Source organism: Hypomesus transpacificus, chromosome 15 (genome assembly GCF_021917145.1).
Source record: "Hypomesus transpacificus isolate Combined female chromosome 15, fHypTra1, whole genome shotgun sequence".
NCBI lineage: Eukaryota > Metazoa > Chordata > Actinopteri > Osmeriformes > Osmeridae > Hypomesus > Hypomesus transpacificus.
Window position 1 is genome coordinate 14,066,218 of NC_061074.1, and position 63,899 is coordinate 14,130,116.

At 40.6% G+C, this 63,899-nt stretch overlaps 4 protein-coding genes across 11 annotated transcripts; 1 reads left to right on the forward strand and 3 right to left on the reverse strand.

The window, feature by feature from the left end:
* Nucleotides 1–1,581: 1,581 nt before the first annotated feature.
* On the reverse strand, nucleotides 1,582–7,766 carry spartb (spartin b). Of its 3 annotated transcripts, none has more exons than XM_047036327.1 (8): nucleotides 7,662–7,766; nucleotides 6,454–7,283; nucleotides 5,246–5,443; nucleotides 4,068–4,203; nucleotides 3,699–3,893; nucleotides 3,276–3,434; nucleotides 2,867–2,957; nucleotides 1,582–2,226 (listed from the first exon to the last, which is right to left on the reverse strand). In XM_047036327.1, the coding sequence occupies exons 2-8, from the start codon at nucleotides 7,276–7,278 to the stop codon at nucleotides 2,022–2,024; spliced, it is 1,809 nt and encodes a 602-aa protein (XP_046892283.1). In that variant the 5' UTR covers nucleotides 7,279–7,283; nucleotides 7,662–7,766; the 3' UTR covers nucleotides 1,582–2,021. The 3 variants fall into 3 exon arrangements, with proteins under 3 accessions (XP_046892283.1, XP_046892284.1, XP_046892285.1); XM_047036328.1 differs by having other exon boundaries at nucleotides 6,454–7,279; nucleotides 7,662–7,760; XM_047036329.1 differs by having other exon boundaries at nucleotides 2,031–2,687.
* A 9,231-nt stretch (nucleotides 7,767–16,997) lies between these two features.
* Nucleotides 16,998–27,810, reverse strand: postnb (periostin, osteoblast specific factor b). 3 transcript variants are annotated; one of them, XM_047035568.1, is made up of 21 exons: nucleotides 26,686–27,807; nucleotides 26,202–26,300; nucleotides 24,463–24,527; nucleotides 24,089–24,246; nucleotides 23,849–24,013; nucleotides 23,607–23,753; nucleotides 23,350–23,491; nucleotides 22,204–22,416; nucleotides 21,948–22,082; nucleotides 21,624–21,772; nucleotides 21,019–21,155; nucleotides 20,802–20,932; nucleotides 20,525–20,655; nucleotides 20,299–20,401; nucleotides 20,076–20,143; nucleotides 19,385–19,430; nucleotides 19,243–19,278; nucleotides 18,970–19,125; nucleotides 18,745–18,831; nucleotides 18,378–18,416; nucleotides 16,998–18,260 (listed from the first exon to the last, which is right to left on the reverse strand). In XM_047035568.1, exons 1-21 carry the CDS (start codon nucleotides 26,802–26,804, stop codon nucleotides 18,211–18,213), a joined length of 2,376 nt encoding a protein of 791 aa, XP_046891524.1. In that variant the 5' UTR covers nucleotides 26,805–27,807; the 3' UTR covers nucleotides 16,998–18,210. The 3 variants fall into 3 exon arrangements, 2 of the variants coding, with proteins under 2 accessions (XP_046891524.1, XP_046891523.1); XM_047035567.1 differs by having other exon boundaries at nucleotides 18,970–19,278; XR_006957172.1 differs by lacking the exon at nucleotides 16,998–18,260 and having other exon boundaries at nucleotides 18,389–18,416; nucleotides 18,745–18,799; nucleotides 18,970–19,278; nucleotides 26,686–27,810.
* Nucleotides 27,811–29,372: 1,562 nt separating this feature from the next.
* Nucleotides 29,373–35,553, reverse strand: trpc4b (transient receptor potential cation channel, subfamily C, member 4b). 4 transcript variants are annotated; one of them, XM_047035566.1, is made up of 12 exons: nucleotides 35,499–35,553; nucleotides 35,341–35,391; nucleotides 34,431–34,865; nucleotides 33,748–34,266; nucleotides 32,536–32,872; nucleotides 32,064–32,203; nucleotides 31,600–31,913; nucleotides 31,150–31,345; nucleotides 30,787–30,981; nucleotides 30,422–30,463; nucleotides 30,233–30,322; nucleotides 29,373–30,119 (listed from the first exon to the last, which is right to left on the reverse strand). In XM_047035566.1, the coding sequence occupies exons 3-12, from the start codon at nucleotides 34,824–34,826 to the stop codon at nucleotides 29,595–29,597; spliced, it is 2,754 nt and encodes a 917-aa protein (XP_046891522.1). In that variant the 5' UTR covers nucleotides 34,827–34,865; nucleotides 35,341–35,391; nucleotides 35,499–35,553; the 3' UTR covers nucleotides 29,373–29,594. The 4 variants fall into 4 exon arrangements, with proteins under 4 accessions (XP_046891522.1, XP_046891520.1, XP_046891521.1 ...); XM_047035564.1 differs by having other exon boundaries at nucleotides 34,431–35,062; nucleotides 35,499–35,537; XM_047035565.1 differs by having other exon boundaries at nucleotides 34,431–34,894; nucleotides 35,341–35,533.
* A 3,751-nt stretch (nucleotides 35,554–39,304) lies between these two features.
* Nucleotides 39,305–55,173, forward strand: foxo1a (forkhead box O1 a). The gene is made up of 3 exons (XM_047036325.1): nucleotides 39,305–40,119; nucleotides 49,947–50,138; nucleotides 50,285–55,173. Exons 1-3 carry the CDS (start codon nucleotides 39,532–39,534, stop codon nucleotides 51,485–51,487), a joined length of 1,983 nt encoding a protein of 660 aa, XP_046892281.1. The 5' UTR covers nucleotides 39,305–39,531; the 3' UTR covers nucleotides 51,488–55,173.
* The last annotated feature ends 8,726 nt before the right edge of the window (nucleotides 55,174–63,899 follow it).

Consider the following 63,899-nt stretch of genomic DNA (forward strand, 5'->3'; position numbering starts at 1 on the left):
ACACCACAGCAGATCGTCCCAAGCTACTGTTTTTATAGAAACAAACACACAGTACCTTCGACAACATGTCCTTGGAGAGTGTCTGCTTGAGGTAGCTCATGTATTTGGCTGTCAGCTCAAGAGTAGATGCTGTGTCCAACCGACCATTGACAAAAGGCAAAAGGTCATGCAAGCGCTGACAACAAATTCGGATTTGTAACCTGAGGTATCAACGACAAAAATGTCTTCATTGTAATACGATAACTGACTAGACAGTCAAGAATACAAGAATGGATGGTGGATGGATGGAATACAAGAATACTTTACATTTTATTGTATATTTTATTTAAATTCTAAATCCACTTAGTATTGCTAGTTTATGTACCCTTGGTATAGTTAGACCTCATATTTACATTTTTAAGATTCCTATGTGTTTAATGTGTGCACCTTCCTGCCAAAGCAAATTCCTTGTCTGTCCCTGCAATTAATAATGAGATTTCATAGACACCTTCTTTTCTGTTCCATGCGAGAGCGAAGGCCAGCCTGAATCTTATTCTCACTCTGTACTGGTGGTTCAGGTTCAGACACATTAGCCCCACCAACATGCTTCAGAGTACCCCTGTAAAAATACAGACTTTGTCTTTAAAATAGATGTGGAGAGCCCACTTATAAGTTGATTTAATAACTCATGAGCATACTGTGCAGATGATCCTGGTTTGGCTTGAAGGTCGGACAGTTTAAATGTGTTTGGTTCCATCTTTATATTATGAAATCATCCTGTAGAAAACAGATTCGTTTGTAAGGTGTTTCATCATGGCACCTCTGCCATTCAAGACAAATGTGAAATTTCTGACGCCATTTTAGGCTTAAGGATTTACATGTTTATTCCATAAATGCCACAAAATAAACAAATACTTCGGCTCTATATGTCAACCATTGACATGTGGAGCTTTTTCTGTCGACTATAGGACTAACAAAGTCAATACATTGATATACACTGGAATTCCAAAATATTAACTTTATTTTACAGCACACCCATTTTGGAGTGTGTCTATGATGTAATTTGAAGTCGTAAGCTACCCGGGCGTAGTTAATTGAATTGCATTCAATCATTAAGGCATCCCAATTAGAAAAAACACGTGAAAGTGTCAGTACTTACCTCAGTCCAATATCCTTTTAAGTGGAGTTTGTTCCGCGTGGTAAACGCTTTTCTACCTAACCCAAACATGACAAAATGCCGTCAGCATCTCATCAATCGACAATTTTGAACACCTGTGTCGTAAGATAACGTCCAATGAAATCTAGCAAGCGCATTGTAGGCTATGTATAAACTTCAGATGATGAGATGTACACTTACGGTAACCACACGATTCTGTTCTGCTGATTTCCGTTTATTATCTTCTCAGTTTCATTTTTGTTAAAACACAAGTCTTCTAGAAGGCTATACCAACATGTCTTAATTATATTTTACATAACCAAGACGCAGTCATTTTGTCATTGTTCATGAACTAGACCAAAGATGCTTATAAAAATAAATGCAAACACTGAATATCAATTAAATATCAGTTTGAACAAATACTTCATACATCAATAATGTAATGTCAATAAATATGTTTATTTATTTATTAAATACACCATTCAAATAATTATTTAGTAAATCTTTGCATAGAATGTTAGAAAAGGTGGTACAGTTGGTTAACAAGACATTCATCTAAAATGTCCTACCCTGTTCTAGGGTTAGGCCAGAATCCTACCTATTTTTAAGCCTAATCCTAGCCCTAATTCACAGTGTCCTCTCAGAAACATTGCACAAAATACATTATCCAGTCTACCGGTATCTACATACTGTACATGTCCATCTAGAATTATACCATTCAATATAAAGATTAAAGTGCTCAACAGTTAATACCAAACTCTTAACAAGATGTATATATATTTAGTAGTCAACATTAAATAAAAAAAACTTATAAATAAAATATTTGAATATACTTATTTGTATAAGAATACAGTCTTAAGGCAGTAATTAAAGTATAATTCTGAAACTATTTGTCTCGTTTCTCCACTTGCTTCTCATTATTTGATCTGTCCCGAAGTTGGTAGTCTTCCAGGATGGCTTTGGCTGTCTGCTTGCCAGTCTTTTTCACCATCGCTTTGATCCCCAGGTTGTCGATGTTGAATGCAGTGACGCCCACATTGATAGCTGAGTTGACGGCGTGGTCAGTGGCCTGTCCGGCTGCTGCCCCATACCTAGTTAAAATTCAGCAAGATTCTGTGAGAAAAGGAGACTAAAGGGAAGGCTGAGAGAACCAGCGTGGCTTTGGGTGAGTGAACAGCAAGGATACACAGGAGGAAAGCATGCAAAGGCCACTCACAAGCTGTCTGATTAAGACAATCAACATATTGAGTATTGTGTCATGGAATGATTTAAAGAACGCCCACATGTCATATAATGCACATGGATTTATAAAGTCTTTAAGTCAAGAGGAATTTTCATTTATTACAAGCAAAGGTAAGTCTACACCGTGAATTATGGGTGCAAAGCCAGAAATTGCATGTATTAACATAGCAACGTGTATGCTAAACTTTGGCCATGCTAGTGATTATGCGTCACTGAAGAGATTAACATTTTAGTTTGGCTTTAAGAAAAAATACATGTCTTCTTCTCATTCTCATTAGGCAGGTCTAAGATGTTTTGGAGACCCCTAAATCTGTAAGTGAGAGAGGGAAGAGGCATGTAAGTGCTTGTATGTTTTTGCTTGTGAAATGCTAAGTGCTTTAGCAAGACAGACAGTTAAAAACTGGTCAAGCTAGCATCTTCTCGATGGACGAAAAAGACAAGTGGCATGTTTAGTGTGACCTGAAGGCAGGGTATAAGAGAGAGACCTACTTATGCTTCACAGTGGTGACCGTCTCTGAAGCTACACTTGTGGTGATGTTCTTTGCTGCTACTTCCAAGCCAGTCCACATGGTGGCAAATCCTGTGTGTAAAAACAAACAGAATAAATCCAAATTACAAAATGTCTTCGGTGGTAGAAAAGGGACCATGTCTTGATGATATGGGTTTCTCCCAATGTTCTGATGAAGGGGTTGTCTGGTACTGTTACATCTGGCTCACGGATGTAAGCAGGAAGGGAGACATAGGCACAACTGGACCAGTTTAGCAAAGGTTTAATATTCAACCAGGAAGACAAAGGAACACGTTGTACAGCCGGTCGTCAGCAAAAGCCAGTCTCCCTCTCTTTCATCCCTGGAGCAGGCACTTCAAGCCTCCAGCCATGCCAGGCCCAGGTGCGTACCTTGAACTCCACTGGCAGCCACCACCATGGCTCCATCAATGTTGGAGCGCCCCTCTTTGTCCTTCTTCAGGGATTCAGGGATCAGTTTGTTTCCATGTCTCTTAACATGTGGGGCCAGCTCTCGACCAACATGGCCAGCCACCGTACATACGCCATCCACTGCAACAACATATACAAGGACAACTCAGAGCGAGTCAGAGAGCAACACACCCAAGTTAGTAATCAGAAGGTTGCCGGTTTGATTCCCAGCCATGCAAATTACGTTGTTTCCTTGGGCAAGGCACTTTACCCTACTTGCCTTGGGGAAATGTCCCTGTACTTCCTGTAAGTCACTCTGGATAATGGCATCTGCTAAATGACTAAATGTAAATGTAAGACATCAAGATCTCAGTGCAACCATGGGTGAAGTAATAGCTTTCTTACCCAGAAACTGGCTGACTTTGACGGCACCACCAGTGGCTTGCTTAGCAACATGAAGGCCTTTGGTGACATTGGGGCTGACATGCGCAGGCCTGTCCTCTGGAGTGATATGTTCCCGGAGTTTGGATGCCCCTTTGTGAATGGCTTTGCCTGTGAACTCTGCCCCCTTCACCAGGCCCCAGCTCAGCCAGGAAGCCCCTACAGTAGAGACAAAACAGTCAGCCAGACTGATTGACATTCCTCTGAATCACATATCTGTGACTGTTAACATTTTCAGTCAAGACGGTTTTATTCAAACTGTTGAAACAAAACACTGAACAGAGAACAGCACAGAGAGGGGGAAATCATTAGTCAGCAACACCTATGTGGTACCTGTGAGGATGCCATGAGCCACCTTCTCGCTCCACTCTGGCAGGGGCTTCTCATCCTCTGTGGCAGGGGCTTCCTCAGGTGGGACAATGGGCACCTTCTGACTCAAGTTAACGCTGTCTGCTGCCTCATCTGGGTCCTACAGGTCAGAGATAGACTGGGTTACTTACACCATATTGAGGCTAGAATACATTCTGTAAAATGTGTGTATGCATGCTTGGCATCAGCTACCCCACGACACACTTGACTAAAGATTTGCGTTCATGACCTGTCCTTTCAGGTACTGTACATCTAGTCAGGTATCGCCAAATACCACAACAAAGATCATTTTCATTCAATTTTAAAATTGAATTAAAAATATTTTGTATTAATCATTTACATTCTGCTCATTCACAAATTACTTACGCTAAGGTTTTAGCCAATATATGATATTTATATAGAGCTGTTCCTACATGTACTTGCTTATTAGGATCCAAAAAGCAGTCCATAGGAAATGTAGGTTACCGGCAGTCTATCAACAAGACCAATACATCCATCAATAAAGACCTGTCTGATTACAGTTCTGAGGTAGATTCTCACACTCAATTACAGGAGCGACTGACACTTGTCTTTCATTCAGTCCTCTGAGAGTGTTCTGGCTGCACGGTAAGAGCATTAGGTATCATTAATTATCCTCACCTGCCTTTCCCAAATCCCTAGAGTGCTGAGGTGGGGATTTATTCAAAGAGGTGTCAGTTTACATGCAGGTCATTCAGCAGATGGGTACCGGTAGATATGCATTTAGAGCCAACACTGAAAAGGCCTGTGCTGAAGAAATCTAGGTTAGGCTGGATTCTTCTCAATTGCTTAACCTGCTACAACTGCATCAGCATTATGAACCAATCAGAGTTGGTCCTTACGCAAAGCTAGAAGTAAAGGCCTTTCTGTAACCCTTGCCCTTATTTGTACAAATCTACCATTATTAACAATGATCTGAAGTGTAACCCCAAAACCAAATCCTTTTATATAAGAATATTCTTTTAAATGTATTCTTGGCAGGGATAGACTGAATAAACAAAGAACCAAGTTCTTGAAATTAGTTCAACTGACTGCATGCTTTACTTACTGCATGTTTTACTAACTGTAAAGTGCCTGGCTTTCATGAAGTGGCAGTTGAGCGTGAACCAGTTCACCCTGCTTACCTGAACCCTGAGGTCAGTCATCTGGGAGAGGAGGTCCTGGAACAGCTCTCTGTCAGACACAGGCAGCTCAGAGGACAGCACCACTCCCACGTAGGAACCATGGGCAGGAGCCATCATGTCAGGGAACATGAACACTCCTGTGTTACACAGCAGGACTGGGGAGTCTGTGGCCATCAGTGGGTACAACCAGTCACACACCTGGAAGATAGAGCAGAAGCCATACATCACACTGTATGCACTATACAATATGTCTGTTAGCCCTAGACAAAGCTAGCAAGGGTCCATGTGACCTGTAATTACAACAGCAATGCAGGTTAGGTTACACAAGGTCAGAGTTAGCTAGGAACTTTGCTGCTTTTCCTGTTGTGGGTTAGGATTACTGCAAAGGCAAGAGTAGCACATCAGAGCTTTAAAAATAAAACCTTCTGGTGCAACTTTCTGGTACAACTTTCTGGTAAAGTTTGGGAAATTAATTGCTTGGCACTTTTGCCCCCAGAACCAATGTCACAGAACACAGGAAATGTCTTGTATTACATAGATCTGATTGTAAAATTGGTTACACATAAAAGTCAAACTACATTGATTAAATCACAAGGGCCACATAAACATTTATTGTACTTATCTCATCACCTGACTTGGTGGGACTGACTGAGTGGACTGTGTTATCTACAACTGTTCAAAGAGTAGCGCTCGTTTAATATTCTGTTCATGTGGCAAGAGGCAAAAGTAATCACGGGTTATCATGACAACACAGGAGGTGAAAAGTAAACTGTGCCGCAATCAGCTTCAGCATACAGGTCTAGAAACAGCCAAATATCTGGTTTAATCTCCTGCAATAGGCTGTCCCAACGTCACAGCACATGACACTGGGCCTTTCCGAGATGACTCATGCCTCATTCCTAGGAATTAGTGACACTTATGTCAATGCTCAGATGCCTCAGGGAGGGCACATGGGACATGCATGGATCATTAACTGGCCTCTCTCATTCCTCTGAAGGCTCAAAGAGAAACACATGAGCAAAGAAAACAACTTTTGAAATCAGGTTAAAGGGCGCAATGTCCAGTCTACAGTGGGATACAATGACATGAAAATCACTGGTCACCCAAATGCGATTTGAGCTACTCTCAATTCATCTACATGTCCAATGGGAATATTTGCTTAAAGATAAATGTTAAAGAACAAAGAATAAGTGCTCCTCATCTCTCACCTGTAGGAAGGCTGGAGGTCGGTTGGGCATCGTCTCTGGCCGTTCAGAGGTGAACCTGACCAATCGTAGGAAGCCTGGGTATGAGGGAGCGCTGACCTGACCCTCAGGTGTGACAAAGAATATTTGAACTCCATGGGGAAGAAAAAGCAGCTCCTCTCCCTCCTCTCCAAGGCTCTGCGGAGAAGTTGGGGAGTTGGACGTATGACTGTAGAACTCATCCCCCACCAGTGACAGTTCTCCTGAATCTGTCCCGTAGGAAATGGTGAGGTGGCCATCAGCCGCCTGGGCAGAGTATGCTGGGGGACGCTCCCCCGGTGCTGCAGCTTGGCAGGTGGGAGACAGAGGCTGTAACCCACTGCTGACAGCTCCAACGCCCCCAGGTGGTTGATTGTTTGTGAGCAACTTTGGTGGTGCTGGCCTATTTGGTTTTTCTTTGGTGGACAGGTTGGGGTAAAGGTTGCCAGAGGTTGACTCTGCAGCACATGCCTCAGTAATCGCATGAGGGGCTGTTGCAGCTGCAAAGTCTGAGCTGGTTTCTATTACAGCAAGGCGCGTAGTGATGTTATTCAGGGTCTCCTCCATTTTCTGTTGCATCTGACGTGCTGATTCCCAGGAGCTTCCAACACACTCCTCCCCAAGGCACGGCACACTTATAGCCCTGAGAAGGTGTTGCCGCCCCTGCCTGTACAGTTCCAGGGCTTCTGCTTTCCGTCCAGCCTCATCCTGTGTCAGTCCTCTGTTGATGCATTCAAAGGCCCTATCGTAGCCATCTTTAATCACTTGAAGCCTGGCTTTGTCGTAGGCATCTTGTTTGGCTTTCTCCATTCTGGCTGCACACAACATTCAAGTTAACAGATTGTAAATAGCTAGCTAGCCTGGCTACTGGGGGTTTTGACTAGCACTAACTGCAAGCTAGCTTTCTTATTATCGATGAACATACTATACTATGTTCACACATTGCTAGCTTTGACGATTTGCTGTTTTATTTACAAACAGACTAAGCTAGCCTACTACCAGTATAGCTTAGTTTACAAATAGTACCTAGTTAGCATTAGCTAAGGTCGGAAGCAGCTCGCTGATAACTATTCCATAATATTAAGACTAATATAGCGAAAAAGAAAAAGTATTATAGCCGTAGACTAATAAAACTGTCTTCAATAATATTGACCTAAATGTCTCTTCAATTCAAGAGTTTCTTGTTAACTTACCTTCTGTGATCCACAGCTCTTAACAAATAGTTGCCGTCTGATCTGGCTATGTTAGAGTTACGCTGTGACGTCTGTCTCAATGCCTGGTGTTAGGGCTGGCTGTCACCAGCTGTCATGTGCTTCCAACACGCCAGCCCAACAAAAGCCTAGTCAATGGGGAAATACCCGAGTTAGTTTAGATAAAGCTTGTAGATAAACTGATTGACACATTTATACATCTTGTTTTTCCTGTGGCCATGTGTGGATCTAGAAATGTTCACCTGTGGTGGGAATGGTGTGGCAAGAGGTAGTTGTAGGGTATTAGGTGACCAGATTTACTGAAATGAAAACCGGTATCATTTCCAGTTTGGCTGTCAATATTTCATTAAAATATCCAATGTTAATATGTATGTAATTTAAAAAGGGACAATTCCGGTGTTGTGCCCCCAGATGCACCCCCACCTGAAAAAGAACCACTTCGCGGGAGTGCGCGCACAAACCACTAATAAAGTGAAAGATTTCGTTTTGATATCGAAACCAAACGAAGGGGAGACAGCTGTCTTATACTGTTATTTTTATGAGGAGAAGAGGAGAAGAACGTCGGTTATTTGTGTAAATAACGGATGTTCTTCTCAACACAAAATCCTTAAAACATTCAAAAAGCGTAGCCTAACGAACGCGGACCAATACCATTCTTGCTCCACGACAATCGCATTCTGAGGAAATATACCCCAGCTATGATTAGCCTACTAATGGAAATGTATTTTGTTAGCAGGTTCAAACGATTTCACATGCCTCTTCTTCATGCCAATTTATAGGTTCATTGGCATTCGCTTTTAATGCAGTTATCCTGCAAGTGTAGGCTACTCATACCGGTCGAAAACAACACTTCTGATCCAGAATATCAGCTGTTAGGCTACAAAAGACAAGTAGGGCTTACTAAAACCTATACGTCCTAACATGTAAGAAAATGTTCTCAACAGCAAATTCCAACTAATTTGATGCTGGGATAAACAAAACTGAAACGTTGTAGTTATATATGTATAACCAATACCATCTTGTTGACAATAAATACATGTGACAACTTTTTGTTTCAAAAAATAAAAGTACTTTTTGTTCATTATCGTTTATTGGGTTACATTTTCATAAAAAGAAGATGACTGTAGGCTACTTCAGCACATTTCGACGGTTTTATGGAAAATTAGGCAGGGGGTGCATTTCGTGGCAAGGCCCAATACAGCCCTGCCCTGAAATGCCCCCCTCATGTAATGTCTGTTCTGTATATCCCAGAATCAAATGATTCTTACTGTATATTGAGGGGACTAGTATGAGTAACCAGAGTGTCTCATGCGTGTGGCACTTTCCTAGTAAACATTAGCAGGGGCTGCATTTCTCAGCAAGACAAATACAACCCTGCCCTGAACAGTAAGCCTGCAGACATGCCATATCTGTCTGATCAGCCATATAGTGGTCCTAGTAGTCTGGGTAGAATAAGAGCAGAGCAGTCAGGCCGTCCATCTATATCATATAGAGTCTATATATATACAGTCAATGGTTTCACCAGTCTACATGCTGTTCTCAAAAGGGACCACTGGGGAGTGCTGCTGTAGCCTACTTTAACCAAGATTTTTTTAAGATCCCATGACATGCTGTTTTTGGATGTTTTTATATAGGCATTAGTGGTCCACTAATAATGTATCTGAAGTTTCTTTCCGAAATTCAGCCTTGGTGCAGAATTACAGACACTACGAGCAGTCCCACAATGAGCTTTCCTCAAGACGTGCCGTTTCGGTGTCTGTAGCTTTAAATACTATGGAGGAAGAAAGAGGCGGGGTTAACTGCCGAGCTTCGGTCGTTTTCAAGCCATGATGTCTTGAAGAAAAACCAATGTTGCGCTCGCATGGTCGTAGTTCATTTTTTCATTGGTGGGCCAAATTCTCTGCGCGGACAAAGCAGAGAAAGGGGAGGTAACCTTCCCTATTGTGACATCACAATAGGGGGATTTTCAAAACCGATCATTTGACCTCTCATTTTCTCAAAGGCGGAGAAGAATACCCAGGGCTTGGTTTACACCTATCAACATTTCTAGCCACTGGGGGACCAAAGGCAGGCTAGGGGAACTCATATTAATGTTAAATAACTTCTTAAAGTGACGTTTTTGTCATGGGACCTTTAAAGTAAACTGTATCATGAGGACATCAAAACAAATGTGGATGGATGATCACTGTCAAAAATGTGGGTCTCACTTTTCAACCTCTAAACTTCTCCAACACCAGCCACAATGAAATACTGACTTGTTATTACCATCTGCTTGCAGTAAACAAAAAAGAACTGCCAGTCATTAGGGTTAATCAAACCCTAAATCTTACATGACATTTTAATATTTAATAATCTGGCACATACCGTCTGCTGGCATGCGAAGATTAGTTGAGCACTGTAGAAAGTTGTTCAGATCTGAAGAACCCCCATAAATTGTCCTGGCATATTTATCTGTGCCTTTAAAACATGATGGGTGAATGAGGACAAGTAAAGGTTTTGCCCTCAAAACACCCTCTTAAACACATGAAACATTTAATTTATAAATATATTGTGTTTGCATGTTGTAGATGAAGATGATCTTGGCAGAACCTGCTTGTAAATATTGCAACTGTAAAGTTGTATATCAGAAACAGGGTTTCAAAAACATGCCTCTGCCATTGCTTTTAGATCTACACACAGAAGAGGGCGCTAGCGTCAGTCTTATGAATGGTCTAAACTGTAGTGTCAGCTACAAAAAAGCATGTGTTAGACATTAGTTTTGCCAGTCTAACAGACTGGCTGCAAACTGCTTTCATAGACACATGATAGTAGAGAGAGTAGACAGTTTAATCAAACATAAAATAAAAAAAGAGTTAATCACAATAATGTTTTGCTAATCACTTTAGTTGTTTTTGTATGAAGAAAACAGATCAGATCTTTTCACATGTACAGATATCTTTGAGAAACTATTCAATTTGATTGGTCTTTTATGTGTCAATAGGCTCAGGCAATGTAGCTTTGAAAATATATACTGTGTATGTGTAATTGTCAGTTATATGATGTGAAAAGTATATTTCATCATACTTTTCACATTTCAAAGTGCCATGTTGGGAAACACATCTTGATGATTTGAAGCTCAAGGAATTTGCTGACAAAAGAGATTGAATAGAGACATCAATATGATTATCTCACCAACTGACGTGCTATAACTATGTGAAACAAACCGGCAGCATCGCATCCATGTCATTGTCAGCTACTGTAGTTGACCAGTTGTAGTAGCCCAAATAAGGCATTTAACACACTAAAATCCACTATTCTGGCTAAAAACAGGATTTCTTTTACACCTTGTTTGGTCAGTAAGGGAAACTAGGGAAAGAGCACTCCTGAAGGCAGACAGGCTATGCACACTCCATGACTTTCTAAATATAAAAAAACCCACCGTCTTCACAAAAGCAGAACTGGGATTATGAAAAGCAGCAGCACAAAGACTTCTTTTTGCAGTTGTGCCAACTTGTCTCTACATACAGTAAATACTGTACATGCAAAGAAAAGGTATGAAGTGGACAACAGCATGTCAGCACAAATGGAAACCACAGGATGGGATGCCATTCCAAACTTTCATGAATCAGACAGGAAGTGAAGTGTGGATGAAAGAACTCAGGAGTGAAGTTAATGTCCATTGTTCTGTTCTATATCATACACTGCTCTACTATACACTTCCAATGTTGACTCAAACTGTGTATTGCTAGATAAAAAAAAACTATGAATACTGGTTACATTTTAAAACAAAGTTATTTGTCTTACAACAGTATGCTAAAACACTAATTTAATCCTTCATTAGTCTATTTTGCCGGGTCTTTCCATGGTTTTTTCCTCTATTACCATGCTTGTGTGGACACATGGAGAAGCCTTGGAACAACCACCACAGTAATGGAGCGCTTGACCAGGAACGATGTCATGCTGTAGTTCAGTGGAAAGCTGGCTTGTGGAAACACAGGGAATCCCATCTACGTGGCTGACTCCTTCAGAATCAGCCAAGAGGGAGGGTACATCTCAGCAGATGACAAGGCCATCTTAAAAGAAAGATGAGCGTATGCATGGTGCTACACATTTCACTGTCTGTACTATTGCCTGAATTTCAAAACGCTTGAGGAAATACTTTTTAAAGCTGCTTACAGTGCATTTGTTTTGTTAGTGTGAAGTCTTTGACAGTGTTTAGGTCATGGAGTTAAAGCAGTTTGAACTTGAGAGTGATGAATCATGTCCCACAGGTGTTCCTTCCAGCTGCGCGCAAACCCATAATTGGCAGGTCAACTGTATAATTGTCAAAGGGCTGTTTCTGTCTGAGACACTACAACACTCAAAAAGTGTATTCATCAGAACTAATGATCGTGATGTATGAACATTTTGTCGATAAGTCTATTTGTCTTTTTTTTTAATATAAGTATCTACATGAAGTCATCATCATGTTTCTGAACCAGTTGGTTTAGTCTCTGCAATGAGTGGATATGTAATCATACACTCACCAGGAGGAGTCATCTATCTATGACTGAACCGTGGCTTTTCTAGAGAACTTTGTATTAGATTTGGTCAATGTTCTCAAATAAAAACCCTTTGATAGCAAAGAGATTTAATTATAAATAATGTCTGTTCATCCATTCCAGGATGGTATGCCATCTGTAAGAATCTAAAATATTTAAAAATGAAGAGCAGCATTAAAATCCCTAACCACAAGAGCCAAGACATCTGGCCTGTGTCAATGAGTTTTCACCCTTGACCTGCTATGAATCAGAACATTGTAATGGAACAAGGCTTTCAATGAAAAGCTGTGGGTGGCAATGGCAGCACCTTATACTGCTCCTTATACTGCTACTGTACAAAGGTGTATTCCTTTGAAAGGTATGAAAACAATCTGGCTTCTGTCATGCATTATTGCACACTATTTACATGATTGAAATGTAAATAAAATGTCATCAATCATGGGAATGACTTTTACAGACCAAGGCTGCTGTAACAAATATGTGTCTCTACTCGAGCTTAGAACATTGATTAAGATATCCATCACACAAGCTGCAAATCCAAATAGCACTGTAAACTGTATTGTACCTTGTAACATATAAGATTTGGATGAGATGAGTAAGATTTGGATGAGGGCATTATTTCATGACTCTAAATAGTCTGGTGTAGTATTGTACAGTTGTCAGCATATTCAATCAAACTTGAAAAAATATAAGAAGTAAACTGATCTGAAAAAAGCAATGGTACAGAAAGTAAAAGACAACTCAAAAGGAACAGTGGCCCACATTTGAAGCCACGTAGCATTACGTTGAATAACATTCTTGGGTTATTTAGGGTAACTACTAGAAGCTTTATTGCGCCAAGAAAGGTTATTTATTAGGTTCCATTTCTGCTGCTCTGGCGGTGAGTGACACTTGGCAGGATTCTGGAGCAGATAGACTGATTGTGCAACAGTCAAAGCTGATTTTTCCTGTCAAATCAAGATTTAGATGGAAAAGCATTGCTGTGATGCTCTTGTTTGAGTTCTGAACAAATGTTATCAAGTCCAACTCTACATGCTTGCACTTGCATATATGATCATTCACCATATTACCATTATTAGGGTTGGGGTTAACCACAGTACATGACAATAGTGGCACAGCTATACATTTTTCAACCCGAGATTGGTATTCGGTAGAATTAAATCAGCTCAACTAAAAATCTCAGTTTACACAGTACTGTATATCTAATCTAAGTGACACAGGATGTTTGTATAAGATGCAGGCTGGGAAATAGTGCTGCTATCCTCTTGTTAAAGGCTATGAGGGGTCAGGCTGTGGTTCTTCAGTGGGAGCGCATTCACTCATGTCAGACTTCAGTAGAGATGCGATATGTCTTTCACTAGGCCATTACACAGGATTCTTGTGCTCACAATTGGCAGGTTTTCCAACTATCTCTGAAGGTATCAGCCTCATTACACACATGGTTCATTATTAATTGTTACAGGTTAAACTCCTGAGATGCACAAGCTATAGTACCGTACAAACACAGTAAAACACAGCAGTGAGTATACAGATTCCAGAACTGGTATCCCAATAAAAATAGTGTTCAGAGTAAACACATGTAACTTTTGCCAAAGTATTTACTAAGCATTTTCTGAAAACATCTTCGTAAGTGAACACATTCAAAGAGGGTTCTTGTGCTCTGCTGACAGACAATCTGGGACTAACATTTGGTTTAGATTTGATCATTAGAGGCAGTTTAGCAGTAACTATGCTAATTAGCTCAATACTAATTCACATTTACTATACTGAAAAGAAAGCTGTTTGCCATTGCATGGCTAATGCTGTTAAATGTTCCAGTATAATGGGAACATGAAACATACATTTGTAATACAGAAGATTACTGTACGTATGTGACTATCAGAATCAGAATCAGCTTTATTCGCCAAGTAAGTTCACACAAACAAGGAATTTACTGTGGCAGGAAGGTGCATACGATAAACCAACCCACATGTGAATGGATACTTTGATATTTACAGATATTTAGATCTAATAATGTACTAGCCCAAAGCTACATAATTTTCCAGTGTTTCTTAAGCTAAATGTGCCCACATGAAAGACATTCCTCTGCCACACCCTATAAAAGACATCAATGGTGGATGAAACTGTCATTGTGATTGATATCATGAAGTGCCTAAGCTAGCAAACTTTGCCTCATTAACTCATCCCTTTGTTTCTTAATGGAAATGTTGATCCTAATGTGAAACCCTCACTACAGAAAGCGAAACATTACTTTACCATCTTATGTGGTTAAACATTCAGATTATTTTAGAAATCAGATAACAGTTATAAATCTGAACAATTACATAACATAAAGAAACCAGACACTAGCCATTTCATCCTATTGAAACCAATGTTTCAGATGTGTTGTGTTTGGATGAGAATGATGAGTTGATTGATGCTGCTGATTAGATGATTTATGTTGCCTGTAAGGACTTTGAATGCATCTAGAGGCATGTTACCTTGGAATGGAACCATTCCAAATGTTGAAAGTTACAGTACTTCCCATGTTCTGTCTGGTACGAACAAGCTTTAAAGGGATTGGCTGCACAACATGGAATTGTACAAACTGTATTTGCTCACTTAAGATAAATGATAAATATTCTTGCCAATGTACACAAACACCTTGGCCAGGGTGCTAATTACGGGGGGGGTTTTGGGGTGTCTGACCCCCTTAATTAAGACTTGGACCCCCCCAAAAGAGGTAAAAACAGGTCGGGGGGGTCGATACATGCCCTGGAGAACAAGTTGACCCCCCCTGATTGTCATTGTATAATTCGTACTCTGCTTGGAAAACACGGCTTCTCCAAAATGTTACTATTTTGCATGATAGGAACCAGATCATCATTAGCTTCACTGGCAAGTTTCATTTGATGTGCTTCAATCCTCTTGATGTTACAATGCATATGCAGAGAAAAGTAGCAGAACATGGACATCATGGTAAAGGAAAAACAAGGCTATTTCTCCCATTCAAATCCTAATATGGGTGACTACTGCCTACCAGAGAGCTGTAGATGGAGGGACACCAATTTTAAAGATGACACTCAGCCTGTTTATCAAACACATAGAGGAACTGCACTTAAGATGTCCATGGTAGAACAACAAAACAGCAATCATTGAACCAATCAAGAGCTAATCACATTGACCCATCTCCATGCTCTTCCTTAGACCCATAAGTGTTTGTAAATGCATTCAAAAAATAAAAACGCCTTTTCCATGCATTTTTCCATTCTAAAAGGATGTTTTTAACTTTACTGAATTCCTGCCCCTTGACTGTCCAAAGTTTCCACAGCTTTTGATTTAGTGTGCATGCTGGAGTCTAGCTAAGGGGACATCTGTGATGTGCATTACTGCTATGCTCTACCAAAGCAGAATAGAACACATGCTACAACATGTTGTTAATGATGAGTGAGAGTGAGGAATGAGGGCCCTGCTGGATGCTCCTTAGCTCCAGGGATGAATACAAACGACTGCCTGTCACTACACGAACCCCTGCTGAATGTTGGAAAACCTTGACTTTTCACATGCTTGAAAGACATTGTAAATTGTCTAATCAATTTTTATGGTAACTGAACCTTCAACATACAGTCCATGCAATTTACAAGTTGTATCATCTAATCAAAAGATACAAACATTAACAGGTCAAATACTAGAATACAAATATGTTATTTTTGTTGGGTTTTCTGACTGTAACGTTTATAGACAGTAAGTCAAAGTCACAGAGGCACAATTAAGTGCATGATTTTTTGCTTTTAAAAATACTAATGATTTGAAGACCATTTCAAGGTAACAAAAACGTTTTATTGGTGAGCATCACCAATCGTCTTGAAATACACAGAAGTAGCAGAACATGCACATCATAGGAAAAGGAAAAACAAAGCAATTTCTCCCATTCGAATCCTAATGTGTGTGACTACTGCCTACCAGACAGTTGTAGATGGAGCGTTTACATGTTTAGTACATGTTTTGCATCCACCAAATGGGCGACCATGGCTCAGGGGGTTGAGAGGGTCACCCATTAATCGCAAGGTTGGTGGTTTGATCCCCAACTCCTCCTGGCCATGTGTCCTTGTGGACGCCAGCGCCGCAAGGGCGATGGGAAGGCCAGCGCCTTGCATGGCAGCTCTGTCACTGTGTGTGTAAATGGATGAATGAGAGGCAACTTTGAAGTGATCTGGGTGTGCTGTTAGATGGACTATGTAAATGCAGGACATTTACCCCCTAGAAATTCAAATGAAGGCAGTGTTTGGAGCACAAATATCGTACGTTTTGAACATGTATTATATGTTTCCAAGTACAGACGTTACAGATTTCTTGAATTTAATGTTTTAAGGGTACAACATATTTTACTGAGATTTTTGGGATTTCTTAAGTATTAAATTAACTATGACCTTTTGGAACTGACTTAATTCAGGGTCTTTGAATCTTAAAATGACAATCATTGCCTTGCACTGGTGTGCTCATTGTAAGGTGCAATGTGCACATTTTCAGCCAGAACTCAATAGACAACTTTGGATCCCATTGCATGCTAGCTCTGAAACATTCTACTGTTCCAGGACCAGCTGTTTATAGTTAGCTACAGTGTATTGGCTAGATGTTGTCAGTTTTTGTTGTTGTTGAGTGTAGTGGAGCTTCTTTGAAACCATACTTTCATGATGTAGACTCAGGGTCAGACCGGGATAGTTGGAATAGTATTTAACTCCAACAAAGCTATGTTTTGCATAATAATCCAATGTAATCTCATATTAGTTTCACAGGAAATTAAAGGTAAAATACAGAATTGACAATTCTTGCTGAATTTTATTAAACCCATGAAAAACTATCCTTGTTACAAACAAAGTGCAGTATCAACTTAAACAAGAAAAACCTAATAAGATAACAGTTGTTGATTATGCAGATGATTATGTGAATTTGTTCTCCTATTTTTCGTTACCTAAAGTGTGGAAAAAAATATATATATAAAAGACTGCTATCCCAAAATGGTTTATGGATGGAATAAGCCTTGAAATCAAGTCAGCCGTTAATGTTGTGGTTGTTGTTTGAATTGTACATGTTCTGGAGATCTAGGACATCAACAATGATTATCTCTTATTTTATGCTGTGAGTCTGAGAATTAAATCAGTTAAAATGGTTGAAACACCCATGCTGACATATTTATTACACAGATTACAGTTTATTAATAAATGTTTGCAAACCACAGTAAAAATGCTACCAAAAGATATTTAACAAATGTTGCACATGAAATAGTTGGGTCAGATGGCTGAGCGGTTCGGGAATTGGGCTACCAATCAGAAGGTTGCCGGTCGATTCCCAGCCGTGCCAAATGACGTTGTGTCCCTGGGCAAGGCACTTCACCCTACTTGCCTCGAGGGATTGTCCCTGTACTTACAGTAAGTCGCTCTGGATAAGAGCGTCTGCTAAATGACTAAATGTAAATGTAAATATTTAAAACAACACAAAGTAAAAGATAAACATTTGCATGACCAGAGAATACAGTTTGTGGTGAAAGCAAAAAGCACCCATACTGATTATCTAAAACTAAGACTTAGCATCAAGTTTAGGGTGAAACTATTTCTGGTAACATTAAAAAAAAAAGATTAGATGAATCTTACATTTCGAAAAATAAGAAGCAAAATACAAACAATGACCATGCTGAGATCAACAGAGAATCTTTTAAAAAGCATTCATGTTTAAATCACACTCCTCGTAAGTCTTCTATTGCAGTATGTAGCTTGGTTTTATATATTTTGGATTTAGTTTAGTTTTTTCGACCAATGTTGAACACAATCTACCACAAATGTTTGTAAAATATTTACATTACCTGGTGATTTTTTAAATTATATTACTCCTACAATTGCTTCTGTCACCATTATAACCAAGTATTACTGAATATCAAACACAAAATAGCTGTAAGTGTAGACCTACTATGGGGACCATGGGGATTGTCTGTCTCTGTATTTTACTTTTGTGAAGTCATCAGTGTCCTGGTTTATTTATGTTCTCTCCTCAGTGGGTGGCGGGGAAAGTCTCCTTCTTTGTCCAGCTAGTGCAAAAGATCATAAAATAAGCAAATGTTGATTGATTGTCAATACAATACTTAAATTATTGTATTAACAGTAATGCACATGATACTTTAAAATGGTCATGGAATCATTATTACCTTGAACTCTTCTCCCAGTTACCCGCCTACCAGTTCCCTCTGTAGAGAAATGTTTTACATTTACATGTATTTTTTCATCAGATGCTTACATCCAATGTAACGTACCAATAATGTGTTTAGTAAGTCAGGAGATAATCAAGGACTATAAGTGTACAGTTCAAGCAGTACTTAAGTGTTTAATTCCTGTCTGCATTTTGTAAGACAAAATAGCTATAATATCTACAATTTTGCATAATTTGCAGATAAGACATGTATTAACAACGCAATAACTTTTCATGTGCTACTGTGTGCAACAACAAAAACATTATTATCATAAAAATCTGATTTTACTTTTTACACAAAGATGATATCTGCAGGTGAATCTCACCTTGAATAATCTTTGCTATCTTGTCAGGGTCCATTTCAAGCAGTTCAGGGTTACCCTGAATAGTGGAAAAATCAGAGAGGTCGGTTCCTTGGGAGGAACCATGCCCTCGTCAGAGATACTTATTTTGTTCTATACCATATTGTACATTGTATAACAGTAGCAGAGTAATACACAGTTTAAAGTGTAGGGCCTCTAATAATGTAATCCTGGTGATGGACAACTCACCTTCAATTACCCTGGTCACCTTGGTGATAGACGGTTCACCTTCTATGACCCTGGTCACCTTGGTGATAGATGGCTCACCTTCAATGACCCGGGTCACCTTAGTGATAGACGGTTCACCTTCAATGACTCTGGTCACCTTGGTGATAGTCGGCTGACCTTCAATGACCCTGGTCACTTTGGTGATAGACGGCTCACCTTCAATGACCCGGGTCACCTTAGTGATAGACGGTTCACCTTCAATGACTCTGGTCACCTTGGTGATAGTCGGCTGACCTTCAATAACCCTGGTCACCTTGGTGATAGAGGACCCTTGGAAGGAAAACATATTTTAAAATCAAACATGTACAGGAGTGTGTCTTATTTCCAGACAACCTGCCCATGTGTGCATGATGTCCCATGTTACGGCTTTACTTACTCATGAAGGTAAGGGGAATTTCTTTATATCTGAATCCTGACACATACTGCAAGTAAAAAGTAAGCAACAGAGATATTATAGTTATAGTTAAAGTATTTCCTTTTCATGTAAAGTTATATTCAGCTAATCCATTGGGCAAAACACTGAGCATTCCGATAAACTACCTGTCCAAGGGTTTTTTTAATGATAAGGTATGTTGATTAAGGTTTGTAAAATTTCACATTATACCAAATTCTTTAATATTGCAGCTGCTCCCTTCTTCATGCATGTATAATCATGTAAACCTTTTCTCGGTATGGTACAAAGGAAATCCTGCAAAACTGTGTCAAGTCCTGGCATGATATGTGGTTTCACCCTGTTCTCAATTCAATAGGCATATGCTTGCAATCTTAAGTTTGCAACTATGTTTGATAAGAATGTTATTTTTGTTCTACCACCTCTTCGTTATAGTAAGACTATTTTACTACAATACACATTTTTACTACAACAGCAAATGTATTGGACATTAATATTATTTAGAAGTGTGCATTAAATCACACTATGCTTTTGTATAGGAAAAATACCTACTACCATACTAAATAACTTTGTAAACGTACCTTTATAAAAACTTACCTTATAAATTCCATACAGATTTGTGTAGTTTGAATGAACAGGAACATGGTATTAACAAATTAAAATTCTCTAAATTTACCTTGAACTGGATGTACATGATGAGCCTTTTCAGGAGCCCCAGGAGATCCTGGCTTCCAACAGGCTGGTCTAATTACAAATGCTAGGTGTTAGCCACGTTGGCAGGTTTAAAAGCATGGTCCATGGTCCATGTCCCAGGTGTGTTCCCTGGTGTACCAACACCATGTGAAACTGTAATGGCCCCGCCAAAGCTTTGCAAACAAAGGAATTAAAACTTTTCTCACCTGCAGGATACAGAAGACTATCTGTGAAGTGAAGGACTCCATTTGTAGCCATTATATCATGTTCAGGAACCTTGATAGTATTAACCTTTATAGTATTGTTTGCCTGAAAAATAGGACAAGAACATGCATAATTTATTTCCTTGTTCTGTTTTGTTTTTCTTAGTGTTAGGGTTACAATGCTATTTTGACCCAACTAATATAAATAAATATCTATTAACATTCTTACAGAGAGCACCCGAAGATTGCTGCCCATAAGAGACTTCAAAAGGTTGGTCACTCCAGGCTCCAGACCTCCGCCAATAAAGACACCATTACTGAAGTGATAAAGTAGGACGGTCCTCAAGGCATTCATGTCTCCTGTTTATTATATAAGGAGAAATGCATTAGATGGATTAGAAGTCTAATGTTTGTTGAAATCTGTTATAGCATGTGATACTACAACTGCAGTATTAAAATTGGGCACTTCAAGACTTAAAATTAATGAATTAGTCTGAAACACTGACCCTTCAGTAAGGCTAGATCCCCGTCTCCCACACCAGCAAAGGCTTTATCACTAGGGGCAAACAGAGTGAAATCTCCCTCCTGCTTCAGCAGGTCAGTCAAGCCTGCAGCCTCCATCAGGGACAAGAATATCCTGTCAGCAAGTTTAAACAGATGGTCAGTGAAGTTCAGTGTTCCATTTTTTCAGTTCACTTGAACTGGCAACCTTCCATATCTTACTTGAAGCCTCCGTTGTCAGTGAGGATCTGGAACATGCTGGCTTGAGCAGGCTTAATCAGCATCTTCATCAGGTGGAGAGCTCCGTTACTCCCCTCCTTACTGCCTCTCACCAGGCAGGCATTCTCAATGCAGACAGCCTACAGATTATTCCATGGGTTATAATTTAAAGCAGCTGTTGGAATCTGTGATGGTACTCGATCAGCATTAGTCTAACAATTTTGTGACAAATGCCGCTTGACTAATTTAAATAGTTTTAACTTAACCAATGCTGTTCCAATGCCAAAAAATGAACCGTTGCTTTGCTTTTGCTTTGCTCAGTTATGTTAGTTGAAATTAAAATTCAGATGAAATGTGTAATAGCAGTTGAAATCTCATTCAAATAAATTACTGTATAAATATTGCCATTTAGTAAATCTAACATTTGTATTCAATAAATGTTATGAATGCATGCATGGTCTAAGACACTCTAATACATATATTTTATTTCAAACAACTTCACTGTCTAAAGATAAACATCTGACAAGCTAAATTAAATATTGATTGATTTGAAATCAACTTAATGTGGATGGTCATCTGCTCTTCAGATAGAAGGAAGATGAACTTACTGTGCGATAAACAAAGACCCTTAAGAACTTCCCTCCAATGGTCTCTAGACGCTGGCCATTGTACAACTGTCCAAGCACGATCTTTTCTTTCAGAATATGGTTCTCCAGAATAACCTTGAGATACCTCTGGTCCATTGACATAACCTCATCTGTGAGGGGAAAATTGTTGCAAAATCTTGTAGCCTTTCTTGTAAAATCTTATATGATCCATCCAGTATATATCTTGATCCAGCCATAAGTTAACCAGAGCCACGTTTTGAGCACCTGGTGTGTTTACCCACCGAAGTTGGGAAGGGGAATGTTCAGGATTGAGACATGACTCACCAGTGAAGGCTGCGTTCATCGGAGCCAGCAGAGTGTACTCAGCCTCTAGGCTCATGGCTGCAGATAGGCCCAGCTCAGAAACCATGTCACCGAAGGTGGATTGAGAACTGCCCACCAGTTCCATAACCTGCTTGGCTTTGATCAAGAATTAGACATGTCATTGTTTTTGATAACTTAATGACTTACCATGCAGATTTATATTGACTGATACATCATGACAGCTTGTAATATGTGGTGAAAGGTCAAAAAGACAAACCAGAGTCAGGCATGAGCACTTGGTCGATCAGGTGGATGACACCATTTGTGGTGACAATGTCCTTCTTCAGTACCATCGTGATACCATTGACAGTGAGGGTGTCTCCGTTGCAGCCAATCTCAATGTTGTGACCTTCAAGGGTCTCAAAGGAGGTGCCAGCCATGATGGCCTCAGAACACTGGACAGAGTTTAGGAGGTGGAAATTCAGCAGTGCTGCAAGCAAGACAAAGAACCATTTTATCTTTCTTAAGACATGGCGCGACAGTGGATTTCATGGGTTGACTTTTGTGGTCGCCTATCATAGAGGGGATGGGATCCAGACAGATTTATATGATGATAACTTAGCTAGCTTTCCACTGCCGGTACTAGCATGTCAAAGCACAGGCAGCCAGGAGATCCTTTACATCCTTCAGGCCATTGGGAGGGTTGCTTTCATGTACAAATATATTTTGCCTGATGGGGTCTGATCTGTCATCACATCGCAGGCTTGGGAATAATGTAACGGTTAGGGATTGCATAACTTTTTAATGCTCACTGAATGAGGCAGCTGTTTCCTGCCTCATCTGCCATAATGTTTAAGGGGATGTGCATGATGGATTGTGATAATAATGTTTCAAAGAGGCCACTATTGCCGTAGCAATCTAAAAGCATATTGATATGTTTTGTTTTGCCAACATTCTTTGATATACTGTACATTTGTAAATGTTTTTGTGCCACCAAAACACGATATAAAAGTGACAATGCCTGTCTTTGAAACATAAAAGTATCAATTTATCAACAGATCTTTATCATCTTTATTTATAGACTCATCTTTTGAATGAAAAGCTTTTTTCCATTACATACTTGCACAATTGTGGCAAGTTATCAGTTTGCCAACTGTCTGAGAATTCTAAATCCATAGCTTTGACTAGGGATCCCATCTGTTTTCAGTAGGAATTCTTTTTTTTCTTTTGTACTATGTTTTTTCAGGGGGCCCGTTCCAGAAAACATGTTAACTGGGAACCATTCTATTCCTGCTCTTTCATTTCACTAAGCATGATAATGAGTCTAGTAACCCTTCCACTGTTGAAGGTCCTCATGCCAGCTTGTCTTTGTATTAGAAACAGGCATTTCAGAGTAGTACTGAGTACCTAGTTGAATGTTTACCTTGGAGGACACCCTTGTCGCTCATGAGTCTTTTCAGTACATCATTGTCCAGCTTGTCAAAGGCTTCATTAGTAGGGGCAAACAAGGTGTAATGTCCTGGCTCACCCAGCTTGTCTAGCAAGCCAGAAGCCACAGCAACAGCCTAAAGGTAAAGGTCACACACAGTAGAATGTTTTCAGACAGTGCTTATGAACACATTGATGATTAAATGAGGAGAGTTAGGAAGGAGATGAGTGGAGAGAATCTTCACGACTTACACTCAGTGATGTCAGATCATCGTCAACCTCAATGACATCTTGGATGGTGTTGCCAACAGCAGTTATGACTCGATCAATGACATGCACCACACCGTTGGTTGCCACCTGGTTACCATGGATGATCCTGGCACAATTCACAGTGACCACCTGCACACAATGCAGCCTGTTTTATACAATCTGAATGCACATAACCTTTTTTTACTGTATGTGCTTAAATGTAGTCAAAGATAGACAAGACTTGCCCCATTGGAGTAGTGATTGATGTAGAGGCCCAGGTCGTTGTACATTGAGGTGACAGTCATGCCATCCCTCAGATCTTTTGTCAGGAGACGTTGGTTGGCCATGTGGTAGTGCAGGGCATTGTACAACTCTATGTTTACGTTGCTGACCAAGGCACTCTTCACTGTCTATAAGGTAGATAGGGTCATAATTGTTCTCCAGTAGAAGAAAATGTGTATCATCTGCATTTTGGTGGGAATTACCTCTTCCAGAAGATCCCAAGCGTCATTACTGGGAGCAAAGAAAGTGTAAGATCCAGATCCTTCAATTTCAACCCTCAGCTTGGAAATGTCGGAGTATTCTTGGGTTAAGGAGGCCTTCACCAATCCCAGAGTACCATACACGTGATCAATTGGGGCCACTTCAGAAAGGGTATGACACCAGAACAATAACATGTAACACCATTCTCCCTTTACACACACACAAAAGTAACAAAAAAAATCTACATTCAATCAACACCCACTCATTATAAAATCCTTTAGTGTTGCATTTTTAAATTGTGCTTTATACCCATAACCTCTACTCTTTGAGTACAGTATCACATACAGTGTAAACACCAATACACACAGTACAATACCTGCTGGGCAACCACGCAGACCATCAAGCTTCATGTATCCAGGGCAGCATTCATACAGTACAGTCCTGAAGGACAAAGAGACATGCTCTGCTATACTTACAGATTGATGGGCTGATAACGTTCATATCATTCTCGTAACTATATATGTTGCAGACCTTATTTTGAGCTGAATCATAACATTATCTTGAGTTGATTGTTTTTGGTGAGTTTAAACCCCCCCACGAAACTCTATCTGTTTCAGTAATCATACAAACAATGTTTTCCAACGATTTGGGGAAGGCCCCTGTATGTATGTCTGTCTTGACTTTAGTGACTTCTAAGTTGATTTGCAGGTTGCTGAACATCTGAGCAGATGATTTAGAAAAAAAAGTTGTTTTTTTGGCCACCCAAACGTGAGATCACATATTCACTCCTTACAGAGGAACAGGACAGCAACCCTAAATTCATAGAAACAGAAGAAGATGGGGAAAACAACAGCAGCTGCCAAAAAATACTATAGCATGTGAACCTTCAAGTCTGAACAAGTGAGAGCTATGGTAGTTGCAACAGAGGCACTGTCTGCAATTTGATATATTCCTGGACCCTGCAGATGGTCTGCAGAGTCTACATTTGAGGCCTGGAATTAATCATGAGTAACATTAAGAGTCTACACTATATTTCTATATGCTCTTCCAGAGTCAAATAGAAAAATACCTGGGTGCCAAATTGGCATGGGAGTTTGAATAATAAAGCAAATACCTGTCACTAGTTGTTTATAGAGAAACCTCCATAGAAAGAAACCTGAACGACACATTCTGCATTTCATATACATTCCATATACTTTCAATAAAGTACTTATTAAGATAATTATTGATGATCATAATGAATGACGATGCATTTTTAGATTATAAACGTAAAATACTAAAGACAAGCTTTCATACTGAAAACTGATAAATATTTGCATGTTATACGTCAAGTGTAAAATAAGTATGATTGGTTTTCAAATTGCTTGTTTCATAATAATAAAGGAAATAAAAAATAAAAAAAGGTGGATGGTGGTTGAATGTTGCCATAAACAGTTTGCCTGTTCACCAGAGACCAGACATTACTTTTGGGAACAGATTGAGTCTATGCTGAGGCTCCGAGGTCATAGCTGTCTGCCAGTTTCTCCCTCGTTCTCCTTTACTGTAAGTCCACTTCAACAGAGTGGTGGGATGGGGACACACAAGTCATGCTGTGCAACAGTCAGCAACACTATCTCCACATTGCTCTCCCACGCACAGAACAAACCCCAACCTTCCACTAGTCATGGAGCTGGAAACTACTGTTTGGTCAGCAACTTGACAAGACTCCCATTCCAATGAGAATGTACTGTATGTAAGCCAGCCATGCACACACCACTGGCATGCGGTAAATGGATAAAACCAGGGTCTGGCTAATAAAACCCTTTTCTAATAAGGAAGCCTATCATTATGGACACACACAGGACTGGAGCTAAACCATATTTTCCAGAGCATTGTTTGTGTGATGGATAAAGTACATGCATTAAAAACACATCAACCAGGACTGGGATGTTTATTTTACTAAGGGGGTACCTTGACGTGACACATATTTTACTTGATTCTATAGATACACTGCTTTTATGTGTTGGATGTGCTGGGACATAGGGAGATAACTCTCATCTGTTGTAGAAGAACTCCAAATTCATTGTTTAAGAAAGAATAAATAATAGCCTGGAGGAACCATAAAATGACACTTACGCTTTCTTTCCACAGATGGCCCCTTGGTACCAATTACGGCAAGTACTGAAGTACTTCTTCTTGGTCCCCATGACTTGCTGGAGAGCGCAGACATTGGGGCTGATGTGCACCAGGGGTATTTAAGAAAGGAACCATGAATTTACAGTGCCCATTGAACGAGCTAAAATTCCTTGCTTGCACTGGAACATGTATAGTACATTAATGTAAATATTTTAAATGGTACATAAGTAGTACATAATAGTAACAGTAATAGTCTTAATCAACCATGCATCTTTATTTATTCATACAAAAGGTGTACTTGATAGCTATATTTATTATGCAATAAAGTATTTTTATCATATCCATATTTAACTTCACTCAGAATTGCAAACATCCATACATTTGCTTGACAGCTATGAATATATTCAATGATTCCACCAGCAAATTATATTAATACCATCCTTCTACTGTGCTACCAATACCACTAATAATACAATTTTCTTACCCTTCCTTTTTAGCCCTGATCCGGCTGTGTGTCACAATTTTGTCATAAGCAGAAGAATCAGCCCTATCAAAGGCAGACAGCACAAAGAACGCAAAGGCAGCTGCAAAAAAGAGCTTCATCCTTAGTCCCTCAACTGGCCCTAACAAAACCAGAGTAATGGGAGCAGGCTTGCAGAGAGGGAGTTTAAATACCTCACTGCTCTAGAAGGATGGCAAGGAGTCAGACCAACCTCCCTCTATGACCATATATTCCTGTAGCAGCTTCATTATAGTGTGTGTTCATATTTGACACAGACTTTTTGGCCAGTCAGAATACTATTAAAATTGTCTTTGTAGTTTGTAATATTTTTTTTGTCTTTATACCTTTAGACATACTTGCATGGTGAGAAAAAAAAACATGTGGAAGCAAAGAAGGCATGCTGTCTGAGGGACATTTGTCATTTTGATGACATGCAGTTTTTTCACAGAAGTACGGAGGGAGTCACCTTTGTGAACCCCAAACTTCTGTAAGTTGTAAGTCATTTTTCCGTAACACAGAACATGTGCTCCAGATTTAGCAGCTGTAGAATTCAGAGCAGATGGAGATTGGGAATCCTCCAGATTCATGTGTGTGGCAATCTCAATTATTTGGCCACAAATCTAATCTAACCCAAACAAAAAGTGAACATACAGAGTTGGAAGTACTGCCATACTGCTTTTTTACATGCAATGTACACCACCTAGCGGTGAAATGTTACATGCTTTTTTGCTTTTCAACAATTCTGCCAAAATTCTTTGTTTTCACAGCTGATAGTACTCCGTCAGACCACATAGGACCTGATACTTCTTCACAGTGTACACATGAGAGAAATGATGGTTAATGATATTTACATTGTATATAGGGCCTCTTTACATTGCTAGTGTTTCATTAGTGCATGGCAAAGGGACAATACATTTTGAAACAAATGCAGTGAGTGCATCCAACAGCTCGGGTAAACGTTAAAAATGCTATTATTAAATAACGTTTTGTTGTACATGTTCATTTGTATAGTATGTTTATGCCTTCTTTCAGTATTGTTGATGTAAAGTTCAGATTTTCTCATTTGCATATATACAGTGCCCTCCAAAAGTATTGGAACAGTGAGGCGAATTCCTTTATTTTTGCTGTAGACTGAAAACATTTGGGCTTGACATCAAATAATGAACGTGAGACCAGAGATCAACGTTTCAGCTTTTATTTCCAGGTATTTACATCAGGATCTGATGCACAACTAAGAAAATATCACATTTTGTTTGAATCCACCCATTTGTCATGTGAGCAAAAGTATTGGAACAGATATACTTAAAACATATTTAAGTGAATAAGACTTAATATTTAGTTGCAAATCCTTTGCTTTCAATAACTGCAGCAAGTCTGTGACCCATTGACGTCACCAAACTTTTGCATTCTTCCTTTTTGATGCTTTCCCAGGCTTTCACTGCAGCCTCTTTCAGTTGTTGTTTGTTTTGTGGGGTTCCTCCCTTCAGTCTCCTCTTAAGCAGGTAAAATGCATGCTCTATAGGGTTTAAGTCTGGAGATTGACTTGGCCAGTCTAATACCTTCCATTTCTTGCCCCTGATGAACTCCTTTGTTGTTTTGGCAGTGTGTTTTGGGTCGTTATCTTGCTGCATGATGAAGGCTCTGCCAATCAGTTTGGTTGCATCTTTCCTTAAATTGGCAGACAAAATGTTTCTGTAGACTTCCAAGGTCATTTTGCTGCTGCCATCATGTGTTACATCCTCAATGAAGATTAATGAGCCCGTCCCAGAAGAAGCCATGCAAGCCCAAGCCATGACATTACCTCCACCGTGTTTCACAGATGAGCTTGTGTGTTTGGGATCATGAGCAGTTCCTTTCTTTCTCCAAACTTTAGCCTTTCCATCACTTTGGTAAAAGTTAATCTTTGTCTCATCAGTCCATAAAACTTTGTCCCAGAATTTTTGAGGTTCATCTCTGTACTTTTTGGCAATTTCCAGCCTGGCCTTCCTATTCTTCTTGCTAATGAGTGGTTTGCATCTTCTGGTGTAGCCCTTGTACTTTTGTTCATGAAGTCTTCTGCGAACAGTAGATAGTGATACCTTCACTCCTGCCATCTGGAGGTTGTTGCTGATCTCACTAACAGTTGTTTTAGGGTCTTTCTTTACAGCTCTCACAATGTTTCTGTCATCAACTGCTGATGTTTTCCTTGGTCTACCTGTTCGACCTCTGTTACTTAGTACACCAGTAGTTTTCTTCTTCTTCAGGACATTCCAAATGGTTGTACTGGCTATGGCCAATGTTTCTGCAATGGCTCTGATTGATTTTCCATCTTCTCTAAGACTCACAATTGCTTGTTTTTCACCCAAAGACAGCGCTCTGGTTTTCATGTTGTTTTCACCTCTGAATACAGTCTGCATATACAAAACCTATCTAACCCAATCTGAACCTGAGTGTAGACATTCAGTGGTATTTATTGATTGAATAATGTATGTAATAGGACACACCTGGGCAACAAAACACACCTGTCAGTCACATGTTCCAATACTTTTGCTCACGTGACAAATGGGTGGGTTTGAACAAAAAGGTGATATTTTCTAATTTGTGCATCAGATCCTGATGTAAATACCTGGAAATAAAAGCTGAAACGTTGATCTCTGGTTTCACATTCATCGTTTGATGTCAAGCCCAAATGTTTTCAGTCTACAGCAAAAATAAAGGAATTGGCCTCACTGTTCCAATACTTTTGGAGGGCACTGTATTTGGTCACCATTATGATTAGTGGTCAACATCACAATGTCATATGGGGAAGCTTCTTTGACACAAAGTAAACAAACTCACTCTGTAAATCACTGATCAGTCACTGAATCAGTTAAGTTATTGGTCATTAACTACCATTAACTAATGGAAAATCTCTATATTGGCTTCCATGGACGGATTTCTTTTTCCTGATTCTCGACCTCCTTTTCTTGCTCCTCTGACATCCTGGTTCTGCCCCTCACCCCACTTTCCCCATTGCAGTCCCGCTGGTCTCCGTCAGACTCCCCAGGCTCATCTGACACAGGAAACACCTGACTGCTGTGGTCTGGACACTTGTTCTTTTGCCCCAAGTCTGACATATCATTGGGATAGTCACTGCAGGCCAGCCTGACTTCTGTAACTAGGGGAACAAGCTTAGGGATCACTGGGTTGTTGACTAGTTTGGTAAAGGCTTGGGAGGTGGAGGTTGCAGTGGCACTCTGCAGGATTGTGGAAGTGACGTTAAAGAGGGGGATTTTGCTCTGAGGCTTGGCAGTGGGAAATGTGGGGGAGGGTTTGAATTGATTGTCCGGTGCAGAACATCTGATGTTACTTTCTTGACCTAATCGACCATCTGAAATGTTTCTCTTCATCATCCCAAGGACTTCATATCGGAAGCTGGAAATGTCTTGCTTCAGCTCCTGTCAAGAGTTAAAGACCAGTGAATTTAATTTGGTCATCAATAGATTGTCGAATGAAGTCCAAAATGGATGTCAGTGATGCAATATTGTATCTAACAAAAAAAGTAGTTAACCTTGAAACTTTCTTCTGTCAGCCCTTCCTTTGTTTTGGCATCTCTGATCATTGCAGCAACATATCTTTTTACCAAATGTTTCAGCACCTCCTGAGAAAATAAATTAAGAGTGTTCTACCCTTAATTATACAATATTGGTATTATAAGATCTGAAAAAGCTGTTGAGTGGGAGAACATGCATATCTGTACCTGATACTGGTGGTTAATTCGCACATTTTCAGCAGCCCGTCTCTACAAAAAGAGGAAAAATCAATTCAGTTCATGGCTGGCATGACTATAATCTAATGATGTACTCTCTGCCACAGGAGACAGTTAGCCTATTCTCTTACTTGAACTTTCTGAGAAAACTAATCTCAGCAGTGTTTCTGACCAGTATGGAGGACTCATGACTCAAATTAACTATACAACTAAACAATTCTTGTAAATTTCCTTCCTAAATCAGGAAACGTAATTAAATAATATTTTTTTCTTTGTGACCAAAACGAAACTGAGTGGGAACATCCAGAACAATACTACACATGACAAAGTGTCAGGGGTTTACATAGACAACTCACCCCCATCTCTCCAAATCTCTCTGTTTTTACGGCTTGTGTCCTTTTGATTATGTGTTTCTTTAACCATGTGATGCAGGACCAGATGGACTTTGGACTGGCAATGATGTTAAAAGGGGGCGGCAAAGTCCCTCCCTCTTCAAAATAGCTCATCCACAACTTTGCTCTTGCAAATTTCCACTCAATGTCAGCATGATCCTAAACGTAAAGCATATCCTTTAGTGAGTTACACATTTGATAAATCATGCTGCAAACTTCATTTGAAAAAAGGCCCAGTATGAAGCGTCCTATGTCATTAAGATGACAGTATTTAAACATACAGGAGATATACAGATTGGAGGGATAGGAGATTCACTTGACACTCACAGCAATATGCTGGTAGGAGTTGTTCATCATAGCGATGAGCATGTTGAGCAGAACCACCATGGATATGACACCATAGGTGCCAAACATGGTGGCACCCACAAAGTCAGTGAACTTGTGGCCCGCTTTCACATTGGTCACATAGATACTGATGAGCCCGAATATGGACCAGAACAAAGACTGCAGCGTCTCAAACATCCTGTGAGGACAAAACAAACCATAGTTATCAATAAAATATATTTATGATAGTACCTGAAAGGACGTCTGTGACTCAAGCTATTTTGGAGCAATCAAAAACATTATTTTCTAATAAAAGATACTAAGGCAGACCTCTATAAACAATATAGTGAGATTCTGTACATCCCAACGAAAAAGTAGCTCATTTTATGGCAGGCTTAGTACAGTCAATGTTGACTCAAACACACTTGGACATTTGATAAAAGTTTAACTAACGTTGAAAAAGCGTTATTTTGGAGTTCACATCGAATTCCCTTGCAATCATTTCCTTCGTCTGTCTCATAGTGGAAGTACAGCTGGTTGAGCCCATTTGCGAAGGCCAGCAATACCAGGCAGTAGATAAAAAGGAACTTGAGGATGTCCAACAGCATGCGGCCAAGTGAGATCTGCAGGGGTCCCAGGTGGGAGTTTGCAGTGAAGAGGGAGATGAGCCGCAGGGAGCTGAAGATGTTAGCTATGGCAAACAAGGCCTCTGCCACCAAGGTAGGATGCCACATCTCCCAACTCTCTCTGGGTTTGAAGCCACTGTACTGTGGGAGGTCAGAAGATCAAATACCAAGTACTTGGAGTGCCAAATATTCAGAAAGTGAAATAAACAAGCCTTATGAGGGTACACAAGTGTCTAGATTATAAAGAAACAGGTTTGACAGCAATATCAATTCTACATCGCATAGCAATACCTTCACATAAGCAACAATCTTTAGAGAAATGGTGGCAAGATACAAGGAATTCATGACAAAGTCCATCAGGTTCCACCAGTCATGGAGGTAGTCCTGGAAGCCCTCAGTCCACATCTGCTTGATCTCTGTCCATATGAAGCCTAGCAGAAGGAAAAGATACGGGGTGGTGGCATGACATGTCCAGCTCAGTTCCTTGATTTAGGTGGAATTCCACAGGTGGGAAATAAGTGTGATGGACTTATGCACGGAAGGCATCTGGTTGTAGTGAGTACTGACTGTCATAAGGAACACATTTTGGAATATGGAATGGCTTGGCGAAAAACACTTGTGCATTAAAAAAACAGTTGTGCTAGATGAAATGTGGTACTATTTTCATAATATATAAGTACAGTATCTGGCCCAATAGTAAACTTGATCACGTATAATTTTAATTTTCACTTATTACATTGATTAATAACTGGTGTTACGTTACCTAAAACCCAGGGCAGGATCATCCACTCCACGGTGGTGGGCATCGGCCCCTGACGGTTAGGGTTTGTAGACACAATGTGCTGGGAGGCCAGCAGGAGGAGGAAAAGGAAGGTGAGGTAGGAGGCTGTGTGGCAGATAAACTTGATGAAGGGCTTGCGTATGAAGAGGCCATAACGGCTCTTAGGAGAGATTAGGTAGCAAAGGGAGAAGACTGGGAAAAGACAGCCAATGATGAAACAGATGATGAACTTCCCTGCCCAGTGGCGTCTTCTCCAGCCTGGGAAATCGCCATACCAGTGAGAAGCCAACAGCTGCTGACAGTTTGGTTGAGCAACAAACTGAGAAGAATCGGAAAGAGAAGGAGATTCATATTTCTAGTCTCTAGGATAATCCTAAATTATTCCTTTTATCTGAACAGGTCTCAATAGGAAAAATACAGTACATAAGAAAATATCTCCTTTTGTCTTGGTGAAAGAGAATAGTATCACTGGGAAAAAGAAATTAAGGAAAGAGTATTTACCAAATTCTCTAAATTCATTTTAATTTCTTCTTTCCTCTACCATCTGAGACTGAATAGAACCCTCTACTAGATATGTGTAGTCTTGGACAGAAGCCTAAATTAATTATGACCAGATTTCAATGACTTACTTCAGAAGAAGCAGAAGATTTGAGTTCAAGAATAACAAAGGAAAAGAATGTGACATTCATCAGATTCATTCACAATTTATCCAATTAAATTTACACTATGGGAATATAATCAATTTGACTCAAAAAGAGCAATGAGTGGATATTGTTTGTTTTCTCTTTGTTAAATTAGTATTTACATTTCAGGGAAATACTCGGTCAGTTTACTATTGTATCATTATCCACAATTATCTCTGTACCATGGGACTGGCAAATACCATGCTAACGCCTACAGGAAACCATTCATCTCAGTACATTTCCAACCCAGTCTCAGCACAATGTGGCTAAAACTAGCAAAAGATTAATGTATTGAAATACCGTTCATCGTATACTGACCTAAACTTATATCAGACAACGGAAATTCGTTTTCAATTACTTTAACTGGAATTAAACACAATGTACGGACTACAAAAGGGAAATCATCAGTGGCCCTACAGTTTTCTCTCTAGAACAACATAAGACACCAGTAACCATCTGCAGACCATCTGAATATTAAAATAGCCTGAGCTCAGCTAAGCAAATACGCTACCTCCTTCTGACGGTACTTGATGGCCAACTTCAGACGTGCCAAGTCATTGGTGTTCTCGATCAACAGAGGGTTGATGTCATCCCGGTAGTTGAGGATCGTTTCCAGCTCTTTGGAGCTCCTCGTCTGGTCCAGCAAGTCCTTGGCAAACTGCTTACACTGGTGAGAGAGCGCTTCGTACTCTGACTTGAACTCATTCTCCACCTCGCTGAGCTGTTTCAGCTCCCAACTGAGCTGGAAGGCAGTCAGGAAGGGGTCCTCGCTGGAGAGGGCTATGAGGGAAGGGCTGGCCAGGGCCTTGTAAATGTTGAGGCGCAAGCGAGAGTGACGTAGGCTGTCCACATCTGAGCTGGACAAACACTCAATGCAGTTGCAACACACTGCATGTGGGTGAGGTATGGATACACCCTTTTGCAACAGCAACCTGATAATCTCATAGTTGTTGGTTTGTGCAGCCAGAATAATGGGGGTGATGTCTGGTGTGAAGTCAGAAAACTGCTTTTCCAACAGGATTGGTGGCACCTGTTCACAAGCCAAGGACAGATTAGAGCCAATAGTATAACATGCGGACTAACATGGTCCTGTCTTGTTAAGTTTGTGTTATTGTAGGTATATTTGTATTGGCTGAAACATTGTTCCCCCTGCTGTGGTCAAACAGGTCTTTCTTAAAAAGGAGATTCACTCACCTGCTTCTCCCTGCTAGGCTTCTTGTGGTTGAGGATCAAATCCACAGCTCCCACAACCTCCTTCTGGATAGCATGCATCAGGGCATCTCCCACAAACACATTGTAGTTAAGAAGAAGCTCAATGATCTCCAGGTTCTCATTCTCAATGGCTATGAGTAGTGCTGTGCGTCCCAGTGGGTCAACACAGTTGATGTTGATCCTGAAATAGATCTCTGCCTCCTCTAAGCCCTGTTTGACACTAGCGTAGTCTCCCTTCTCGATAGCACGCAGATAGGCTCGCTCCGGGCCAGACAGTTCTGATTTAGCCCGGACAATCTTCAGGTGGATGCGGTCCCTATCCAATGAAGTGTCTGTTCTGTTATACAGCTGTGAAATGGCTGCTTGACCATGGCGCATAGCTGGGGAGCCCTGGGGCAGCAGTAGAGAGGGATAACACTGGCCAGAGACGATGCAGACAGGGACAACTTAAAAAGGATGTCGGTTATGGTGAGAGGTAGTAAACAAATTGTTAATCATGATAAAATCAAGATAAAACATTAGTCACATTGCCAATGGTTGAAAAAGACACTCCCCTATTTCCTGTAACTTCTTCACTTAGCCCAAGTCTTCTGACAATTTAGCGGTGATTTGGCCTATTTGTTGAATCAAGTTTATTAAGGTTAGTAAGTTTGATATGTTTTGGCCCAAAACATTTAACCATTTGTTACAACAAGTCTAGTCATACAAAAACAAGATAAAAAATGTTTGTTTTTGAGTGATTTTGTAAATACATTTAATGGCAATGGTTATTGCTTCAAAAGAGTAGCGTAAGTAGTATAGTAATTTACATGTGATCAACCATTTCTGGTGCTTCTCATGCTTCAGAAAATGTTTTACTCAGATTCCTGTCATTCTGTTCAAATAACCTTACCTTCAATCCTTTAGTCAGAGGGCTCCATTTGCCTGGGGTCGAAAAGGAGGACTAAAACAACAACAATATTCTTGATGAGATTGCTTTGTTTGTGTGTTTGTGTGTCTGCGAGGTAAAAAGTCTGTGTCTGGTAAAGAGTCCACCGGTCCATGTCTCACCTGCCTCTCCCTGCTAGGCTTCTTGTGGTTGAGGATCAAATCCACAGCTCCCACCACCTCCTTCCGGACAGCATGCATCAGGGCATCTCCCACAAACACATTGTAGTTGAGAAGAAGCTCAACAATCTCCAGATTCTCATTATCAGTGGCAGGGACTTTGATGTGCATATGAAAGCATGACTATTTTGTGTCATATTTGACTATTTTGCACAACTTTGTGAAATTGACTGACATCTTTGGGTGATTTAACAAATTATACAATACACGTTCTATACAACGGCATTCATAAGTTGTGTTTCACAACTCATGGAACATAAGATCTAATCTTGTTTGTTTTTCAAGGATGGTTTTATGTCAAATCTAATAAGAAAGCCTGGTCAAAGGACAGAAGCATTATGAGGCCAAGTACTGTCCCGTGGTTGCATTTTTACTGTAACTGAATTATAAGAGTCCTACTTAAAGACTCGATCGGGACTTTATCCAGCATTGCCTCAACTACTGATTTATTTACCCAGTAAATTCTAGTGTAAAAAGCCTATCTAAAGCTACCGTAAAACATGCTGTTACAGAGCATGGGCCTGTTGCACTGACGTAAGGGAATCCAATGTATGGCTAGTACAGTCTAAGATCATGTAAAACCTTACGAAAAAACTTCAAGCTCTTGAAAAAGGGGAAAAAGTGGTAGTAAGTGCAATGAAACTCTCATAAGAATACCTGCTTATTCACAACCCCTGCTATTGCAAAGAAGCAGGGCACCAAGTAGTATGCATGCTATTTGCAGAAAGGTCAAACAGGTCAGGGTTCCTATCACAAGCAGAAAGGGAAATAGAATAGGTATATGTTTCAGGTGGCTGAGCGGTTAGGGAATCGGGCTAGTGAACAGAAGGTTGCCGGATCGATTCCCGGCAGTGCCAAATGACGTTGTGTCCTTGGGCCTTTACAAATAACACTTAATTCCTTTCATAATACATTATGCTAAAATAATGACGTAGCCTACTAAAACAGATCGTTGGCATAGCAACTCAGCCCTTACGGCAAGGTTTAGCCAGGGGGAGAGGTGGCTAACTTTTCTACCTCAAATTAAGTCAGTCTTACTATTTATGCAACAGACAGGCTTAATTAGACTAGTCTTACCTGACAATTTAAGACAGTCTAAGGCTAAGACTAGTCTTAAACTAAGCTGGCTAAACCTTGCCGTAAGGGCTGAGTTGCTATGAAAATTAAGTGTTATTTGTTAAGTGTATGCAATTAAGTGTTATTTGTAACTGCAGAAAATGTTTACGGGGTTCTGCTTTTCCGCAGAATAAAATGTTTTATTAAACGAGTGAGTAGATGACAACATAACTCACTGTATTACGCTAGCACCAGCCATCTGCGTTGTTGTTGATAAATGGAAGTAGCGTTGGGGTTAAATTAAGAAACTTAAAAACGCATACACTATTTGTTAATAAGACAACTTTTTCAATACTGTATTCCTCCAATAGATATAGGTTTTCATAAGGTTAAAATGTATCAATCTTTCGCCGTTAAGTGTCGCTGTTTTGTCCGCCATCTTTTCTTTTTTCGCAAAGTGTCTTATTTTACCCATAGCAGCGCGCAACAGGCTATCTAAGTCAGTCTTACGTTAGTCGCTGATCTTAAAGCTTTATGCAACAGGTAAATTGAAGTGTCTATGGCAAGTCGGACTTAAAGTTGCATTTAAGTCTAAGACTAGGTCTATTTTTATGCAACTGGCCCTGATTGGATCTTTGGATTGGACACAGAAGATAGAAACCACATTAAAAACCATAGACAAAATAAATAGCGTACAGGCTATAAAAATGTGCCGGTTAAAATGGAAACGTTCCTTCAAAATGAATCAACTCCATTGGCTAAAAATATATCGGCTAAAGGTCCGGGTCCGGATAGGAAGCCGCCTGGGTCCGGACTCGGACCGCGGTCCGCCATTTAGTGACCCCTGCTCTATCGCCTCACTCTACAGCTGCTAGGGGTGTGCGACACTGCGGACACTGCAGATGTGGTATAGATCCGATACCAAGGAGTAAATACAGGGCCAGTATTGCCAATACCGATAGCCTACTTTGGGCTTAGAAAAGCAGTGGAGGGGCTAAGTGAGTTTGAGCGAAGTTAGTTAGACGGTGTTTGCACAACCACTATGATGTAAAGGGAGTTGTGTACTCGGTGTGGAATTAAACTTAAGTATCGATCTTATCACGCTATCAATCAGGCTATTGATACCAACGTTGGTATTGATAGTTGCCGGGTTTCCCAACCCGGCCACTGTCGGTCTTAAGATCGATATGCCCACCCCTATGCTGTATCATCTCGCTGAGGATCGTGAACACATTTTCACTGATGTCTGTGTCAGTTAAGGCCAATATAATTCCTATAATTTCAGCGAAGCCCTCAATATGATGTAAAAAAAAAGTGAACTGGCAGGTGCCTCCATCTCTTCAGCTTCCGCCAACATTTCGACCACTGTAGCATTCAATATTTCATTCATTGAATCCGCACAAGGTGCTGCCACCTTGGAATAGTCAAAAGCAGTCGATTCAAATTGAACCACCAATCAGAGGCTTTGACCCGCCCCCTGACTTTGTGACGGGGGGGACGACAGATTTATTTTGCTGCAGGAAGTTTCACCGTGGATAAATGTAAGTATAAATACATAAATGTAAGTATAAATGAATAAATGTAAACACATGAAAACGTAAACCTATATATATATACACACAAATACATGTAACATTTATATATTTTGTGTCATTTATTTAAGCTTTGTGTTATATAATTATTTATTTAACCAAGTATTTATTTATTTAGTTTTGGCCCCTATAATCCTCCATAGTGGCTCGTATCCCTGCCACCAAAAATTACGGGCTACGTGTAGCTCAGCGGAAGGTAAAGGTCAGGGGTCACAGCACTTGACTCCAAATCAAGAGGTTCAAATATCCACATACTGCTTCGGATAAAAGTTTAGGCTATAGCTTATAGAGGGGAAACTCTTTTCAAAGAGCAGATGAAACCTTCCTTTTTACATTTGGCCTATAGACTAATCGGTCGTGTTTTTGGGGGGAGGGGATTCAAAACAAGGTGCTGCTACCTTCTCTTGACTATTCAAGCACCTGCAAATTATGAGGACGTATTTGTACTACCATCTGATCACCAAAAGATGTCAGTATCGTCCAAAGGCAGGCACAGGCAATTGCATGACGTTGCGTGCGTTGGATATGTTCACAGGTACATAGTTTGCCCTGATAGTTATGTCTCTAATTTTGTTGCTGCGATATAGCTATGATGACAAAATCACTGAACATCCAGGCTACTATAATCCCATTTTATTGCAGTTTCATTGTTTTACTATATGGAAACAGGCTTGGTGTAATTGCAAGTGTGTGCGGTTCATCGCGGCCCGTTTGGTTAGTCCCAAAAAAATCACTTGCAATTTATAAACACAAATAACAATATGTAGCTACTGTATACTAGGACATGACATCAAAGACATACCTGCCTAAACCTGTACCCCCATTTTGCTTCAACTTCATTAAAATAACTAGACTGTATAGAGAGCCCCTCAAACAAAACAAACAAATAGCCAATGTGAACTTCCCTTATATTCCGTAACCTAATCAAAATCGAAATATTAGTTTTTTCTTCTGGGAAACAGAAAAAGCCGTAGTGCGACAACAGTGTTGTTTCTTTTTTACATGACCGCCATTGGCGGTATCAACTTGTCACTCAAATGTGGGTGGTAGCCTATTAGTCAACAACTGATAGCTTCAGGAACACCGCTCCACACACTGACATTCAACAGGCTGGCAAGTAGGCAAGGAGCGACAGAAAACTAAGGAATTGTTCTGCGTTTGGATTGGAACATTTAACAGTCAAACTGTTTTACAACTTGGCTTCGATTTTATGTTTTCATTACAATCTCGGATTTTTATATGTAATTTTTATTTAGATGTTATAAATATCGTTTTCCATTAGTTTGCTGCTTTTCATGTGATTTCTTGCTCATATAACTACTAGTATTATGGCCGAAGTAGCCCAGGAACATTTAGTAGAAATCGACCCGGATTTTGAACCACTCTCACGGCCCCGCTCATGCACTTGGCCCCTGCCTCGACCGGAGTTCATAAATCCAGGAGACTCAAACACATCTTCGCCAGCCACGTCAGTGAAACAGGAACCCACCAGCAGTTCCGACTTTATTAGCAGTCTCAGTTTGTTGGAGGAGACTGAAGATTTTCCTGAGCAAAAGCATAACAACTTGTGCAATGATTTCAAGTGTCAGGATAACTGTATCCACGACCAGCCCAGTCAACATCAGCAACAGCTCCCAAACCCTCAGCTCTCGCATCAGCAACAGGTGCCTCTCCTGTCCTCTCCAGTCGGCTCAACATCCTCAGTTGCGGCGACTGCTGCTGCCGCTGCCCAACGTAAAAGTAGCTCATCTCGTCGTAATGCGTGGGGAAATATGTCGTATGCTGATCTCATAACTAAAGCTATTGAGAGTTCCCCAGAGAAGCGCCTCACATTGTCCCAGATTTACGACTGGATGGTGAAGAGCGTTCCTTATTTCAAGGACAAGGGAGACAGCAATAGTTCTGCTGGTTGGAAGGTATGACTTATTTTTTATAATATCGAACGAGAAGTTCAGTTTAATCAAATATGCAAGTTTGTATTTTATAAGCATCATATTTCAAGGTGCAATTCATACCAGCTAACTGGTAGAATCACAAAATAGCTTTTAAGGGGTATACATAACTTATTTTCTAGCTTGACCAGACCACTCCTAGAGCAAGCTCCAGTAATGTTATGTCATCTCCTTTCATTGTGTTGGTAGAGTAACCATGTTATGTCCACTGGCCAATTTCGGCCAGTCTAGTCAGTCATCTGATTTTTCCAGATATTAAAAGTCTGCTGACGAAACAGAGATTTCCATCTATTGATGGAGTTTCCAAAATGTGCTTGACTTTGTTGTTTGAAGGGAGATCTTCTAAAACGCAATTGACATATTATCAGAGTTTCAAATCCTTTAAAATCTAATCCATTGATCACCTTTTACAAAATATGTGTCAGAAGAGCTCTTCATAAGACCCAGTATTCAAAGAAACCATTATCTGAAGTATTAATGAACTGTGGAATGTAGCCAATATTATTACACAAGAAGGGTCCTCAGGTTACGGGTGTGATGAAGTCTGCCCTCCACTCTGGAATGGTATTCTGAGGTGTAAACACAGCTGACTCCACTGTTTCTGTGCTGTCTGCCAGATCCTGCATGTAGGACAGCAGTCTCATTTTAACTGGCTGCTAAGAAACTGTTTGAGTCTTCAGCCAGATTGGAAGGATTTGCTGTGGTATTTTCTAGTCACAGGGTGTTAGGGCTGTCTGTGAAAGCCAAGGCCATAGTCGGAGGCACTTTCGTAAAATAGGCAGAAAAGTGTTGTTTTTCAGTCATGTGCTGACACACTCCATTTTCCCACTGAATATAAAAGTGGTATGCTGTTATCCAGATCACATTTGTATAGAGGTCTGTGCCAGTCTCAAAGGAAATGAGTGTGAATGGTTGATAATGTTTGTAAATGTAAATTACATGAGTAAAATTGTTTTTAGTGAAATATTTGAAACACTTGATTCAACTAAATGATGAGACAGACTAGTTGATGCCATTCCCTTCTTTCATTGTATATTATTTAAATGGTAGTATTTTGTTTGTTTGTGGCTTAAGTTGTTTATCTAAGTATAGCAGCAGTATGTACATGTTTCAGGAGCAGTGTTTACATATGGCACTGTATACTGTAGGTGGTTTTTCTCTTCAACTTCTCTCTGTTTGTTCTACTCACAGTTACTCTGTTCTGCCTGCTCACTATTGACACCAGTAGAACATTTTGTCATTTAGCAGACGCTCTAGTAGAAATCCACCATAGACATGTGCTTGGCATTCCAGAATACCTTGGCATGGGAACTTAACCACCCTATGGGCATGCAACTCATCCTGGCCTGTTGGGGGTGTGGACTGGGAAAATCCCATCCAGCAGTCCTTGAATGACGCAGGTTCCATAACATACTGTTGCAATGTAAACTCCTAATAGACTCTACTCAGAGGAGGAGACAGTGTTTATAGTGTATATTTGATACAGGAGGGGTTTCCTGTGTAAATAATTAACTAATAATAATAATAATAATTGTACTTATATAATTATATATTTTTTGTTTGCTCCTTTCCTTACAGGGAGAACCCTGGTCTTTGTTCCTTTTGACTTTAAGATGCAATGGTTGATGTCCAACCAAGGATTAGGTGCATGTAGGCTATACAATTCATAGACAGGTTGATGATGAATAAAAAGTATTCCAGCTTTACTGACACCATTTACGTGGAGCACCTTCATGACTAAGCACTTAAATCTCTGAACTATAGTAAACAAACAAGCCAGAAGGCGGGCTCAGACAAACACGTGTTAGGGCAGCTAGCACAGTCACTGGCACACAGGGCATTACCACCCAAAGGCACCCAATGACTCATCTAATGCACAAACCAACACTACGACATGGGCCCCCTTGACAAATACCGTCACCTCCACCATAAAACAAGCCAAATACATTTAGTCATTTAGCAGACGCTCTTATGCAGAGCGACTTACCGTAAGTACAGGGACATTTCCCTTGAGGCAAGTAGGGTGAAGTGCCTTGCCCAGGGACATAACGTAATTGGCACAGCTGAGAATCAAACCGGTAACCTTCTGATTACTAGCCCGATTACCTAACCGCTCAGCCACTTGACTCCCCAAATAATAATCTGATTCATACAAAGTACTCTGTAGTCAAGACTAGAGGTTTAGAGATGTGCAAAGTGTAGAGGTGTAGAAGGTTCTCTAGGTCTCCAGGCTACTAAACTTGAAACTTCTAGTCTGTGTGTGAATCTGTGCCAGTAGGGTTGGAAAAAAGGCAGGGAGTCCAGGCCTGCCTGACACTATACCAGGCTGAGGACAGTTGTGTTTCTCAGGCTTCAAGGCACTAGACAGAGCCTGGATCATAATCTCCCTCTGAGCTCCTGTCTTTTTTCTCCAGCCACCTCCAGATTCATAGTTTTTTAACATAACTCCTCAAAAAGCACAATTAATTAGTGTAACTACATCTCCTATCTTTTGGGACTAAGATAAAGAGGGAGAAAAGAAAAAGCAGAGAAAAAGATAACAGGAGAGGCCCCTTTTATGCTTGACTTGAGTGACATTAAGTATTGCATAATGACACATTTACTGGAACCAGGGAGCCATAGGCCAAAGTCTAGTACCTGTGGTTTGTCAGCATAAGAGTGAGGGAACTGTGGCATGCTGGTCTCAGACACACGCAACCTGGCTTCATAATTAAAGCCTTGCTGTCCACTGGCAACACAGACACAGGGTACATTCCAGTGCAGACCATTATATATTTTTTATTGCAACATGTTTTTTCCCTCATCCTATTCCCTTTCGGTTTTACGGTTTCATCTACTGCTATATCTGCTAAGACTCCTGCTTCTCTTCCTCTTTTATAGCACTGAGTAAAATGTGTTTGGTGTGCGGAATAACTATTCCTGATACACTGTTATTAGTGTCTTACAAAACAAAGTATTGTGCGTGTGCGTGTTTAGAGTTCCTAAAACTTTGGTGTTTGTTACTCGAAAAGCAGGAACAATTTCCACATCTAACAGGTACAACCGTTTTAAACTTTTGAATACTTTTTCTAGAAGGCAGTTTTGTGTATCTGCCTTCAGGTACAGTCATGTCTTTTAGTGCAGTGCTAGTGTTTCCCACCTACACCCTACCCTCCTTCCTCTTTAACTCTCCTTTACTAGACTAAGCAGACCTTGTCCGCCTGACTACGGAACAGCTCCCAGATCCCGTGGGACAGAGCATTAGTTCTTCATGATTCAGTAGTGAGAGACTTTCTGTTTGAGAGAGGCTTGGTTTTGTAAATGAGAGAGTTAAGTTAGTGAGAAGCATTGCTGCGTTGCTACTGTGTGGCTGCAGCTGGAAACCTATTGTGTTGGTAATTGGTAAATGATAAAGTTATCATCAATCAGTAATCATTACTGATGTTGTGCTTATTTCCCCTCAAGCCATCAGGCTGAAACAATTAGCAGAAACAGAATACAGGTCACACTGAATACCTTCATGCAAAGAAACAAAATGTTTGCTTTATTTTTGTGTCAAAGGACTTCACAGTGACTTCTTGCAAACCTGTTTGAAAGATTAAAAAAGGCTGACATCCTGCCATTCAACATCTTGATCGTGATCCTAGTGTGTATTTTTGACAATGCTGTCTGTATCAGTACAATTAATCTAGCCTCTGTTGTGTAACTGTTTCTCAACCATTCGCTACTACCTTTTGAGATGGACAACATGCAAATTTAAGCGCTTGCTCACAGGAAGTGTGCCCTTTGAAAGCGGCAAGTGGTGCGTGGTATAGCACTGATGATGTCATCAACAGCGGAAATAGTACAGACTGACACCCACACTGGAGCCTCTTCCTCGTCAATTGTTTCCTTAACTTGTTCATCTTCCTCAAATTCTCCTTTTCCGGTCTCCTCTGTCTTCATTCATTTGCATGAAATTTCATTGCGAAGGGTATTGGGTAGTGACACACTGGGTGGCCATGTATACTGATAAACCCTTATACCATAAGATATTGTCAAATTACACCCCTCCGACACACTCACATACATTGATCATCGAGGTTGGTCTATATTTCGTTTGTGTATTCTGATGTCATGTTTGGACGCAAAGTGAACTTAATTTCATAATGAGCCAATTTGATGCAGTGCACTTGTAGCTATGGTTTCTTCTGAGTCTGTTGACTCATGTATGTCTACTCATAATAGGAAGGTCCGGCCGAAGGTAGCATTTACACATTTTGGTGTACGCCATGCCAACAGAGTGAGGTGGATGGCCAGCTCAATGCTCAGAGGTGTTTTAAGTGTAAACCAGAGAGATGGATTGACTTATTGTCCTGTCCTTTCATCTCCCCCAGTTCTGATGCAGCTTCAACCCTCTGATCTGCAAATATCATAGTCGTTAGACCTCTTAATGGCAGGATTTCATGTTAGTTGTTATGCCATCATCACATTTAATGACTTTACTTATCTTTTTCCACACAAGTCTTCTATGGACCATGAATGTGTATTTGGATTCTCTTTAGTTTGTGAACAAGCTTCCAGCTCACAGGTCCAAAGACCTTGTAGGCAACAGAAGGAACAGGACAAGGAGCATGTCAGCACTGTAGCTGACACTAATAGCCCTTTACACATTAGCAGTTAGTCTCTTGCCCCTACACATTTATTTGGCTCTGACCATGGCCAGCCCACCCTGGCTGCACTGCTGATCACAGTAAAAAAAATGGCAGCTTCACAGACACTGCTCTGTGCTTTCACAGTCACATATTGTGTTGCCCAGAGCAAGGCATGCACATATATTAACATGGTAAGCTTGGCTAGCACACATGGCCTCTGTGTATTAGTACTGGCCTCACAGAACTTCAGTCTATGGTCTGTAATCTGTGAGCGCCTGGACCGCCCATAACACATTACCCTTGTAGCAAGGCAGAGATCACAGATTCTTGTTTTTCAATATTACTTATGGATACAGGGAATCATTCCACTTGTCAGTCCGGGCTGACAGTGCTACCCTTATGAGACTGTCAGAACTGGTAAATTAAAAAGAATGATCTCAGAAATTAACTTGGGTCTTTGGACCACTGTCTCTCAGTAAAGGTGGTTGAGTAGCTTGCGATGTTTATGTCTGGGCTGTGAGGCGTCGTGCAGTAGGGGATGTTCAGTAGTCATGTCGGTAAGACCTAAAAGCCAGACATTGTGGAATTATTTTTCTCTGGATTAATGCTCAGTTATAGTTTTGATCAGAACATGGTAACTTTCTAACCCCTCAGTGTGCACATCTCCTGACTGTGTACTAATTAGGCCTTCTGTGCTTCGCATTTGTTTAGCTAGGTCTTCCTTTGCGGATACAAGGCAAGAGGAAGTCTGCTTATAGCCCTCTTCTTGGCTCCTTTTCGACTCCCCTACAGTGCCTTGCAGCTGTGAGAGAGTATACAGTTGTTTGTGCTGGATATAAGTAGGATTTAACATATACCTACATGTTTATCTGTGTTTGTAAGACACCCACTAATCTCTGTGTGCCAGACTGACCCATGTAGAGAGACTATAAGAGTGTATACAGCTATGTGTAGAATCGTGCAATACAGCTTGCCAAAAACTTGGCATCTGCAGCCTAAGGCTATACATTGGATGAGGAAGTATTGTATAATATTCATTTAGAAATATTGCAGCTATGTACTGTAGCATCTTGTGACAGTTTTGAAAAATTGACTTTCTAACAATCCAGGCAAATATATATATTTTTGAAGTTCTTCTTTGAAATGGATGTCGAATAGCTGGTCCCACTCACAAAACTCCACAGAAGAGGTTCTGTTTGTGAGTCTCCTCTCCCTCACTCTCTCCTAAATTCAATTATTGGAAGTTGACGTCAGTCACCGACAAAGGGTCTCTTTTGTGACTCTAGTTTTCAGCAGCACGAGTGTGGGATCAGCTGTGTTCAGGAGGGTATATGCATCGTGACCTGAAGGAGCTGCTTGACCATATCCCATGTTCTGATTTGAGTTCAGTCTCCTTTTTGACAGCAAACCAGAAGTAATATCTGTCATAACTGTCCCATGTGTTGAGGGTCTAAATGGTCCTTGCCTAAGTCCTTGGCAACGTGTCCTGTTGCCCAGTGCTACAGGGACCTAATCACAAAAGCCATTTCCTGTTCTCTCAACTCTTTTAATGAAATCCTGGTTATAAATATAAAGAGACAACCACACATTAGATTTCCTCTCCACTTCTTCTCAAGGACCTTTTATGAGCTTTTTATGTCTTGTTGAATTTACTGTAGTAAGTAGGTCAGTGAAGGGACAGTCCTTGTGTTGGTGATGAATAACTTACTATATCAATCAGCAAACAAATGAAGTCGTCATTTCTTGAATAGCCTGTATTTCAGTAAATCAATATGCACACAATACATTCATGTCAATTGACATATACTCAAGTCGGTTAATCACCGTAGGTCATTTCCAAATGTTTTTCTGTAGGGAAAGAAAGCACATGGAAATGAGCTTATTTGACATTACATTGTATTCATCAGTACATCAGAAGTGCATAGTTTAACAGTATTTTGTTGGTTAGAGTCAAGGAACAGTCAGTATTTTGCCAGACATTGTGCTAAAATAACATTTTACAATAACATCTAAACGAGAACTTTACACAGCCATGGCTCTCTTCGTCTCTCTTAGAACTCACATGGAATGGTGTCAGGTCTGATACACTTATTGAAGGCACAATTCCATAAGACTAATGGCTGTGTCTAATTTAGCTTCCACCTGACATTACAGACCACTGTCTTCCTCTTCTTTTAGTGAGTTCTAGTGACTTCCCTTTTGAGAGGGAGGCCTACTGAGATGCTTAAGCTAATGACAGGTCTTGGGTGTCTCGTCTCCTCAACACAACACTTCAGCTCAGTCCAAGAAAGCACAAAGACCTCTCTCAAGTTTAGCAGGGTGAACCCACTGATTTCTCTCCAGCTGACTTCAGAACTCAGCTCATGTGAAACTACTCTGCAGACTATGTATGTTTTCAGCGAAGAAGGCGAGTCAAACTAGATACCCTTTTACCTGTTTTGATGTGTTTTACAGAGCAGGTTTCAGTAGGGGCTCTGGTTAACTCAACTAGTGTTCTGTGTGAAGTGTTATGTTCTTATGCTCAGGATTCTTCAAAACAGAAGTTGACATTTGAGTTAGTTGGAGAGTGGACTTTTGTGACCCAGACTTCTGTGCCAGGGGCCTTTAGAGACAGGCTAAGGAGAGCACAGTGCTCTAAGAGGGAGAGGGGAGGAGAAGCCTGGTAGGAGCGAAAGAGATGAGGAGGGCACCACATTTGTGTGGCCTTTCAGCAACCCTGGCAGGAAGGCAGTTTGAAACAGCACACTGTGTCCAGGACTGCTCAACACACTATCTCAAATTCCCCTTTACCCACACTGGTTCTCTCACACACAGTTTCACTGACTCATTGACTCACTCACACACACATATACACACACAATAAATAGCAACATATAGCCAATTGTCTTTCAACCACAAAATGTAGACCATTTCAGATTTAATTCAGTGGATAAAATGCCAACGGTATGGTGTTAATTAAGCTAACTCTGCAGTACCCGTGTGACTCCAAACTATGTGGCTTGCATTCCATCCGTATTCTTTCCCTCACAATCACAGTTTCCTGAAAGGCAGGAAGTCAGCCCTGTTTCCTGTCACAGCACCCTTTAATGTGGTCACATCCTTGTGTGTCCAGAGAAAATCTGTTTATTATGAAGTTAGGCTTGGACAGAATACAAGTTCATTTGCATCTAGCTATTAAACTGACTAATTCCTGAACATTTTGTTCATTTAAGAAATGCTTTTATCCAAAGCAACATACAAATAGTGCATATAGAAACAATTAAGGATCATACTGTAAGTGCATAGTTCTACAGTATTTTGGTAGTCCGAGTCAAGGAATAGTCTGTTGCAAGAACATCTCAATTCCCCAACTACAGTCTTACAATGATGTCTCGATGACATTAGTGCCTAGTACAGTGCAGCAGAAACAAAGCAATTTATAAGTGCAACATCAATTACTGCACATTAATAGTGCAGTTTCATGCCAGCCAGATTACAATAACTGAGAGCAATAATATATAAGTAATAATAATTCTCAACAATACCGATTGGAATAAATGTATACATGAAGGTTGAAAATACATGCTTTCATCTTTTTGATACAGTGGGAGGGTGGTGTTGTCATGTTTCTATGCAGCACCAGATTAGACTGTCTTCCAATCAGACCTAGACTTCCTCCAAACCCCGCACACTTTCAACCTTGGGATGGTATGTTGATTGTGTTGGCTGAGAATTATACTTGAACTAACTGTTGAATTACTAAAACTGAATTCTAAGTCAAAGTTTTCTAAGATACTATCAAGCCAGCCATGATTACATTTGAACTTTTAACACATTGCATATTTCAAATTTTAATATTCCTATTTACTGCAGCCAGCAATAAATTAGCAGGGTCGCCCTTGACTGTTTGGAAGGAAATGGTCTCAGGAATCTGTCAGAATAATTATACGTGAACAGAACGGGAGGTGAAATCAAGGTAGGCTGCAGTAATTGGTTAATGACATGTGCCTCGTTATTTGGCATTAAAGGCAACTGTGGGCTTTGGCTGTCAATCCCACCCTGCATCTAGACTCCCTACCCAAATACAGTGTTTACATTTGCCAAGCCAGTTAACAATAGCTGCACACTTTCTCTCTCCTTCGCAAACACACACATAAACCCACACACACACACTTTCCACCCTCCTGCATCCAAACACACTCCCTGCCAAAGTCTCCCCACACAGCATAAGGAGTTCTGCCATGGTATTTCCCATCCTCTTTTATGGGCCTGTGATGTCTTATGCTGGATCTCTGTCTTATCCCTTGACACTTCAAAGGGTAAAATATGCTCTGAGAAGGTTTTGCGACAGATTGCATTGAATCTTCCTTCTGCAGCAGTCTATCACAGGACCAACACATTAACTAGGCTACAGCCTACAGCAGACATGCAGTAGGAGTGGCACTCTGTTCATGGAAACTATTGGTTGAGCAAGTCAGACGACTTCATTTGTAACAGGCCAGTTTTCAAGCCGTGGGTCATGTGTCAACACAGATGGTTTTCCCCGGAGGGGAAGAGCAGACATGAAGGTGATGAGAGGAGAGAAAAGAAGTAGAAACAAGTAACAGTAGTTACAAGGATAGCCATAGTGCAACAGCCTTGTGGGCTAATCTCTTTGTGTCCAAAGAATCCCCATGAATGGGGAAAAGGGTTACTAAAATACTGTGCCAGTGTGTGTGTGCCAGTGGGCGTGACAACATAGATTAGGGCCAAAATTTACTGTAGTCCTAACAACCAAACAAACCAGACAACAAGAGTTTCCTTCTCTCTGAACAGGGAGGTTTAGGGTGTTCTATATTAAGACCACACATTTTCCTAATATAAATGTTCTTTCGTCTGATGGATTTTTCTAATGCCTTATTCACTGCAGTAAATAAAGGGAGAGATTATCCACAGGTGTGGCACAGTGCAATGCTAGTGTGAGCAGTCAAGTCTTTCTCTTTGTATTCAGTTTTATGTGCTGGGGAAACACATAGGTCAATTGTCAGGGATACTATGATAGGGTCAGTGATCTATTGTAACGAATTATATAGGAGGAGCAATCTTTAATGTGTCCTTAGGTACCAGAACTATACTGCTCACTCTATTGAAAAAAAAGGTCTTAAGACTCTCCAAATGTCGTACTTGTTACACAAACTGAAACTTCTCTTTCTTCCGCAGAACTCCATCAGACACAACCTGTCCCTGCACAGTCGTTTTGTGCGTGTGCAGAATGAAGGCACGGGTAAGAGCTCCTGGTGGATGCTCAACCCAGATGGAGGAAAGAGCGGCAAGTCTCCCAGACGCAGAGCTGCCTCCATGGACAACAACAGCAAGTTTGCCAAGAGTAGAGGGAGGGCTGCAAAGAAAAAGGTAAACAGGCCAACTCCTGCCTTCCTATACACAGTATATTGATCGTCAAATGTCTTCGTTTTTCTTTTCTGTATCTGCCTCTTACACTTGAATGTAGAATAGCTGTTTGTGTGTAATGTTTAACGCTCACTCTCTTAACCCTGTAGGTTTTGCTCCAGGGGGGGCTTGATGGTGGAGGAGACAGCCCCAGTCCCTCCTACTCCAAATGGCCCGGTAGCCCCAACTCGCACAGCAATGATGACTTTGATGCCTGGAACGGCTTCAGGCCTCGCACCAGCTCGAATGCCAGCACGCTGAGTGGACGCCTCTCACCTTTCATGCCCGAGCAAGATGACCTTGGTGATGGGGAGATGCACATGGTGTACCCAGGATCCTCTGGAGCCAAGATGACAGCCACCCTGCCCAGCCTGTCAGAGATGACAAGCTCGCTAGTTCACCACAGCTCCGAGAATGTCATGGAGAACCTTCTGGATAACCTCAACCTGCTCTCCCCCAAGAACTCTCAAGCGGGCAGTGGTGGCACGGTCCAGGTTTCCTCCCAATCCTCCCCCTCCACCATGATGCAGAGTAGCCCTGGCTATCCCCCCTTCAGCTCCTCCACCATGGGTCCCCAGCCCCAGCAGGACTATCACAAGTGCATGTATGGCCAGGCAGGGATGACGAGCCTGTCCCCCATCCCCATGCAGTCTTTGCCTGAGAGCAAGCCCAGTTATGGCCCCTCTTTGGGCCCTTACAGCTGCCCTGCTGGCCTGCTGAAAGAGCTGCTCACCTCTGATGCAGACCCCCGTGGGGACCTCCTGCCCACAGTGGAGACAGTGGTCTCCCAACCCAATGGGGGCCGCATGCTGCCCCCCTACAGCACAGGGCAGCATGGAGCCAAGTTGATGGGAGGGCGTAATCCTCACCCACATGGTCTTCACCACCCCCACACTCACACAGGACACACCCAAGCCCCTCCCACTTCAGTGGCCATGAACGGACGCGCACTCATGTCCTTGTCCAGCATGAGTCACAGCGGGGGCTCGGTTTGCCTGCCCATGGGGAAGAGCCCCATGCAGATGCCCTACGGCCTGTCTGCCCACCTAGGGAGTGGGGGGATGCCTGGGTACTGCCCACTCAACCCCACTGGCTACGGGCGACCCAGCATGCCCATGATGCCCCACCCAGAGAAGTTGCCTAGCGACTTGGATGACATGTCCATTGAGAGGTTTGAGTGTGATATGGAGTCCATCCTCCATGACACTCTGATGGACGGGGACTCACTTGACTTTAACTTTGAGCCCATAGCCTCCCAGCAGGGGTTTCCCCATGGGGTAAAGACCACCACACACAGCTGGGTGTCAGGCTAGAGGAGTCGACCAGGACAGAGCAATGACAAACCCAGGACATTCTCACACATATTGATATCTTGACCTCAAAGCTCACTGAAACTGTCTTATGAATTGTGTGTGGTACAGGACACAATTGCTATGCATCTCAGAATGGCAAATTTCCAAATCCCAAAAAGCTACCCTTGTTCATCCTTAAGTGCCCTGCTCAATCATCTACACTATAGACATATAGATGTCATAGAGACTTTTTCCACCATCATTCTGTTTTCTGCAGATGATGACCCCAGATTTCAAAGCAACATCAGCTATTTCTCAGAAATACAATCCAAGTGCCAAACACCTTTGTCTTCATTTCTGCGTCACATTTAATTGCATATATTTAAATCCATCTTTTCAGTTAAAGAAAAATGGGGTCAACTTTTTTAGTAACACCTTGTAGTAAGTGTTCATTTGCTACCATGTAACTATGTAGCAAGACGTATTGTAACAACATGTAGTTCTATAGGAACCAGTATATAAAAGTAGTTACACTTTATTACGTTTAAGTGATACAAGTTATTTGGAAGGGAAAACTGGTATGGGGGAGGCTCTCAGGGGTACGTTAGTAGTAATAGTAATGTTAATATGATTTGATCTTCATCTGCCCCTTTGCAATATTCACATACACTCCTCTACCAAAATACCTTTTGCTATAACCAGTACAGCCCTTAACCCTTGATACCATGTAATTACATTCCAATTCCTATGTATCTGCAATTATGTTACTATAAGTATTGCTGTTTAGGTACACGATAGTTGATGTACACTTCATGTTACTGCTCTGTTTATTTCTGATAGTGCCAGCTTTGTACCAGCCACAACAACCTAACATTAAAATAAATAGCCGTATATGACTTAAATTAAATTGTGTTCCTGCTCTCTGTAAACACAGAGTTGTGATGTATAGAGGTATAGAGGAGATGTATAGAGGTAATGTGACATTGAAAGAAAAACAGCAAACAACAGCTATTTTATATTTCATAATTTTGAACCAGATTAAGCACACAAATGCACTGTTGATTGCAAAGCTTAAGTCTTTTCCCAGGCTTTTGACTATGCATCCATAGTAGTCAAAACATAACTGGAAATACATTGCCGTGTGCTGCCCCTTTACAACATCCACTTATCCCTTACACCCCTACCCCATACTGTGCCTTCTTGCACTTTTGTAATAACGTACACCGCTAACGCTAAATACCATTTAATTACATAGCAATTCCTACGTACTTACAATGTTTTTACAATAGGTATTGCAATGTAGTTGACGGATTGTAAAGTGTTTTTCCTATCCTGTACCCTCAATCATTGTACAATATGTCATGTTTATAAGATATGAATGTATATTTGAATGTATAATATATTCAGTTTTATTTTGTACAGTGTTTACAGAATGACAATACAAAGCTCATAAGCAAATGTGCTATACATTACAAAGAAATCCGTATCAGATAGTTTCATACGGAACAGGGTGCAATGGTACTCAACTCAACCTTAGGGTGCTTCTCATCATGCTGTAAACAAAGCTCACCAGTGTCTTGTAAAAACAGAAAACATATTAAGTATATAATTGAAACCACATGAAAATGCGTTACTAAATATTGTGTATTTTGATTTATTTTTAATGCAATTAAATTTTAATTATGATTATGAACCATGATTGTAAATTGTAAATCATACAATGTATGGACATGTCAGGATGATTCTCTGCTAAGTTTGTCTCAGAACCCTTGAAGTGACTACTCCAGGGTTCTTCACTGTGCCTAAGTAGTAGTTCATAACTATGCTCATGAAGTTCATTTAAACATTTTCTGCTTAGGGTTTTATAGAAAAACTATATTTACTCTTCAGATGCTAGTCCCCTGACCCTGGTAGATAACCATAACTGATCAATCACGTAGAGATGGTTTATCCAGATCCCCTGGTACCAGACCATTCCCTGGTTCCAAGGCAGTGGAGATCTTGGTGGGTTTACAGTATGTGGCTTGACGCTTTAATGTTGAGTAGTATAGTCTGTCCTATACTAGGTCTAAACTCAAATAGCGCTGTGACTAATCAGGGCTGCGTTTCCAGAAAGCGTCGTAAGCCTAAATTGATAATAGAATGTATCGTGCAACGAATCTTAGTTTTACGGGCCGTTTGCCAAAGACATCGTAGCTAAAGTGTCTCTTGAAAATTCGTAGCTCTTGAAAGCGCATAGATTAGTCTACTCCTTACGAGCATGTTTGGGAAACATACGTAAGAAATATCAATGGTTTCGTTTTTTGCTCTATCGTTGCTACGATCCATCGTTATCTGGAAACGCAGCCCAGACTGTGTCCTCTTCAGCCAAGATTATAAATGTATCCTTGATTTGTTTTCATAGATTGACCCCTTCTCATTTTATGATAAATGTCAAATGGACAAGCTGGTCATATATGTCCGCAACGTTTAGCCAAGCTTTCACTCCCGTTCCTGATTTGGTCTCACTATTGTTGATTGGTGAGTAGGAGATGACATTTGATCTGTTATCTATGGGAGATGATGACATTAACGTCCCTCTCTGAAAGACTTAACCCAGTGGGACAAATCTCAGCCTTCAATACTTGATGAGAACCATGGTGTTCTATATCGTATAGCTTGTACATTTGCATTGTATGTTTTACCTTGGTATTTGTATGTAAAACACTGTTATTATCGAACAGCATGGATTTAATTGTCAAATCATATCTGGGACCTCATTCATAATTATGCATTGCTCATCATTGTTCATAGATATGGTTTGTATTCTGGGCTGCTGCTCATGAACTTGGTTGGCTTCAAGATTTGAAGATCATTGATTTTAGACTGTTGTCTGGTTGAAATGTCTGAGTAATAGCATGTATATTGAATTTAATATCCCACTTTAACATCTTTATGTTCACTGTATGATTTTCAACTAAAACCACATAGATGTTAATAATAATATTGAAAAAAGCTATTATTTAAATTTTTATGAGGCTCCGTTCAAAGGCCTTTCCAACAGCTGCCGTGAGGCTTTGTAACCAGATTGCATTGTATGTTGTCCAAAATTATATATTGCGCCAGTCAAGATATCCTTAAACCATAGGCATAGAAAACTGTAATCAGTTCAAAGAATTGTAAATGATTGCTTTGCAAATTATTCTACTGTATCTATGCATTGTTCCCCTTGAGTATATGTTGGTATTGTTATATTTCTATTGACTTTGAACTGATGACCGAGAGTTTTATTGTATCATAGCTGTGATAAATTAAGTCTGGTCAGAAGTCTGTTTCAGATAGCTATACTGTATGATAAAACATGAAGTATATCGTGAATAGTTGATAGAATGATTGACATGCAAAGCTTTTTATAAACTGACATGTCATTCTTGTATTTAGCAGAAGTTTGTAGGAAAATATAAAATATTGAAGAAAAAAAGTATAAACCTGCTGATTAAAATGCATTTTGGACCAATATAGAATAATATTGCACTTTTACTTTAACTTTTTATAACTACAGCTCCTTCTGAAAGTAAGCTTTTCAAAGTCAAACAAACTTTACATTGTTGTTTACAAACATTCCATTGCTTAACATATGTACATGTATACATTTAAATTGTGGTATGTGATTTGCAGTCAATACAAATATACAAATTGTTCATCTGTAATGTATTAAATCATAATTAGATGTACTTGTGTAATGAGATTGAATTTCTTGGAAGGGTGATAAGAATAAGATTCACATAGGTCAAAGTCCCCTATGTTAGTTATAATTGCAGGTTTTGCATGTACTGGCTGTAGGTGCTTCCCGGCTCTTGTAAGGTTGAGACGGACTCACGATCCCCAGGAAAATGCCATAAACCATGCACTATATGAGATGAATGTAGATGGCATCAAGTACTTTTTTGCTTAACTCTTTACAGGGCAGCAGGTAACTCAAAGTGCATTCCATTTCAGAGAGATGGGAGCATTAATGAAACAGTGAGAATGGAACTACTGGCCAGCAAATGACTCTGGTCCATCAACTACATTTGAAAGCAGGTGGTAAAGATCAACACCCAACTAAAGAGATAACATTCTCCATGATCCCCTTCCTACAAAAAAACTCAAATTAAAATGTTGTATTAGTTGTCAGAGGGGAGGGGGGGGCGTCATAGAGCAGGAAGAAGGACCTCCCTCAGCAGGCCCCTCGTGAGAACACTGGAGAATGCAGATGTGGCCTCCTGCCACATACATAAGCGATGATTATATGGCCCCGGGCAGGAAGAAGCGAAGAACAGGGAGTTTGTCACCTGGGCAGTGTCAGGACAAATACCCACAGACAGCTGAGAGTTCACCCACTCAACTCCTACATTCTCTCTCTTTGTATTAGACTCAATCTGCTCCAGAATTAATCTCTGCTTTAGACTCTCCCTGCTCCATTGCTTACCATTCCCTACAGTATTCCTGCCTTGTTTCCCCTGAGGTCAAGAGAATTATACACCCTAGTGGTTCAGACAGGAATGCTATAAAGTTGTAGAGCCAAATGTTTTGGATGAATGAAAGAAAAGGAATATTTGAAATAATCAGATTCAAACACTCATACAGTCAATCACATACTTATAAATATTCTCAGAAAGAAAAAAAGAATTCCTTTTTGTACCCCTGAGTTATTAATAATACTGCTATTTATAACAGAGCTACAGAGAGTGCTGTGTAAAAAGGCTGCAGTGTATCATGTTCTTAATTGGAGTGGCAAGTGTAGCATGAGGTCCTGGTTGGGGACATAAGGATGAGTCTTCTATTAATGGCCATCACAAAAATACATGAGCTAAAAGCTGCATCCAAACGCACTCAAACGGGGATCCTCAGATAAACAACCTGCTCAAAATTACATATAAATAGAGATCGAGAAAACAAACGACAGACGGTGAAAAAAGAGAAACATATATTTACCTCTTGTGTTGGTGTGGACCAACCAGCCCAGCTTCCAGGTGGGATTGGTGTCCTGGACTGACCCCTGTGCTGTGCAATGACAATGCCTTCTTGCTTTCCTTCTCCCTATGTATGAGACTTTAATTTACATTTACATATAGTCATTTAGCAGATGCTTTTATCCAAAGCTACTTACAAGAAAGAGCACAAGGTGCATAGGTCAATGATCAAAAACTGATCATGTGGGTATATGGGTAGCCAAAATATGAAGTATACATTGTGAAAAGCAAATAAGAGCCAATGGGTAGAACCAGAAGAGCATGTTGTTTAAGTTACAATTAAACAACGTGATCCTCGAAAGTGCCCACACTTTACCTGGAGGAAAGCAAGCAACAATAATATAATTCACCGCAAGAACAAGTAGTTAAATCAGTTACAACTAACCAACAAGTGTAACAAGTCCTCGGGTCAAGTTTCCAGGTATGCTGTCATACTCATACTCATACTTGATGCAGCCATTCTACTGACAGCATCTCCAACACATTTTCATAGAACTTTCATGAATCAGTGACTCCTAAAGCAGTAGTGTACTTAGTTTCAATGTGTGTGTGTGTGAATGAATTCATGTTTTCCTCAGAAACCTAGCTGCATCATCGCATCACAACCACATTTTATTTTCTATTAATACTAATATTCTGTTATATGGGACAAAGAGTTTTGAATAAAGTTCAGCATGTTGAGCATGTTCAGCCTTGTAGAAAGAAGGTCCAGAATCTCAACTGAATCATTTCTATCAAATAAAAAATGGTTGTCAAGAAACCTAATGAGTTAAAGAATGTTATGACAAAGCTGTCAGATTATCATTCATGCAAACTGCAACAAAAAAACAGTCAGAGAATTTGTATTTTCCCTCAAATCATGAAATACAGTTGTATGCACATTGCAGTAAGCTGAGACTGGCATGCAAGTTGTGTTATTTCCTTTTCAACACCAGTGGGATTGTGAAAGAGTCTTACTCATATTCTGAAGCCCAGAAATGGGGTCAACAGTTATGGCTTTCAGTTCTGAGAATAAAAAAGCTACAATCCTTCATTCCAGCTTAGTTTTCTGTTTATGATTCAGACACAGTCACATAATTCTGCTGTCTAAGGATGTTAAAAGTCAATTCTCTCTACTTGACATTATCCTATTCAGGTAACATAAATACAATACATTCTAAACTGATCTCATATTGTGGACACATTTTTAGTTTTCTGGGACATCTACTAGGACATGAAAGCTGTTGCACTGATATATGTATATCTTAGATATGCATATTATATTGTTATATATACGCTGGGTGGTACTCTGTGTTAGAACTGTTGCATATTCACATATTGGCCTTGTTGCTGCTCAGCAGTGCACCTAAATCATGAATGGTGAGGCAGGATCAAATTATCCTATTGGTGCATTTAGTCATTCAGGCACTGATGCAGATGTTCACATGTATGTTTGATTCTGCTTCTCCACTATAAATGCATGTTAACAGCTCCACATTTGTTTACCAATTATGCAAAAATACATCGGAAAACGACACGATGTGCAATGTTGTTTGGTACAACTGAAAAACATGCATCCAAAACAAAACAAGGTAGTATCCGATTGTGTTACGTGTGCACCTTGGCAGCCAGATTCACTGCTCTAGCTGGATGTTTGTGTCCTGTTCTTGGTTCCCATGAAAGACTCGGCTAATGTCTTCTAAAGACAGAACCATAACAAACAAAACCTTAAGAACACGGTGAGTCATTGTGTGGTCAGTCCCTTCTGGCCATTGTAAACAACCACAGACACATTTTAGACACTCATAAGGTATTAGGTAATCTCGTGTTACCAGGAATATATGCACTTTATTTCGAACAGGTTTTATAGAATATATGAGTATCTCATGTTGCTCATTGTATAATGTGAGAGCAAATAAGGGCAAATAGAGATCATATAGCCAGCAGAAACGGAGCAAGAGAGGACAAGAAGGAAATGCCTTGTGAAACAAAGCAGAAATTATAGTTTTACATGACAACTAACTCTGTTACAATACGTTTCCCAATGGAACTACTATAAATAGGTAGCCTATTTGGGTTAGGCTATGAGATGCGTGTTGTCATGTAGCCTAACCTCACCATTGTTGGCCATTAACTCTACATACAAAGATTAAATTGAGTTTAGTCTTTGTATGCTATACCTTTGGTTTGTCAGGGCCATGGACACTTCCTTGAACCTACAAGAGAGGGAGACTATTTTCAGAATTTCTACTACTTTTTTGTTGAAAGTTGGATATGCTTGCTAAAGCCAATGCCCCTTAAAGTCCCCTAACCATTATGTCCTTAATTGAGTTAGAATGCTAATGCTCCAAAGCTGGTCTCAGCCATGTGTGCTTAACCACTCACTTCTCAGAGTGGTTCAAGGAGGAGACCATGTCAAGAGGCATGGCTGCTCTATGCTGGCTGCACAGTATGAGGGGACTGGTTGTAATTCCTGGGACAGGTCACAGCATAGTGCCAGGGAATTAGAGAAGCCGACTGCAGGAGGGATTTTAATTTGTGCTGCCATGTGCAAAGGCATGCCCCCTGCCCCACCCCCAGACTGGGTCTGTTCCTGCGATTAGGCAGCCGGGTGTATTCTTAGCAGTGGGGACAAGCGGGACAACATGCACAAAGGAACAGTTTGGATTCATTCAGTTGGACTGTCTTCCCTTCAAGTCATGATGTCAAGTAAAGCAATGTCTTTTTGTAAAACCAGAATGCTATTTAGTGTCACTTACCACAATGCTAATAATAGAATAGTTCTATTCTACTAGTATAGAGTAGTACTTGAGATTGACTGACCAGGGAGTCATTAAACAGCTGACAATCATTATCAGATAATACGGTACAAAGGTATTAGTTATATGCAACATATTTAATTCATGTCACGTAACAAAACTTGTGAAATCTTTTATTTTTCAACAGATAATTATCTGTTTTGACAGTTTTTTTCTCTATTTAGAGAACGTGCATGATACACAATACACACAATATAGTTGTTGAGGTGATTCATCTGTATACATTAGTACAGTGCATTAGTCACATACAGTACTGTAAATCTACACAAAATTATGACTTATTTGACTAACCCTTCCATCTGTGAGCTAAATATCAATGATGACCTCATAATGAGGAGCCCTGCAGTAATCACCATGATGCTCTGGGTCCCAAGGGGGGGCTGTCTCTTGGCACACTCAATGAGTACTGTCTCATCGCCACGGTGACAGATTCCCATGAAAGGAGATGAGCAGCAGCTCGCTAAAGAGCAACAGTAAATACCTCATCGAAGTAATCCCTCTCTTAAAAACAACCTTTGACACTTGACAATGTGTCAAGTGTCAATTTTTTCTGACTTGTTTTTATCAATTATGTTTCATCATGAATCTAGGTCCACCACAAGTCAATCTCAGAGTACATGAGCTGTGAATGTTTCCCTGTTTCCAAGGTGAAGGGAGTACCTCCACTCTTGGGGAAGCCTGGATGGGGAATGAGCTGGGTTTCTCTTTAATGAGCTGGGGACAGGATGAAAATGATCACCTTGACTCATACGGGAAGTTGAAGCCAGGCTACTGGGGACTTGTTATATGTACAGCAAAAGGAAAGGTGAAACTTCGAGTGAAAGACTCATTTATAGCTATGTATGTATAGCAGTGTAGTAGACAAGGATTTCTGCATAGGTATGAACACTAGAGACTTTGACATGCATAAAACACCATTGAATATTACAGTGCAATAATGAATTATACATGACATTTCATTGCATATGATTCTGTGAAAAACTGAATTTCAAATGGAACATTGCTATCAATGTCATTTTTGACCTCATGTTAATGGATTGCAGTTTGTTAATACTGAGTTCATTGTTCCCGTTGATTGCTTTCCCATGTGCGTAATCAAAGATTTGTATGTACACGTACAGTAAGTGTTATCAGAGCTCACCACCTGCCGCATTCTGCTACAATGTGCTCGATCCTTATCCGGGAGTCTCTCCAGCTCCATCTATCATCCCTGGCTGAAGAAGGAGACATCATGCTGGGCAACCTGCGCTCCATCACCCAGCCAGACCTGCGCTTCATCACCCAGCCAGACCTGCACAGCATGAAACAGCAGACCCTGAGAAAGACATTGGATTGCAGCTATCTTAACCAGGAACTCAAAGCAGCACCCTATTATACACACATCTTTCCAAAACCATCAGACCAAATATTCCTCTATAATAAATTATATCCAGACAAAAAGATTTTGGGTTAGGGTTCCACTTTTTTGAAAGTGTGGACCGTAATATTATGACTAGGGCCACAATGCTTGTATGATCCATAATGGAACTTGTACAGTATGTGTTTAGTATGATGATTTAGTATGAAACCATCAATAAAATAATGCACAACTTTCATAACTTGTGACACAACATACTTACCCAGAAAGCGTGAGAACGTGTGGTCCACTGTTTCATATTCTGCATTATGAAATGTGGATGAAAGTATCTGGTATCAGTCTCAGCCAGTTTCCACAGCTGACGCCCACAGTCCTAGTGTGATAAGGCATCCCTCCCTCACTTACGCTCCCTCCCAGGAGGCTTCTCAATTGCACCGTAAGTGTCTGCTAGTCTGGTGCCCGTCCATTTATTTGACTGTCTGTCTATCTGCTTGTCTCACAATAACTGAGTCCAGGTCCCCACCCTGTCTCGTCTTTCTGCAGCAAACAATCTCAGTATCTATAAATCTGGTATTGTATATACGGTACAGTATGTATATCTAGTGTTTACCATAGTAACCACACAAATATGATACTACAATTGCTGAAGCAGTCACATTGGCCCCATTGGCCCCATTAACAACCTTCGTCTGAAAATAAGTGACCTTCTAAAACACTTTATTTTTTGGTTTCAAATTTATGGTTATCATAGGACAAAGTGTTACTATAAAATTGTGAAAAATGCTGCTCAGTAACATAGAGGCACATTTTGCAACAGGTGCTATGATTGCAATGTTGTAGTAAACTCTGAAAAGTGGCCCAATTATCTTCTCTCTATGTAGAGGCAAGACGGATGCCGAGGCAAACAGGTCTAGCTGGTACTTAGGGAGTCAGGGTGACTGTGGCATGGCATGTCTGGACAGGACCTTCTTATGCTGGTATCTCTTGGGGGTGCTGCCTGGAGGGTGTGATCCATAGTCCTCTCCTTGGAGATGTTTGCCCCCCCCCCCCCCCCCCCCCCCCCCCCCCCCCCCCCCCCCCCCCCCCCCCCCCCCCCCTTGGGGCTAAAGCAAAGGACCTGGAAGAGCTGGCTATTCCTATCCAGCCAGCAACAATCTGAATCAGGAGGTTAAAGGAGCTTGAAGCAACATATACTCTTGAGTGCAGTCAATAGGGTTTTATATTTTCTAATTTCATCAGATTTATTTAGGCTCGACAAATATAAAATATATACATTATTACTATGCCAAGTAATTAACAAGGTGATACAAAATCTAAACCTAAATATGTAAATATATCTTGTAACGGAAGGTTTTGTCCGACTATAATTTTTCATTCTTGAATGTCAAATCTTGATAGATTTGTGCAATTGTAGACTTGTCTCTCCATAAGCCTACAATCACATCCAACATTATGACCAAGGCATGACTGCAGAGGAGGCCTTATTGAATTGAATGGCAAGATATGAACAAAAGTATGTATTACCAGTTATGGTGTCAGAAGTACCTCTTCGAACTTTAAGTATTTTTGCAGTCACTAAAACACTAGAATTGTTTTCTTTTTATTTTCTTAATCTCTTGTAAAAGTGTGGAATGTACATGATTATATGAGAAGGATAGCCCTTATTCTCCTCTCAGTGAAAGCAGACCCCTGCGCCGGGCCAGTACTGCTGCGCTGCCTCTGGCATGTTGGGACAGCTGCTCCGAGAATCTGCTCTCTCCACAGGTTGGATGATTCATTTTCTGAGTCAACACCCAGAATTTGAGCTTGAAAACCACCAGGGCTGTGACTCAGGGAGAACAGTGTGAATCTGAGTCGTTTATTGGCTTCAAGGTAAAAGACAAGAGGGCTAAAAGTACTTTAGTAAAGAAGAGTATGGCTGTCTCATGCCATCTGCATTCACAGTAATGACGGAGCTTTCTTCTGGACAGCTGGATGTGTCTCAACACATTCCCTGCCAATACTTCCATTCCAGTCTATGTGTGCTCTGTCTTTATAGCAGTTTATGCAATCATATGCAGTTCTTATAGCGGGATGCCAAAACCTGTTCCTGGAGCATTACAGTCCAATAGGTTTTCCCTCTAATTCCAAACCATTTAACCAATCTCTCTATAAGTCTCTATGATAAAGCTGTAAGAAAAGCTCTGTAGTTCTGTATATCTAGCTGACTGACTCACACTCCAGACACTGTCTGTTCATACTGGTTTATTTCAGTCAATCAAAGAAATTCAGTGTCGCTTTCCAACCTATGTACCTATTTTACAGAAGCCACACTTTTCTCCCATTTAGCTGAGCCCTAAAATAAACTTCAAAGAATCCTCCCAAAACATACGTTTCTCCCGTTATTAGAAAACGTTCCCTTCTTTATTTTTGGCATAGTTTCCTGTCATTGGAGGAGTCCCACTGAGTTCATGTGTTTGGATTTGTGAGAGTGTGCACAGCATAGGGTGTCACTTTGCAGGCCTATTTCACGTGGTCCTAAAGGTCAGGAGCCATTAGGGTAAAGGTGAGATGTGTCTGTTGTGCAGCGTAACTGAGTAACTGGGGTGCTGTCCAGCAACCTCAAGTGGCGCTACTGCTAAAACTGCTTTTTTCTCTCACAGCTGCATCTATCCACGGCCCCTCCACACACACACACACACACACCATTTATAATTATGAAAGTAGGCAAGGATGCTACTACTGCTTCTCATGCCCACTCTCACACAGGAACATGTCAACAGTAGATTGCATCACACCCTCTCTTATGCTCCGGTACCAAAACAGAGCAGTGTGTATGGCAGCTCGTGCTCACATTCTGTTTATGTATTGGCCTTGAGCAGAAGAGGACACATGGAACTGGAGCTACCAGGTGTGGGGTAAACCGCATGGGGCTGTACAACACAGACCACAAAGCATCAAAACAGACACATGACACTAGAAAGCTTCTTTTCATATTAGCAGCAAAGTGATTATTCACTAAGGAAGTGGCCGTTTGGCATATGAGGTCTGAAGCAGTAACCAAGGAAAGGGTATGTGAGTAATAAGAGACAGCATGTTGAATTACTCATCCCTGAATTAGTCATGATGGTGTTATGACATGTTCTCTCATCTGTTAGTGTGAATGTGAATCTGTCGGTCTCACAGGTTTGTCTATATTCTTCTTGGTGGTGGTGGCAAACAAGATCATAGGGAAACTGGACCATTTATGGGGAACAGAGCCAGCAGGGTATTTTCATGGAAATATTTCCCCAGCTCTTGATTAG

Excerpts from the sequence above, each read along its gene's own strand:
- spartb (XM_047036327.1), bottom strand. The coding sequence starts at position 7,278 with ATGGAGAAAGCCAAACAAGATGCCTACGACAAAGCCAGGCTTCAAGTG. Across the intron at positions 2,958-3,275 it reads GGCTGCCAGTGGAGTTCAAG|GATTTGCCACCATGTGGACT; the intron begins GTACGCACCTGG and ends TTTTACACACAG. Across the intron at positions 2,227-2,866 it reads GTCACCACTGTGAAGCATAA|GTATGGGGCAGCAGCCGGAC; the intron begins GTAGGTCTCTCT and ends AATTTTAACTAG.
- postnb (XM_047035567.1), bottom strand. The coding sequence starts at position 26,804 with ATGAAGCTCTTTTTTGCAGCTGCCTTTGCGTTCTTTGTGCTGTCTGCC. Across the intron at positions 24,014-24,088 it reads CTTGGGATCTTCTGGAAGAG|ACAGTGAAGAGTGCCTTGGT; the intron begins GTAATTCCCACC and ends TCTACCTTATAG. Across the intron at positions 21,156-21,623 it reads GGGTCTTTGTTTATCGCACA|GCTGTCTGCATTGAGAATGC; the intron begins GTAAGTTCATCT and ends AATAATCTGTAG.
- trpc4b (XM_047035566.1), bottom strand. The coding sequence starts at position 34,826 with ATGCGCCATGGTCAAGCAGCCATTTCACAGCTGTATAACAGAACAGAC. Across the intron at positions 32,873-33,747 it reads TCAAGTACCGTCAGAAGGAG|TTTGTTGCTCAACCAAACTG; the intron begins GTAGCGTATTTG and ends GATTCTTCTCAG. Across the intron at positions 31,346-31,599 it reads CAAAATAACGCTTTTTCAAC|GATGTTTGAGACGCTGCAGT; the intron begins GTTAGTTAAACT and ends TTGTCCTCACAG.
- foxo1a (XM_047036325.1), top strand. The coding sequence starts at position 39,532 with ATGGCCGAAGTAGCCCAGGAACATTTAGTAGAAATCGACCCGGATTTT. Across the intron at positions 40,120-49,946 it reads ATAGTTCTGCTGGTTGGAAG|AACTCCATCAGACACAACCT; the intron begins GTATGACTTATT and ends TTTCTTCCGCAG. Across the intron at positions 50,139-50,284 it reads GGAGGGCTGCAAAGAAAAAG|GTTTTGCTCCAGGGGGGGCT; the intron begins GTAAACAGGCCA and ends TTAACCCTGTAG.